This window comes from Hemiscyllium ocellatum, chromosome 21, assembly GCF_020745735.1.
Source record: "Hemiscyllium ocellatum isolate sHemOce1 chromosome 21, sHemOce1.pat.X.cur, whole genome shotgun sequence".
Classification (NCBI taxonomy): Eukaryota; Metazoa; Chordata; class Chondrichthyes; order Orectolobiformes; family Hemiscylliidae; genus Hemiscyllium; species Hemiscyllium ocellatum.
The window spans coordinates 66,692,344-66,764,432 of NC_083421.1; the positions used below are offsets into that span (position 1 = coordinate 66,692,344).

The 72,089-nt window shown below is 43.5% G+C and overlaps 1 protein-coding gene across 1 annotated transcript; it reads right to left on the bottom strand.

Annotated features, from left to right (window-relative positions):
• Positions 1-21,191: 21,191 nt before the first annotated feature.
• On the bottom strand, positions 21,192-55,470 carry mymk (myomaker, myoblast fusion factor). The gene is made up of 5 exons (XM_060841171.1): positions 55,336-55,470; positions 54,929-55,043; positions 32,289-32,437; positions 24,134-24,250; positions 21,192-21,439 (listed from the first exon to the last, which is right to left on the bottom strand). Exons 1-5 carry the CDS (start codon positions 55,468-55,470, stop codon positions 21,296-21,298), a joined length of 660 nt encoding a protein of 219 aa, XP_060697154.1. The 3' UTR covers positions 21,192-21,295.
• Between the last annotated feature and the right edge of the window lie 16,619 nt (positions 55,471-72,089).

Below are 72,089 nucleotides of genomic sequence, written 5' to 3' on the forward strand. Positions count from 1 at the left end.
TCCTTCCTACCAAAATCAATAACCTCACATTTTCTCACAATACTCCATTAACCAAATCTTTGCCTGCTCACTTAATTTCTCTATATCTTTATTGTTAAAATACCAAGCAATTAAGCAGGTGACTTTGTTAATTGATTAATTAATCAACCGCTCAAATGTGTTATAACACAACTCTTAAAGGTGGGACTTGAACTCAGAGTTTCTGGCTCAAAGGTAGGGATGTAACCATTGGGCTGGTGCATGAAAGGGGCTGTAAAACTGAGTAATTAATTATATTTAGCCACAAAACAGTGTCATGGCTCCTGTTTCACCAACTGGCTTGGATCTGAATTGAAATTTGTTTTTTCCTCAAGTTGCTTTTGGTCCCTTCATCCAAGACATTAATATATATTTCAAATAGTTGACATCCCAGAGCTGATCTCTATGGCCAGGATCTTCACAGCATCACACATTTCAGAACTTTGACACTTCAGTTGCACTTTAACGGCTAATAGTACTTCTGTCTGACCTTACAGTTTAGTGCAGAAACAAAGCCAGACAACTTCTCACATTTGCCACAAGTCAGAGGGGTGAGCGTGTTACCATGAAGCACAGCGCTAACTTAACCCCACAGTTGCATCCTGTCCCAACCGGAGAAAACAAATTCCATGTGTCATAAGCAGACACCCATGTGCCTGTGTCTATGGGGAGTAATCTTCCTGAGCTACAAATCTTCTCAAAACTCACTGGGATTAATCTTCAGTCAAGTCAAAAGAGATAGTGTTCAGTCAAGAAGTCTCAACAAAGAAAGTCAAAGGCAACATCCATTATCAGTCCAGGAGCTTGGACACAGACAGTTGGCAGCGTGGGGCAGTCAGGGGAAGGATCCTCCTCTTGTTGGGGGTGAGAAGCTGAATATCAGGGACCATACTTGCCATCTTGACTCTTTCTGCCCTATTGTGAATTGTTTTCTCCCGTAATGAAAGAAAATGAAAGTCGGTGACTTAGCTGTTTGTGTTGGTTCAAGTGAGCGAATCATGATGAGCTGTCCTATCTCAATGAGTAGGAGGCACAGAGCCTTTGCAGGTTAGTAAAGAAGGCATTTGGTATGCTTCCTTTATTGGTCAGAGCATTGAGTATGAGAGTTGGGAGATCATGTTACAACTGTACAGGTCATTGGGTAGGCCATTTTTGGAATATTGCATGCAATTCTGGTCTCCTTCTTATTGAAAGAATGTTATGAAACTTGAAAGGGTTCAGAAATGATTTACAAGGATGTTGCTAGGATTGGAGGATTTGAGCTCCGGGGAGAGGCTGAATAGACTGGGGCTGTTTTCCCTGGAGCATTGGAGGCTGAGGGGTGACATTATAGTGGTTTACAAAATCATGAGGAGCATGGATAGGGTGAATACACAAGGTATTTTCCCTGAGGTATGGGAGTCCAGAACAAGAGGGCATAGGTTGAAGGTGAGAGGGGGAAGATTTAAAAGGGACATAAAGGGCAACTTTTCACGCAGAGAGTGGTGCGTGTGTGGAATGAGCTGCCAGAGGAAGTGGTGGAGGCTGGTACAATTACAACATTTAAGAGGCATCTGGACGGGTATATGAATAGGAAGGGTTGAGAGGGTTTGGGCCTAGAACTGGTAAATGGGACTAGATTATTTTAGGATTTCTCATCGGCCAGGACAAGTTAAACCAAAGGGTCTGTTTCCTTGCTGTATATCTCTGACTCTTATGGCTGTGAGGGTTAAGGCTGAGTGAGAGTGAGTGATGGTAGATGTTGCAGATAATGATGAGAATGGTAAAGCATGAGCCTTGGTGAGAGATGAGTGTGGTATGAAAGGTAGCGTGAGTGTGAGATAGCAACAAGAAGATTGTAGGACTTAACCTGTTGGAGTGGGGAAGGTAATTTACATTCCTGTGGCATTGTTGCATGTTCCTCTGGATGGTTGTGACCTAGGGTGGCAACCTTGGAACAGCTGCTGACAGGGTCTGATATTTTGACTTTCTCTGGAAGTATGGTGGAAGAGGATAGTCCACTTCTGCATCACCCCATATATCAGGACTCTCAGTCTGTAGAGTGCCTTTTTCCTCTTATCTGCCATGTTCAGGGCAAATGTCACATATCAAGTACAATTGGATTGGCAGCTTTTGCCTGGGTGAAAGCTGACATCAGCGGTGCCGGAAATTCTGGGATATGCCAGCAAGGGCAAATATTTCCAGCTACAGCAGGTGAGAGAATTGCGCTAACATCAGTCAAGAAGAGTGGCACAGGTGCGTGGTAGGCAAACTTGAGACGATCAGATGAGAAATCTTGCTAGGCCTGACGGAGAGAACCCTTCATGAAATTCAACAAAAATGACACTGAGCCAAAACATGGGAAGTTACATCCTCTCCCTCTTTCAAAATCACAAATATGCAATTAAAAACCTGCAGAAAATGGCCTAACTTTCCTTTAACACATAGAACTGATGATATGGCTGACTCAACATATTCAACTTCTTTTCCTGTAGTCAAATTTTAAAGTTATTGTTTGATTGCTTTAAGGAAAGAAATCTGTTGTCCTTACCAGGTCTTGCCTATCTGTGACACTAGACCTACAACAATGTGGTTGACTCTAATCTGCCATCTGAAGTGGCCAAGCAAGTTCACTTCAAGGGCAACTGGGGATGGACAACAAACTCCACCCTTAACAGTGACACCCACAGAACATGAAAGAATAAAGAAAAATACTTTATTTAACTGTAATTTAAAGGTTTCAGGGAGATGCAGTTAGATCAGAGAAATTCTAAACCAAGGTAGGAAAGTTAATGCTGTAGAAGTTATAAATTTGTAATGAGTTATGTTCAATTATCTATGTACTGGTATAGAGGATTTAGCAATTTTCACCAACATTCTGTAGTCTCTGTTCTTAAAGATGCTGCTTGATCAGCATATATATCTCATGGGCAAAAATGAGGACCGCAGATGCTGGAAAACAGAGGTTAGATCAGAGTTGTGCTGGAAAAGCACAGCAAGTCAGGCAGTATCCGAGGAGCAGGAAAATTGATGTTTCGGGCATAAGCCCTTCATCAGGAATATTTATCTATTCCATTATTATTTTTCATTGAGACTTGCAGCATTTTGCAGTTTTTACTCTTGTATGCTGCATTAAATCCACTTGGCAGTTTATAGTCTAAGCAATAGTTTTATATATTTTAGAGCCTGGTAAAGATCATATTACCCTTGCGATATTCCAGCAAGTCCAAATACACTTAGAAGGATTTTATGTTCTTCATTTAACTCATTACTGATTAGATTGACATCAGGCAATGAAAGACATACTCTGGGTTATGGAGAAGTGAAGCCCTGTCTAGACATGGGTAACATTCATAAATGCACACTCTAAGTCACTCTAAGGGAGTGAATAGTAGAATCAGATAATACTTAAGAGAGTGATTAATCCTTGGAACAGGTTGTTTTTAGGGAGACCAAAAGATCAGTTGTTATTAATGGAGTTAATGAGTGATGTGGTTATGTGTGAAGTGATTTCAATCCATGATTCTCTATACTGTCAACATCTGTGGACTAGTTTGATCACTCCAAGACTACTCCATTAGCACTCTGTGATATGAATAGCAGGATGGTAGAAGACCACTCTGATGGATCTTGGTTTTTAATTATTCTGTTCCTATGACAACAACTTGTGTAAAACAAATTCTCATTTCCTCTCTGGTTTTTTTGCTGATTACCTTAAAGCTGTGTCCATTGATTACTGCACCTTCTTTCAACCTCCTTTCAACCTTTAGTGCCCTAAAGAGAATAAATCCAACTTCCCATGTCTCTTCTCAATACCTCAATTCCCTCGTTCATGATATCATTCTAACAAATCTCCTCTGCTCCCTTCCAAGGCCTTGACATGCTCTCTAATGTGTGTTGCCCAAAATTGAACACTCGTTGTGGATTTATAAAGTTTGACTGATCTGATTCTCGTAATATATTGTCTGTAATCGTCCCACTAAGAGTGAAATGCGGAAAAACTTTCAGGTTTATCTTTAAAATGACATATTACTGTTGCTCAACAGTGAATACTTCATAATTCACTTGGCCAGACTGCTTAGTGCAGAGTGATGTGGTACCTGCAAGTTCTGGCACAGTCTCAATGCTGGATTGGTCGGTTTGTTGAAAAGATCATCCTGTTTGATGAGGAGAGTTGGAATGGTTCTCAGCAAGACTAGGGTTCATTACTGGAGAGCATCGTGCAGGTTACATCGTAAACTAGAGCTGGCTACATATTTGCCTCTAGTTCCAAATCTTTTCTTTGGCCATCAGTGTTTTGCTCATAGTTCACTAAAGGAACACTTGGCCACTGTTACCAATTTGTTTAAAGGTTTATTATTTAGCAAATTCCAAAGTTAGAATGTCTACAACACATTGGAAGAAGCTGAGCTTCAAATGTCTTCCAGATGTTTAGGTGCTACGTGATACTTTAACAATAACCTGGGAAGGCTTCTGTCTGAAGAACGTCTTGTGCTGTTCCGCTGGAGTATTAGTATCTATCACAGTCTGGGTACAACTGTAATTAAATCATGAAATCAAGACATGGGATGCAATGTGCTTTCAATTAATTAAGAAAATATTTAAACTAGCTTCTAAAGATCACCACCTGATATAATATGTTTCCTTTGAGTAGTATTTTCGAGAACAGCTTGTCCTGGAATGCTGCCTTTCCTAATCAAAACTGCTTTAAAAATTCCTTAAGGAGCTATTTTTGACAATATACTTCAACAGAATTAAATACTGTTGACAATTTAGCACTAGTGTGCTGCTGCTAAGGGGAGGAATTAGCCACACCAGCTTCAGTGTTCAGTATGCCCGAACTTCGGAATTGTAGAGAAAGGAGAGACAGACCCAAGATTCTATGGACTGAGTTGCGAGTGAGCAAATTAGCATTACACACTAGCCAGGAGCCTTCATTTCTGACCATCATTTTCACAATCAGTGAAAGAGCACCTGGGACAGTGTTCCAGATTTCTGTTACCCCTTTATGTGTGGAATTCTCTGACATCAGCCCTGAATGGTCAAATTATAATTTCAATTCTCCATGAAACTATTACTTATAGATTGATAAACTGATTGATATCAATACAAAAGAATAAAGGGACTTGATCTGAGTGTCCCCAGCAAAAGTAAAAATTCTTTTCATGTACCATATCAACATCCTTGGGATTACCGTTAATCCGAAACTGAACTAAACTAATTATATGAATACAGAGGCTACACTACCAGGTAAAAGGCTATGAACCCTGCAGCACCTCCTGATCCTGCAAAGCCTGTCCCTCATCTAAAAGGAGTGTGTGATAGAGTGTTCCCCACGAGGCTAACAACACTCATGAAACTTGACAACATCCAGGACAAAGGAGCCCACTTGATTAGCACCACATCCACAAACATTCATTTTATCCACAACCAAGTGTGTATCATCTATAAGATGCATTGCAGATTACTTTTATTTATTCATGGGATGTGAGTATTGCTGGCAGGACCAGATTAATTGCCCATTGAGTTGCTCTTGGGAAGGTGTTCATGAGCTGCCCTTTGAACTGATGCGGTCCATTTTGAGTAAATATACCTACTATGCTGCTAAGGATGAAGTTCCAAGTTTTTGACTCAGTGAAGCTGAAGGAACAGCCCTGCAAAGTCTTCCTTCCCAATAACTAGAGGTTAGCATGACAATTGGGAGAGCTGTCTCACAGACTAACCAAGCAACAGCCTGAAATTGTCATCCTCATGACGTTGTACCTTATACATAATGTCCCAGTCACTGTCATCACCATTTCCGGGTATATCCTGTCCCACAAGCAGGATAGACACAGCAGAGGTAGTAGCACAATCGTAAACAGTTGGGTTGGAGTTGCCGTAGGAATTCTCAATGTGGCATCTGGAGCCAACAAAGTCTCGTGGCATCCAGTTAAGCAGGTACCTTCTTTGAAATTTGTGTCACATGTGGACAGGATTGTTAAAAAGGTGTTTAGCACATTTGCCTTCATTGCTTGATCCTTTGAGTATAGGAGTTGGGAGGTAATGTTGAGGTTGTACAGGACACTGGTGAGGCCTCTTCTGGAGTACTATATCCTAGTCACCCTGTTATAGGAAGGATATTATTAAGCTAGAGAGGGTTCAGAAGAGATTTACAAGAATGTTGTTGGGTATAGAAGGTTTGAGTTATAAAGAAAGGCGAGATAATCTGGAACTTCATTCATTAGAGCATAAGAGGTTGAAAGGTGACCTTACAGAAGTTTATCAAAACATTAGAGGTATAGAGAGGGTAATGGTAGGTGCCTTAGGATGGGGGACTTCAAGGGACATATTTTTAGGAAGAGAAACTTTAAAAAGATATGAGGCATTTTTTTTTATACAGAGGGTGGTTTACATGTAGAATGAATTTCTTGAGGAAGTGATGGATGTGGGCACAGCTACAGTGTTTAAGTGATACTTAGATGGGTACGTTAATAGGAAACATTTGGAGGGGTGTGGGCCAGGACCAAGCAGGTGGGACTAGTTTAGTTTGGATTATGTTCAGCATGGACTGGTTAGTCCAAAGGGCCTGTTTCGGTGCTAACCATATGAGCAAGGAAGCCTCCTGCTGATCACACACTGCCTGCTCCTTGGTTAAAGAATCTGTCCTCCTGCCAATCGAATACTATTTGGATGATGCACTGGTGGTGACAAGGGCCCAGAATATATCTGGGTGGGGGACCACATGTGTCTAGGCAGCACCACTATTCAACTGGGTTGACTGGGTCTGAGGTATGTAATGAGGGAACCAAAAACAGAAAACTTGACCTGATCCACCCCAGTCTGCCACCTACAGATGCATCTGTCCATGTCAATATTGATAAGAGTCACCACTGCAAAGTCCTTGAGGAGACCAAGTCCTGCCTTCATGTTGTGTGGCACTATCATTGTGCTAAACTGGATAAATTTCAAACAAATCTGACAACTCAAAACTGGGCATCTTTGAAGCACTGTGAATCATCAGCAGCAGCACAACTGTATTCAATTACAATCTGTAACCTGATGACCTGACATATCCCCCAACTCAACCATTACCATCAAGTGAGGGGAGGACGTGAAGATTGCAGATGCTGGAAATCAGAGTTGAAAAATGTGGTGCTGGAAAAGCACAGCAGGTCTGGCAGCATCCAAGGAACAGAAGAGTCGACGTTTCGAGCATAAACTCTTAGTCAGACATGTGGTGTGGGCTGGGGGAGGGGTGTGCCCAAGAGGGCTGAGAGATAAATGGGCAGGAGTGGGGATTTGGGGGAAGTTAGCTGGGAAGGTGATAGGTAGATACAGGTGGGGTGATAGTGATAGGTCGGAGGGGAGGATGGATCAGTTAGGTGGGAAGGAAGATGGATAGGTAGGACCGTTCAAGAGAGGGGCCAAGTTGGAGGGTTGGATCTGGTATGAGGTAGGGGAGGGGAGAGGAAACTTGTGAAGTTGATGTTGGTGTTGTATGGTTGATCAAGTCAGGGGACTAATGTTCTTCGATAAAGAATACAGGAGGGGATTCCAGAAGTGGCTCATTGGACGCCTAAAAATGGAATTTCAACCCGGAGAAGCCAAAAACAGGACCAGTTACATGTTAAACAGAATAAGCAGCAAGTGATAAACAGAACTAAGCAATTCCACAAACAGTGGATCAGATCTAAGCTCTACTGTCCTGCCACATCCAGTATTGAATTAAACAACTCACTGGAAGTGGAGGGTCCACAAATATCCCTACCCTCAATGATGTGGGAGCCCGACACAGCAAAACACAAGACTGAAGCATTTGCAACAATCTTCAGCCAGAAGTGCCATGTCGATGTTCCATCTGGCTTCCTCCACAGGTCCCCAGCATCACAGATAGCTGTCTTCAACCAATCAGATTAACTCCCCATGATATCAAAAAACATCTGGAAGCACTGCATACTGAAACATCTGTATGCCCTGACAGTATTCCAGTAATAGTACTGAAAACATGTGCTCGAGAACTTACTGCACCCTTCGACAAACCATTCCAATATAGCTAATACACTGGCACCTACCTGATAATGTGGCAAACTGCCCAGATATGTACAGTACACAAAAAATTAGACAAATTCAACTCAGCCAATTATTGCCCTATTAGTCCTCTCTTGATCATCAGTAAAATGATGGAAAGTATTATCAACAGTGCTAGCAAGCAGCACTTGTTTAACAATAATCTGCTGACGGATGCTCAGTTAGGATTCAACAGGGTCATTCAGCTCTTGACCTCATTACAGTCTTAGTTCAAATGTGGACAAAAGAGCAGAAATCCAAGGGTATTCAAACGACAGTGACAATCCTTCTATATCGAAGACCTGTACCATCTGGAAGGACAAGGGCAGAAGTTACATAGCAATGTCACCCTTCCAAGATCCTTTCTAAACCACTCACTATCCTGATTTGGAAATATATATTTGTTCCTCCAGTGCCACTGGGACAAAATCTTGGAAATCCCTCCCTAACAGCATTGTGGGATTACCCATAGCAAATGAACTGCAGCAGTTCAAGAAGAGTGAAAGGTGCATTTACCGAGGGAAGATATTTAATTGGGGAACAGAAAATTATGATGCTATCAGACAGGATAAACTGACTGACTCCCACAGCTACCTGGACTACACCTCCTCCCACCCTGCCCCCTGTAAAAACACCATCCCATATTCCCAATTCCTTTGTCTCCGCCGCATCTGCTCCCAGGGGGACCAGTTCCAATACCGTACAGCCCAGATGGCCTCCTTCTTCAAGGACCGCAGTTTCCCCCCAGACGTGATCGACGATGCCCTCCACCGCATCTCCTCCACTTCCCGCTCCTCCACCCTTGAGCCCCGCCCCTCCAACTGCCACCAGGAAAGAACCCCACTGGTTCTCACCTACCACCCCACCAACCTCCATATACATCGTATCATCCGCTGTCATTTCCGCCACCTCCAAACGGACCCCACCACCAGGGATATATTTCCCTCCCCTCCCCTATCAGCGTTCAGAAAAGACCACTCCCTCCGTGACTCCCTCGTCAGGTCCACACCCCCCACCAACCCAACCTCCACTCCCAGCACCTTCCCCTGCAATCGCAAGAAATGCAAAACTTGCGCCCACACCTCCTCCCTTACTTCTCTCCAAGGCCCCAAGGGATTCTTCCATATCCGTCACAAATTCACCTGCACCTCCACACACATCATCTATTGCATCCGCTGCACCCGATGTAGCCTCCTCTACATTGGGGAGACAGGCCACCTACTTGCGGAACGTTTCAGAGAACACCTCTGGGACACCCGCACCAACCAACCCAACCACCCCGTGGCCCAACACTTTAACTCCCCCTCCCACTCCACCAAGGACATGCAGGTCCTTGGACTCCTCCATCGCCAGACCATAACAACACGACGGTTGGAGGAAGAGCGCCTCATCTTCCGCCCGGGAACCCTCCAACCACAAGGGATGAACTCAGATTTCTCCAGTTTCCTCATTTCCCCTCCCCCCACCTTGTCTCAGTCGAATCCCTGGAACTCAGCACCGCCTTCCTAACCTGCAATCTTCTTCCTGACCTCTCCGCCCCCACCCCACTCCGGCCTATCACCCTCACCTTGACCTCCTTCCACCTATCACAACTCCATTGCCCCTCCCCCAAGTCCCTCCTCCCTACCTTTTATCTTAGCCTGCTGGACACACTTTCCTCATTCCTGAAGAAGGGCTTATGCCCGAAACATCGAATTTCATGCTCCTTGGATGCTGCCTGACCTGCTGCGCTTTTCCAGCAACACATGATCTACATAAACAAAGCCATATTGACTGCTTTTAATCACGCTATGCTTTTCCAAATAGTCATAAATCCTATGCATTCTTTCCAAACTTTGCTGACCACAGACGTAAGACTGACTGGTCTGTAATTGCCAAGGATTTCCCTATTACCCTTCTTGAAAAGAGGAACAATATTCACCTCCCTCCAATCCTCTGGTACGACTCCCATGGAGAGCGAGGAAACAAAGATCTTTGTCACCAGCTTAGGGAACCTCCTTTCTCACTTCCCGGAGCAACCTTGGATAAATCTGGTCTGGCCCTGAAGACTTATCAATTTCAATATTTCCAAATTTTCCAGCGCATCAACTTCATCAATCTTGATCTGTTCAAGACTCTTTCCCAGCTCCTCAAAGTTCTTATTCATGACAAGGTCCCCTTCCTTAGTGAAAACGAAGCAAAAATCTCATTTAGGGCTTCCCCTATCTGCTCAGACTCCACACACAAGTTCCCTACGCTATCCCTAACCAGCTCTACCTTCTCCCTGATCATTCTCTTATTCCTCAAGTATGAGTAAAACGCCGCTGGGTTCTCCCTAATCCTTACCGCCAAGCCTTTTCTGTGCCCCCTCCTGACTCTCCTCAATCAATTTCTGAGCTCCTTTCTAGCAGGCCTGTAATCCTGTAAAACTGTGCTAGAGCCTTGCTTCCTCCACCTTATGTAAGCTGTCTTCTTCTTTTTGATGAGAAGCTCCTCTGTTCTTGTCATCCAAGGTTCCTTAATCTTACCCCTTCTTACCTGTCTCAGAAGAACAAATTTGTGCATCACCTGCAACAACTGCTCCTTAAACAGTCTCCACATGTCTGCTGTGCCCTTTCTGTGGAACAATTGCTCCCAGTCTGCACTTCTTAACTCCTGTCTGATAGCGTCATAATTTCCTGTTCCCCAATTAAATATCTTCCCTTGGTAACTGCTCCTTTCCCTCTCCAAGGCTATGCTAAATGTGAGGCAGTTGTGTTCACTGTCACCAAAGTGTTCTCCCACCGTGAGATCTGACACCTGTCCTGGCTCGTTGCTGAGCACTAAATCCAAAATGGCCTCTCCCCTCGTCAGCCTGTCTACATACTGAGTAAGTATACCCTTCTGAACACACCTGACAAAAACGGCTCCATCCAAACCATCTGCACTAAGGAGGTTCCAGTCAATATTGGGAAAGTTGAAGTTACCCATAACAACAATCCTGCTACATCTACATTTTTTCCAAAATCTGCCAGCTTATGAGCTGTCGAAAACCCCCAATGAAGTGGCAGCTCCTTTGCTGTTCCTAATTCCCACCCATACTGACTCAATAGACAAACCTTCCTCAACAACCTTTGTTTCTGTAGCTGTGATGCACTCTCTAATTAGCAATGCTACACCCCCTCCTCTCTTTCCACCCTCCTTGTTCTTTTTAAAAGATGTTAGTCCTTATTTCTAATTTCTATCCATATAGTTTCTGTGGGAGAAGATCCACTCCCTGTCCACCCCCGGCATTGCCAAAAAGAGCATAAGGAACCATATCTGCTTAAACCACAACAGAAACTACCCAGAGTGCCTCAGCCTTGACCAAACAGGCTAACTAAGACATTAGACAGCAAATAGGAGATGACTCAAGCCACTTCCAGACTGGGGAATACACTTCCTGAGACACGCTGACAACAGACTTCCTAGCCCTCAGTAGCCCTAACTGCTCCCGAAGCCCTAAGGGCAGCTTCACTGCTCACGCATACTGGAACTCTATGAAGGATGCTCAGACTGAAAGGCACCAAGCTACCTCACTTGTGGATTAACCACAATGGAAACCCATTGATGCCAGGATGAGAAACATTAGCACCTGCTCTCACAGAGGATCGGAACCTCCTAAATCAATCATGGATTGATCGCTGCTACAGGGTGGCTGATTGTCCTACTATTGGTTATGTTTTAATCTTGATTGTACTTTAATTCACACCACATTACTGTACTCCTATAAAACTGCTAGTGCCCACTGCTCGAGGAAGAGAACCCTTGATTTTCAGTACAGACTGTCAGTTCTGAGTCAGCCTAGGCAATTTCTTTTCCAGCGATATCACTTGTAATAAACAGCTTGCCAATTTCACCCATTTCATGCTTGTGTGGTCTCTGTTCATGTGGGTAATTTCTCTGACAGTTTCACTGGACGGTCCCTGAGAAATATGCTCTCTAATTACAGTAGTAATATTTTCCTTAATCAAAAATGCCACTCCCACATCTCTCTTGCCTTCCTTTCTGTCCTTCCTATAGCATCAAAAACCCAGAACATTGAACTGCCAGTTGTGTCCTTCCCTCAGCCAATTTTCTGTAATAGGTATGACGTGAGTTCATCAGACATATCTGTAAGACCCCTTGCACTGAAAGAAATGCAGTTTAATTCTTCAGAGATACCTTGTTCCCTGATTTGCTCTTGTCTGCCTTTCTAATTAACTTGCTCTTTTCTGATTTGGAGGCATCCTGAGCTTTTTTCTATTTTTACTGCTACTTATGAGTGCACCCCACCCTCCTCTCCCACCCCCACAACCCTGCAAACCACCACCACTGGTTTAAACACTCTCAAAATAGAAGCACTGGTCTTGTAAACCAGGGCTAATGAGTTCAAATCCCACTGGGGCCTATTTACATTTAGCCTTGTTTCCAGCCCCCACTTAGTTCCAATGCTTGGTCATTGTTGAGATTTAGGTGTGACACTGACGTGTACAATGTTCAAATTGCACAACACCAGGATATAGACATCCAGCTTATTTTTATTTGTGTATCGCTGGACATCGGAGTGCATCTGGGAAAATTAACAAATAGTGAAATTCACAACTAATCTTGGAGGAACTGTTGGGTGAAGTTCACAGCACAGAATCAGAGAAGTTAATTGTTTTAAGTCTGTCCAAGAGAAAGGCTGCATTAGTGGGTACAGTGGATTCTTTCTTGATTATATATTTTTGGAGATAAGTTTCTTGATTAAACTTAAAATATAAGCCATAGCCATTAATTTAACCTGGGGCAGTGTTTGTAGAGGAATAAGACGGTGTTATTTTCTGGGTCTGTAGATTGTGAAGGAACAAAAATGGCCTTTGCAGTGATATGTACTTCTTGTCAGATGTGGGAGTTTAAAGAGAGTTTAAGGGTTACTGCGGATTATATCTGCCATAAATGCTGTTGGATGCGAATCTTATCAGATTGAATGGGTCAGTTGGAGAGACAGATAGAAGCGATGAGGAATTTGCAACAGCAACAGAATGTGATGGATGGCAGTTATAGGAAGGGGGGAAAATCTCAAATATAGTCACATAGATGGGTTAACTCCAGGAAGGGTAAGAGAGGTCGGCACCTAGTGCAGGAATCTTTTATGGATATACCCATTTCAAACAGGTATGCTGTTTTGGAAAATGTAGGGGGTGATGGATTCTCAGGGGAACATAGCACGTACAGCCAAGTTTCTGGTAGTGAGACTGGCTCTAATGCAACAAGGAGTATGTTGGCTTCCAAGAGATCAATTGTGTTAGGGGATTCTGTAGTCCGAGATACAGACAGACGTTTCTGTGGCCAGCAGAGAAAAAGCAGAATGGTGTGTTGTTTCCCTGGTGCCAGGATCAAGGATGTCTCAGAGAGGGTGCAGAATGTTCTCACGGGGAAGAGGGACCAGTAGGAGGTCATTGTCCACATTGGAACCAACGACATTGGAAGGGAAAAGTTTGAGACTCTGAAGGGAGATTACAAAGAGTTAGGCAGAAATTTAAAAAGGAGGTCCTCAAGGGTAGTAATATCTGAATTACTCCCAGTGCTACAAGCTAGTGAGGGCAGGAATAGGAGGATAGAGCAGATGAATGCATGGTTGAGGAGCTGGTGTAAGGGAGAAGGATTCACATTTTTGGATCATTGGAATCTCTTTTGGGGTAAAAGTGAGCTGTACAAGAAGGACGGATTGCACCTAAATTGGAAGGGGACTAATATACTGGCAGGGAGATTTGCTAGAACTGCGTGGGAGGATTTAAACTAGTAAGGTGGGAGGGTGGGACCCAGGGAGATAGTGAGGAAAGAGATCGATCTGAGACGCGTACAGCTGAGAACAGAAGCGAGTCAAACAGTCAGGGCAGGCAGGGACAAGGTAGGACTAATAAATTAAACTGCATTTATTTCAATGCAAGGGGCCTAACAGGGAAGGCAGATAAACTCAGGGCATGGTTAGGAACATGGGACTGGGATATCATAGCAATTACAGAAACATGGCTCAGGGCTGGGCAGGACTGGCAGCTTAATGTTCCAGGATACAAATGCTACAGGAGGGACAGAAAGGGAGGCAAGAGAGGAGGGGGAGTAGCATTTTTGATAAGGGATAGCATTACAGTTGTGCTGAGGGAGGATGTTCCCGGAAATACATCGAGGGAATTTATTTGGGTGGAACTGCGAAATAAGAAAGGGATGATCACCTTATTGGGATTGTATTATAGACCCCCTAATAGTCAGAGGGAAATTGAGAAACAAACTTGTAAGGAGATCTCAGCTATCTGTAAGAATAATAGGGGAGTTATGGTAGGGGATTTTAACTTTCCAAACATAGACTGGGACTGCCATAGTGTTAAGGGTTTAGATGGAGAGGAATTTCTTAAGTGCTAAAGAGAATTTTCTGATTCAGTATGTGGATGTACCTACTAGAGAAGGTGCAAAACTTGACCTACTCTTGGGAAATAAGGCAGGGCAGATGACTGAGGTGTCAGTGGGGGAGCACTTTGGGGCCAGCGACCATAATTCTATTCGTTTTAAAATAGTGATGGAAAAGGATAGGCCAGATCCAAAAGTTGAAGTTCTAAATTGGAGAATGACCAATTTTGACGGTATTAGGCAAGAACTTTCAAAAGCTGATTGGAGGCAGATGTTCGCAGATAAAGGGACGGCTGGAAAATGGGAAGCCTTCAGAAATGAGATAAAAAGAATCCAGAGAAAGTATGTTCCTGTCAGGGTGAAAGGAAAGGCTGGTATGTATAGGGAATGCTGGATGACTAAAGAAATTGAGAGTTTGATTAAGCAAAAGAAGGAAGTATATGTCAGGTATACAGAGGGTAGATCGAGTGAATCCTTAGAAGAGTATAAAGGAAGTAGGTGTATACTTAAGAGGGAAATCAGGAGGGCAAAACGGGGACATGAGATTGCTTCAGCAAATAGAATTAAGGGGAATCCAAAGAGTTTTTACAAACATATTAAGGGCAGAAGGGTAACTAGGGAGAGAATAGGGGCCTTCAGAGGTCAGCAAGATGGTCTTTGTGTGGAGTCACAGAAAATGAGGGAGTTACTAAATGAGTATTTTGCATCAGTATTTACTGTGGAAAAGGATATGGAAGATATAGACTGTAGGGAAATAGATGGTGACATCTTGAAAAATGTCCAGATTACAGAGGAGGAAGTGCTGGATGTCTTGAAATGGTTAAAGGTGGATAAATCCCCAGAACCTGATCAGGTGTACCCAAGGATTCTGTGAGAAGCTAGAGAAGTGATTGCTGGGCCTCTTGCTGAGATATTTGTATCATCGATAGTCACAGGTGAGGTGCCGGAAGACTAGAGGTTGGCAAAAGTGGTGCCCCTGTTTAAGAAGGGTGGTAAAGACAAGCCAGGGAACTATAGACCGGTGAGCCTGACCTTGGTGGTGGGCAAGTTATTGGAGGGAATCCTGAGGGACAGGATGTACATGTATTTGGAAAGGCAAGGACTGATTTGGGATAGTCAACATGGCTTTGTGCGTGGGAAATCATGTCTCGCAAACTTGATTGAGGTTTTTGAAGAAGTAACAAAGAAGATTGTTGAGGGCAGAGCAGTAGATGTGATCTATATGGACTTCAGTAAGGCGTTCGACAAGGTTCCCTATGGAGACTGGTTAGCAAGGTCAGATCTCATGGAATACAGGGAGAACTAGCCATTTGGATACAGAACTGGCTCAAAGGTAGAAGACAGAGGGTGGGGGTAGAGGGTTGTATTTCAGACTGGAGGCCTGTGACCAGTGGAATGCCACAAGGATCGGTGCTGGGTCCTCTACTTTTTGTCATTTACATAAATGATTGGGATGCGAGCATAAGAGGTACAGTTAGTAAGTTTGCAGATGACACCAAAATTGGAGGTGTAGTGGACAGTGAAGAGGGTTACCTCAGATTACAACAGGATCTGGACCAGATGGGCCATTGGGCTGAGAAGTGGCAGATGGAGTTTAATTCAGATAAATGTGAGGTGCTGCATTTTGGGAAAGCAAATCTAAGCAGGACTTCTACATTTAATGAAAAGGTCCTAGGGAGTGTTGCTGAACAAAGAGACCTTGGAGTGCAGATTCATAGCTCCTTGAAAGTGGAGTTGCAGGTAGATAGGATAGTGAAGAAGGCGTTTGGTATGCTTTCCTTTATTGATCAGAGTATTGAGTACAGGAGTTGGGAGGTTATGTTGCGGCTGTACAGGACATTGGTTAGGCCACTGTTGTAATATTGGGTGCAATTCTGGTCTCCTTCCTAACGGAAAGATGTTGCGAAACTTGAAAGGGTTCAGAAAAGATTTACAAGGATGTTGCCAGGGTTGAAGGATCTGAGTTACAGGGAGAGGCTGAACAGGCTGGGGCTGTTTTCCCTGGAGCATCGGAGGCAGAGGGGTGATCTTATAGAGGTTTACAAAATTATGAGAGGCATGGATAGGATAAATAGACAAAGTCTTTTCCCTGGGGTCGGGGAGTCCAGAACTAGAGGGCATAGGTTTAGGGTGAGAGGGGAAAGATATAAAAGAAACCTAAGGGGCAACGTTTTCTCGCAGAGGGTGGTACGTGTATGGAATGAGCTGCCAGAGGAAGTGGTGGAGGCTGGTACAATTGCAACATTTAAGAGGCATTTGGATGGGTATATGAATAGGAAGGGTTTGGAGGGATATGGGCTGGGTGCAGGCAGGTGGGACTAGATTGGGTTGGGATATCTGGTCGGCATGGGCGGGTTGGACCGAAGCGTCTGTTTCCATGCTGTGCATCTCTCATACTCTAACTAGCAAATCATCCCACCACGATAATGGTCCTTTTCCAGTACAGGTGAAACCCATCCCTTTTGTACGTTACACCATCTCTTCAACCATTAATTTAGTTGCACTTTTTATTTAGACTCTCATTAGAATGTAATACCAGGAGTAAGCCAGAGATGACTACCTTTGTGGTTCTGCTTTTTAACCTTCTACATAACCTCTCAAATTCACTCTGCAAAGCGTTAACTCTTTCCCTAACAATTTGTTCCTATCAATGTGTATAGCAATTTCCAGTTTCTCACTCTACCCTTTGACAATATGTTTCAACTACTTTGAGACATCGTTAACCCTAGCACCAGGAAGGCAACATACTATTCTAGATTCATACTCACAGCCACGGAATTTCTGTCTGTGCTTCTGACAGAAGAGTCCCTCATAACATTTACTTTTGAAAATCTTGACAAATTCCACTTAACATAAGATTCATTCTTACTGCCCAAGATCTGACCATCACTTCTATTTTGCTCTGACAGACTATCCCCTTCAGCAGTATCCAAAATGGAATATCTGTTTGAGAGAAACAGGAGACCTCTTAACTGTGTTCTTACTTTTCCTGACAGTCGCCATGTACCTGCCCGATCCTGCTGTGTAACCACCTCTCTAAATCTACTATCACGCTCTGTCTCTTGAATGCCCTCAACGGCATTAAGCTGAAAAAGCCCTTATATATTAAAAAAAATTACCTTTCCTTACTGACCGATTTTAAATGAGCCAGCGAAAGATAAAATAAAATTTAACATTAAAATTTTTAAAAATATCAAGCACTCAGCTGAAGCTCTCATCCATTTTTAAACATGCCTTAGCTTTTCTTTAATTATCATTTATTTGAATAACACATTCAACCAGTAGCTGTGTTTTGCTTCATACAATTTATCAGTATGCACACTAAAAGAAGACAATGTTCAGTATTCACACTAGAAAAAGACAATGTTGGCGAGAAGAACATTGAGATACAGGCTACAAGACTAGATGGTATTAAGGTTCACAAGGAGGAGGTGTTAGCAATTCTGGAAAAGGTAAAAAATAGATAAGTGCCCTGAGTCTGGCTGGATTTATCCTTCAACACCAGGTTATTGTCCAACCTGATGAAGGAGCGACACTCCGAAAGCTAGTGTGCTTCCAATTAAACCTGTTGGACTGTAACCTGGTGTGTGATTTTTGACTTTGTACACCCCAGTCCAACGCCGGCATCTCCAAATCATGTATTTGTCCTATGATTTTCTGGGAAGCCAGGAATAGTGCTAGAAGACTGGAGAATAACAAATGTTGTTCCCTTGTTCAAGAAGGGGAATAGGGACAATTCTGGTAATTATAGATCAGTTTGCCTTACTTTAGTTGTTGGTAAAGTGTTGGAAAAGGCTCGAAAAGATAGGATTTATAATTACCTGAAAAGAAATAAATTGATTAGGGATAGTCAACATGGATTTGTGAAAGGTAGGTCATGTCTCACAAACCTTATTGAGTTCTTTGAGGTGACCAAACAGATGGATGAGGGTAAAGCAGTTGATGTGGTGTATATAGATTTTCATAAGGTGTTTGATAAGATTCCCCATGGTAGGCTATTGCACAAAATACAGACATATGGGATTGAGGGTGGATTTAACAGTCTGAATCAGAAATTCTGGATGTAGGTTTGCTCGCTAATCAATGACATCTTGGAAATGGCTGCCAGCCTACTCAGACCCCTTGGTACCATGGTAGCCCACAAACCCACCAACACACTAAAACAGCAGCTAATGAACTTGAAAGACCCTATACAGACAACAAGCAAAACTAATGTCATCTACAAAATACCTTGCAAGAACTGTAACAAAGGCTACATTGGACAAATAGGCAGAAAACTAGCCACTAGGATTCACGAACATCAACTAGCCACAAAACGACATGACCCATTCTCACTAGTATCCTCACATACAGATGAGGAAGGACACCACTTTGACTGGGATAACACATCCATTAAAATCTGATTGAAGATTTGTAGCTCGGGTATCCGTTGTTGTGGTTCTGCTCGCCGAGCTGGAAGTTTTTGCTGCAAACAGTTTCGTTCCCTGGCTAGGGAACATCATCAGTGCTGTTGGAGCCTCGTGTGAAGCGCTGCTTTGATGTTTCTTCCGGTATTTATATTGGTTTGTTCTTGCCAAACTCCATCAACAGACACATTGACCTGGACACCATATACAAACCACTACAGCTGAAACTGACACCCGGAAACGGCAAGAACATCCACCAACAGACACATCGACCTGGACCCCACATACAAATCACTGCAGCTGAAACTGACACCTGGAAGCGGCAAGAACAAACCAATATAAATACTGGAAGAAACATCAAAGCAGCGCTTCACACGAGGCTCCAACAGCACTGATGATGTTCCCTAGCCAGGGAACGAAACGTTTGCAGCAAAAACTTCCAGCTCGGCGAGCAGAACCACAATAACACATCCATCCTAGGACAAGCCAAACAAAGACATGCAGAGAATTCCTACAAGCATGGCATTCTAACCGGAACCCGTTCAACAAACACATTGACTTGGATCCCATCTACTACCCTCAGACAAAAAGAACAGGAAATGACATCGCCAACCCAAGGAAACTCAAACATGTAAGTAGAAAGCAGTCTACACCACCAGTGCTTCATTTGGAGGCTCACTGAAGATGTTACCGCGTAGGGTGATGAAACATCTGAAAATGAACCTTCCAGTTCAGTGAGCAAGCCTACATCCAGAACCTCAATCTGAGCTACAAGTCTTCTCAAAACTGGATCAGAAATTGGCCAGCTAAAAGAAGACAGAAGGTGGTGATTTATGGGAAATGTTCATCCTGGAGTTTAGTTGCTAGTGGTATACCTCGAGGATGTGTTTTGGGTCCACTGCTGTTTGTCATTTTTATAAATGACCTGGATGAGGATGTAGAAGGATTGGTTAGTAAATTAGTGGATCACACTAAGGTCGGTAGAGTCGTGGATAGTGCAGAAGGATGTTGTAGGTTATAGTGCTGGGCTGAAAGGCGACAAATGGAATTTAATATTGAAAAGTTTGTGGTGATTCACTTTGAAAGGACCAACAGGAATGAAGAGTACTGGGCTACTGGTAAGATTCTTGGTAATATAGATGAGCAGAGGGATCTTGATGTCCTTGTACATAGATCCCTGAAAGTTGCCACCCAGTTTGATAGGGTTGTTAAGAAGGCATATGATATGTTAGCTTTTATTAGTAGAGGGATTGAGTTTCAGAACCATGAAGACTGCAGTTGCAGCTGTACAAAACTCTGGCACATCCGCACTTGGAGTGTTGCGTACAGTTCTGGTCAATACATTATAGGAAGGACGTGGAAGCTTTGCAAAGGGTTGAGAGGAGATTTATTAGGATGCTAGGTGGTATGGAGAGAAGGTCTAATGAGGAAAGGCTGAGGGACTTGAGGCTGTTTTCGTTGGAGAGAAGAAAGTTGAGAGGTGTCTTAATTGAGACATATAAGATAATCAGAGAGTTAGATTGGGTGGACAGTGCGAAGCTTTTTCCTCAAATGTTGATGGCTTGCATGAGGAGGCATAGCTTTAAATTGAGGGGTGATAGATATAGGACATATGTCAGAGGTAGTTCCTTTACTCAGAGAGTAGTAGGGGCATGGAATGCCTGTAACAGTAGTAGACTCACCAATTTTAAGGAAATTTAAATGGTCATTGGATAGACATATGGACAAAAATGGGATAGTGTAGGTGGGATGGGCTTCAGATTGGTGTCACAGGTCGGTGCAACATTGAGGGCCGAAGGGCCTGTCCTGCGCTGTAATGTTCTATGTTTTATATCCTTACCTAATAGCTAATACATCAAAAAGGGTTTTCTGAACCTATCAAATCTGATTGGAGATATGAAAGTCACCCCTTGTTTTATCATATTATGCAGTGCATTTACAGTATCATGGCATAAGGAACAATTGTTTCATGGATGCAATGTAGAAATATACGGCTAGGATCAAAGACAGATTCAGTCTCTTTTTGTTTATTCCTAGCTGCCCTTGAGAAGGTGGTGGTGAGCTGACTTCTTGAACTGCTGCAGCTTACATGCTGCTGCTGTTGTCCTTTACGGTGGCTAGATCGATGCCGGGTGGTTCATCCAGTTTAATTTCTTTGTTGAGACTTTGTAGCAATTAATACAACTGAGTGACTTGCTGGGCTATTTCAGAGGGCAGTTGAGTCAACCACATTGCTGTGGGTCTGGAGTCACACATAAGGCAAACCAGATGAAGATAGCAGATCTCCTTCCCTGAAGGACATCAGTGTGCCAGATGGGTCTTTCTGACAATCAATAATGGTTTTGTGGTCAGCAGATTCTTAACTGCAATTTTTTTTATTGAATGCAAATTCTGCCATCTGCCAAGGCGGGATTTGAACACAGATCTCCAGAACATTTGCTGAGTTTCTGGATTAACAGTAGAAGCCATCATCTCTTTCAGACACAGCAGAGTGTGCAACAACTTAATTTTACTGGAGTTCCTCCATTTCCTGCTTGTGGGTTGATCTTTGGGAGAAGTAAGATGAAGGAGGCTGCCAGACTGCAGTGGTAGAAGCTGTGTACATAACTGTAATCCCAATCCTAGAAACAGAAAAAAAACTTGCATAAATTACCACATGCTTATTTCTCAATTTTACATTTAAATCATTACTGAATAGTTCATTTTGCTCAATGTATCAACAATAACATATATTTATTAACATTGTATTTCACAGAATCATGAAACAACACAGAAGGAAATCTTTTGGTCCATCAAATGGGATATACCCAAGGTTACAATGGGATTACAAATTGACGGTCAACAGATCTTCTAGCTTAGACAGGTAACCTGTGCCATGTACAGAATACTTGTGTGCACAAGTGGCTGGGGACAACATGTTTTCCAAATTGAATATGAGCCAACCTGATCTCCTGGAGCCTGAGATGATGTCCAGATGTACATCCCTTTAAACTGTCACAAAGGATAGTACAATTACACTTGCTTGCCTTTTGGGGTGTCTTCGGCTTGTCTTGTTGAAAGGGTGATGGAGAATGTCCTCCAAAGGTTGCACAGAATGGCATTCTGGGCAACTGCAAAGGCACATTTGGAGAGTGTGGAGGATGTTTTGCAACATTTTTCTGCAAATGTTGTCAGACTAAAAGGGATAAATGTATGTTCCAGATAAACAAGGTAACATACCTTGGATATAAGATTAACAAGATCAAACTTTATTGAAAAGAAGATGAAGGCCACAAAAAGGGCTGCAACTCCAAGGAACATAATGGAGTTGAGGTCTCTTACAGGTCTCATAAATTACCATGGGAAATTCATCCTGAACCTGGCAACCTTGCTGGCACCCCTACATGAACTGCTAAAACGATCAGAAATCATTGTGATAAATGCCACAAGGCAAAGCCTTTGCAAACATCAAACAATAATTACTGTCAACAAATGTGTTAGCCTATTACTACTTCCTGAGACCACTCATTGTAACCTGTAATGCCTCTAGTGTACAGTGATGGTTGGAGATCCTGTGCAGAAAAGAAGTCTTGTTCAAACTTGTGCATGAAGGTGTTGGCATACTGGGTGCAAACTTGGTCCCCATGGCCATTCTGTGTGTCTGGATGAAGAACTGGTTGTCAAAGGTGAAAACATTGTGGTCGAGGAAGAAGCAGACGAGTAGTAGCACAGTGCTCAGAGATTGGCAGTTGTTGGTACTGAGTACTGAGCCTGTTGCCCTGATGCGGTCATCATGGGGGATGCTGATATAGAGTGCTGACATAGAGTGCTGACACGTCCATTGTGACGAGGAATGTTCCCAGTTCGTCTGGTCCGTGGTTGTTGGGCTTCTGTAAGAAATCTGTAGTGTCGAGGCAGAAGCTGGGGGTCATCTGTACAATGGGCTTCAAATGGCTTCGACATAGCCTGGGAGGTTCTCACATAGGGTCCCATTGCCTGATACAATGGGACATCCTGATGTGTTGGTTTGTGTATCTTTGGAAAGCAATAGATGCTTGAAAAGTACGTGGGATGAGGGCGCATAGGGAACTCTGAAGGATTAGATCAAAAGTCCTGATCAATGTTTTAGTTCATGGGTGTGTTCTTTGGTCGGATCAGCTGGTAGTTGCCTGTAGTGTTCCTGGTTGTTCAGTTGTCGATACACTTCCTTGCAGTAATCTGTTCTATTCTGAATGACAATGGCTCCTCCTTTTTGTGCTGGTTTCATGGTGATGTTGCGATTGGTTTGGAGAACCTGGATGGCACTGCATTGTAATTGGGTGATGTTTTGCTCTACCTTGTGGGTGTGGCTGATGAATCTGGTATTCACATATTTCTTGACGGTTTGAGCATTCATGTCAAGCCTAGGGCAGCGGCCTCCAAGTCGACCCCTTCTTTGGTTACTCCTCTGTGGATCCCTGATATGCTGCAGGCAAGGCTGCCCTGAGGCATGGTACATTGGTGAAACCAAACAGTTGCTATGACAACAGATGAATGGACGCTCACAACAATCACCAGACAGGAGCGTTCCTCCCAGTTAGGGAACACTTCAGCGGTCTGGAACATTAGACCATTAGGCCTTAGACCTTTGGGTGACCATACTCCAAGGTGGACTTCGGGTCAAGCAAAAATGCAGAGCAGCTCAGCAGAACGGCCTCAACCGGGACCTTGGGTTTATGTCACACCACAGGTGACCCCTGCACTAAACACACACACACCCTCTCAATATAAGTTTATGGGGTGAATATGTTTTTGCAGAATTACATTTCATTTTGCTCAAAAACTGCATGAATCCATGTAAAACTCTGTAAAACTATCCAGAAGGTTTGTCAGTCTGATATGGCATTGGGACACAGACAGACTTCACACCTATTGTTTAAAAAGCTAAGCTACCTTGAGAATGTAATGTAAAAGAATTTCTGGGATTTACATATCAAAGAACAGAAACCAGCATATCTCATTAAAAAAGATGAAAGTTTTAATCTAAGACTGCTTACTGTATCACATCTCCAGGACACTGGGCTCCTTTGGCTATAAAGTCTGTCAGCCTGACGTTAACCTCCAAACCACCTGATGAAGGAAGCTGCTGCTTCCAAATTAGCCTGTTGAACTATATTCTGGTGTTGTGTGATTTTTAACTTTGTCCCTCCCAGTCCAACCACCAGCATCTCCACGTCATAAGTAACGTAAGTAAAAGATACTTCTGAAACATTTCAGAATGAAGAGATAAGATGCATTTCCAACTGTTTGACTGTCGTAAGATAACAAATACACAAACAAGAATGACACAACTATACCTCAAAGAAAAATCGCAACATCAAGGCAAGTGCCCCAAAGCAGAAGCCAGGGCCAATCTGTTGTGTGTAAATGCTCTTATCAGGGTAAAGGCCTTTTTGGTCTTTCATCTTCTTCACCTGTCCAATTAAAAGCAGTTGTTATTCAGCAACATTGTTCATACTTAAATATTACCTCTTATGACAACAACTTTCTATTGAACAATTACAAGGTGTCTCCCTAATTTCACACTTGAACATATAATTTGTCCTATGTAGTATGTTATGAAGATGTGGGTGTACTGTACCTTTCAGAGAGTTAAAAGCTAGCAAAAACTACCTGACAGCACCACCTGTTCTGAAAAAAAGATATAGTGTGACATTTGGTCAAACAACGTGATTAGCTGGTTGTCTGGAAACAAAAACAAATTCAAATTCAGCCAATCAGCTTAAATCATATCCCAAAATACCCACCTCCAATCAAGTTTGAATTGAGTATATTGACAATCTTAAAAGCCAGTGACACAATCCGATGCTTTGGGGGTATAAGCCCAGGGAAAGTTAAACAATTGGGATAGGAACTGCCAAGCCAATGACATCTGCAACTGCCCAGAGAATAGCTCTCTTAAAGGTACCTTTATCGATCAGTAACCTGTAAAGTAAAATCCCCAAGAAGAAGAAGAAGAAGAGAGGAATACAGAGAAGGACCAAAAGCTGCCTGGCTTTTTTTAGATTAGATTAGATTACTTACAGTGTGGAAACAGGCCCTTCAGCCCAACAAGTCCACACCAACCTGCCGAAGCATAACCCACCCAGACCCATTGCCCTACATTTACCCCTTCACTTAACACTACGGGCAAGTTAGCATGGTCAATTCACCTAACATGCACATTTTTGGATTGGGGGAAGAAACCGGAGCACCCGGAGGAAACCCACGCAGACACGGGGAGAATGTGCAAACTCCACACAGAGAGTCGCCTGAGACAGGAATTGAATCCGGGTCTCTGGCGCTGTGAGGCAGCAGTGCTAACCACTGTGCCACCGTGCCACCCACTAAGAGATAAGAAGTTTTGTTTTGTAAATCTTAATCGAGAGTTTTATTGGACTAGTATTATAGAAGGGAGGTTAAAAGATAGATTAGAGAAAGGAGTTGGAAAGACTTTTTGGTTAATTATTCCCTGTTATACTTTAAGAAATAAAGTTGTTACTTTTACTTTAACTAGTTCTTGGCCTATTGAATTTTCACAGATTGCTACATGGGATAAATCTTTTCTGTGTTGCTGGGTTAAAATAAGCAGGAGTGTTTACCCCACATCATAACCAGTATATGCATTTCATTGACCATACTTTCTAGGGCAGTGATTACAGCACACTCGGCAATCTTGGTGAATTAAGGATCATCTATGAGGAAAGTAAGAATTACCCACAATATGGCGCAAGGGTGACACATTCAGTATAACCCTGCTATATTGCCATTTATTCTCCACGTGAGCTCCCTCCCATTCTTCCTCAACTAGCCCTGTCAGCATAATCTCTAATCTCTTTTTCCCCATTCTTATCCAGATTCCCCTTAAGTATACCTGTGCTAATTGTTTCAATTTCATTTACAGGATATAGACATCATGAACTAAGGAAGCATTTATTACCTAATTACCCTAGAGACAATGGTAGTGGGCTAGCTCCGAAAATACTGCAGTCCTTGAGCTTTGGAGGCACCCACAATAATGTTAGGAAGGGAGCTCCAAGATTTTGACCCAGAAACATGGAAGGAACAACAATATAGTTCCAAATCAGCATGGGTTATGGCTTGAAGGGAAACTTGCAGCTGGTGGCTTTTCCAAGCATCTGGTGACCTTCTCCTTCACGGTGGGAGAGGATGTGCGTTTGGAAAGTGCTGACAAAAGATCCTGGTTGGGTTAATGCAGTGGTACACACTGTTGGTGGTGAAGGAGTGAATATCGAAAGTGTTAGATGTGCTTACAATCAGTGGACTGTTTGTTCTGGATGGTATCAAGCTTCTTGAGTGTTGTTGGAGCTGCACTCATCCAGGCAAGGAGGAGCTGTTCCCATCAACTTATGACTTATGCTTTCTAGATAGTGGACCGGCATTCAAGAGATAGGAAATAAGTTCCCCACCGCAGAATTCCTAACTTCTGACCTATTCTCGTAATCACCGAATTTATATGGATTGCTCGCTGATCTGGGAGGTTCATTCCCAGACGTTTCGTCACCTTACTAGGTAACATCTTCAGTGGGCCTCAGGCAACGCAGTGTACATGATTTCTGCTTTCTATTTAGATGTTTGGGTTTCTTTGGGAGCAAACCTACATCCAGAACCTCAACCTGAGCTACAAATCTTCTCAAAACTCACCGAATTTAAATACTTAAAAAAAAGTATCACAGGATGGGGGCATCACAGGCTAGGCCACCATTTATTGCCTATCCCAATTCTCAGAAGGCGTTTAAGAGTCAGTAACATTGCGGTGGGTCTGGAGTCACGTGTAGGTCAGACCAGATAAGAATGACAGTTTCCTTCCCTAAAAGACATTAGTGAAATAGATGGGTTTTTCCGACAATTGAAAACATGGTTGTCATTAAACTCTAAATTCCAGATTTGTATTCATCTATCACGGTGGGATATAAGGCTGGTGACGTTTAGTTTCTGGTCAATGATAACTCCAGGATGTTGATAGTGGGCGATTCAATGACAGCATGCCTTTGAACATCAAGTGGTGATGGATGATTCTCTGTTGTTGATGGTAGTCATTGCCTGGCATTGACGTGATATGAATGTTACTTGCCACTAACATACAAACACATGAATTAGGAACTGTAGACCATTCAGCCCCTCGAGCCTGTTCCACCATTTGATAAGATCATGAATGATGTCATTACTCCACATTTCCACCTACCTACCTTCCACATCCCACAACCTTTCACAAGCCCTTCTTAATCAAGAATCTATTTACCTCCACTTTAAAATATTCAAAGATTTGGTTTCCACTGGCTTTTGAGGAACAAAGATCCAAAGACTTAAGACCCAGTGTGAGAAAACAACTTCCTTCACCTTTGTCGTAAACAGTTGACCGGTTATTTTTAACAATGACCCTCTAACTAACAAAAGGAACCATCCTCTTTACATTAACCATGTCAAGGTCCCTCAATATTTTATATGTTTCATCCAGTTGGTTCTTTACACATCTACATTTTAGCAGATACAGCCTGCCCAACCTATCCTCCAAACACCACCTGTTCATTCCAAGTATTAACCTAGTGAATAATCTCTGAACTGGTTCCCCCAATACATATACATCCTTCATTAAATAAGGAAAGCAATACTCTACACAGTACTCATACAGTCATAGTGATGTACGGCATGGAAACAGACCCTTTAGTCCAACCCGTCCATGCCGACCAGATATCCCAACCCAATCTAGTCCCACCTGCCAGCACCCAACCCATATCCCTCCAAACCCTTCCTATTCATATATCCGTCCAAATGCCTCTTAAATGTTGCAATTGTATCAGCCTCCACCACATTCTCTGGCAGCTCATTCCATACACGTACCACCCTCTGCGTGAAAAAGTTGCCCCTTAGGTCCCTTTTACATCTTTCTCCTCTCACCCTAAACCTATGTCCTCCAGTTCTGGACTCCCCGACACCAGGGAAAAGACTTTGCCTATTTACCGTATCCATGCCCTTCATAATGTTTTAAACCTCTATAAGGTCTCCCCTCAGCCTCTGACGCTCCAGGGAAAACAGCCCCAGCCTGTTCAGCCTCTCCCTGTAGGTCAAATTCTCCAACCCTGGCAACATCCTTGTAAATCTTTTCTGAACCCTTTCATGTTTCACAACATCTTTCCAATAGGAAGGAGACCAGAATTGCACCCAATATTCCAACAGTGGCCTAACCAATGTCCTGTACGGCCGCAACATGACCTCCTAACTCCTGTACTCAATACTCTGACCAATAAAGGAAAGCATGCTAAACACCTTCTTCACTATCCTATCTATCTGCGACTCCACTTTCAAGGAGCTATGAATCTGCACTCCAAGGTCACATTGTTTAGCAACACTCCCTAGGACCTTACCATTAAGTGTCTAAGTCCTGCTAAGATTTGCTTTCCCAAAATGCAGCACCTTGCATTTATCTGAATTAAACTCCATCTGGCACATCTCAGCCGATTGGCCCATCTGGTCAAGATCCTGTTGTAATCTGAGGTAACCCTTTTCGCTGTCCACTACACCTCCAATTTTGGTGTCATCTGCAAACTTACTAACTGTACCTCTTATGCTCGCATGCAAATCATTTATGTAAATGACAAAAGGTAGAGGGCCCAGCACCGATCCTTGGGGCACTCCACTGGTCACAGGCCTCCAGTCTGAAAAACAACCCTCCACCACCACCCTCTGTCTTGTACCTTTGAGCCAGTTCTGTATCCAAATGGCTAGTTCGCCCTGTATTCCATGAGATTTAACCTTGCTAATCAGTCTCCCATGGGGAACCTTGTTGAATGCCTTACTGAAGTCCATCTACTGCTCTGCCCTCATCAATCTTCTTTGTTACTTCTTCAAAACTTCAATCAAGTTTGTGAGACATGATTTCCCACGCACAAAGCCATGTTGACTATCCCTAATCAGTCCTTGCCTTTCCAAATACATGTACATCCTGTCCCTCAGGATTCCCTCCAACAACTTGCCCACCACCGAGGTCAGGCTCACCAGTCTATAATTCCCTGGCTTGCCTTTACTGCCATTCTTAAACAGTGGCACCACATTTGCCAACCTCCAGTCTTTTGGCACCTCACCTGGGACTATCGATGATACAAATGTCTCAGCACGAAGCCCAGCAATCACTCCTCCCACACAGTTCAAATGTACACCTGATCAGGTCCTGGGGATTTATCCACCTTTACCTGTTTCAAGACATCCAGCATTTTCTCCTCTGTAATCTGGACATTTTGCAAGATGTCACCATCTATTTCCCTACAGTCTATATCTTCCATTTCCTTTCCCACAGTAAATACTGATGCAAAATACGCATTTAGTATCTCCCCCATTTTCTGTGGCTCCACACAAAGGATGCCTTGCTGATCTTTGAGGGGCCCTATTCTCTGGGAGAAAGTGAGGACTGCAGATGCTGGAGATCAGAGCTGAAAATGTGTTGGTGGAAAAGCGCAGCAGGTCAGGCAGCATCCAAGGAGCAGAAGAATCGACGTCTCGGGCATGATCCCTTCTTCAGGAATGAGGAAAGTGTGCCAAGCGGGCTAAGATAAAAGGTAGGGAAGAGGGACTAGGGGGAGGGGCGATGGAGATGTGATAGGTGGAAGGAGGTCAAGGTGAGGGTGATAGGCCGGAGTGGGGTGGGGGCGGAGAGGTCAGGAAGAAGATTGCAGGTTAGGAGGGCGGTGCTGAGTTCGAGGGTTGGGACTGAGACAAGGTGGGGGAAGGGGAAATGAGGAAACTGGAGAAATCTGAGTTCATCCCTTGTGGTTGGAGGGTGCCTAGGCGGAAGATGAGACGCTCTTCCTCCAGCCGTCATGTTGTTATGGTCTGGCGGTGGAGGAGTCCAAGGACCTGCATGTCCTTGGTGGAGTGGGAGGGGGAGTTGAAGTGTTGAGCCACAGGGTGGTTGGGTTGGTTGGTCCTGGTGTCCCAGAGGTGTTCTCTGAAACATTCTGCAAGTCTATTCTCTCCTTAGTTACCCTTTTGTCCTTAATGTATTTGTAAAACTCTTTGGATTCTCCTTAATTCTATTTGCCAGAGCTATCTCATGTCTTCATTTTGCCCTCCTGATTTCCCTCTTAAGTATACTTCTACTTCCTTTATACTCTTCTAAGGATTCACTCGATCTATCCTGTCTATACCTTACATATCCTTCCTTCTTTTTCTTAACCAAACCCTCAATTTCTTTAGTCATCTAGCATTCCCTATACCTACCAGCCTTCCCTTTCACCCTGACAGGAATATACTTTCTCTGGATTCTTGTTATCTCATTTCTGAAGGCTTCCCATTTTCCAGCCATCCCTTTACCTGTGAACATCTGTCCCCAATCAGCTTTCAAAGTTCTTGCCTAATACCGTCAAAATTTGGCCTTTTTTCAGTTTAGAACTTCAACTTTTAGATCTAGTCTGTCCTTTCCATAATTATTTTAAATCTAATAGAATAATGGTTGCTGGCCCCAAAGTGCTCCCCCACTGACACCTCAGTCACCAGCCCTGCCTTATTTCCCAAGAGTAAGTCAAGTTTTGCACCTTCTCTAGTAGATACATCCGCATACTGAGTCAGAAAATTGTCTTGGACACACTTAACAAATTCCTCTCCATCTCAACCCTTAACACTACGGCAGTCCCAGTCTATGTTTGGAAAATTAAAATCCCCTACCATAATCACCCTAGTATTCTTACAGATAGCTAAGATCTCCTTACAAGTTTGTTTCTCAATTTCCCTCTGACTATTGGGGGGTCTATAATACAATGCCAATAAGGTGATCATCGCTTCCTTATTTCTCAGTTCCACCCAAACAACTTCCCTGTGTGTATTTCTGGGAATATCCTCCCTCAGCACAGCTGTAATGTTATCCCTTATCAAAAATGCCACTCCCCCTCCTCTCTTGCCTCCCTTTTTTATCCTTTCTGGAGCATTTCTATCCTGGAACATGAAGCTGCCAGTCCTGCCCATCTCTGAGCTGAAAATGTGTTGCTGGAAAAGCGCAGCAGGGCAGGCAGCATCCAAGGAACAGGAAATTCGACGTTTCGGGCATAAGCCCTTCTTCAGGAAGCCATTCCTGAAGAAGGGCTTATGCCCGAAACGCCGAATTTCCTGTTCCTTGGATGCTGCCTGACCTGCTGCGCTTTTCCAGCAACACATTTTCAGCTCTGATCTCCAGCATCTGCAGACCTCACTTTCTCCTGCCCATCTCTGAGCCATGATTCTGTAATTGCTATGGTATCCCAGTCATTATGTCACCAATGCCCTGTATAGCTGACGTAGAACCTCTTTACCTTTGTATTTGAGCCCATGCTGAGGCTGAGAGTTCAGGATGTTGGAGAAAAAGAAAATAAAAGGGAAAAAAAGAAAAACAAACGAACGGAGTGGATGAGTTTCGGCTGAAAAGTCCTACTCCACCACCTTCTTGGAACCCAGATTTTTTTTGCATCATTAACAAATTTAGCAACCATATCTTCAGGCCACGTCATTTATATAAAATGTAACAATTGAGACTCTGGCGCTGACCCAGTGACTCACTGCTCGTTACTTCTTTTCAACCGTAAAATTTTCCATTTATGCCTGTTCGGTTTCCTATTTACTACAAATCATCTATCCATGCCAAAACGTTACCCCAGTGCAGAGGGTTTATTTTCTGCAATAATTTCTGATGTGACACCTTGTCAAAATCTGGAAATTGAAGATTAGTTCATACACCTGTTTCCTTTTATTCACAGCATACATTACTTCCTCAAAGAACTCCAATAAATTGGTTAAATTTCTCTTTCACAAAACCATGTTGACTCCACCTATTAACGTAGAATTTTTAAGTCCCCTGCTTTAGCTTATGTTAGATTAGGTTCTAACATTTTCCCGGTGACAGATATCAAGCTAACACGCTGAAGATTCTTGTCTTTTTCTCTCCCTTCAATGCTTTTTTTTAAACTTTTTTTTGAGTCATACAGCGTAAATTACATGCGTTAACTTTAAATTGAAAGGAATCTTCCCTGAATGTTGGGAACTTTGGACAATTAAAACTAATACATTAACTATCTCACCAACCATTCATTCTAAGACCCTTGGATGAAGTTGCAAGTCATGAAGTATATTCAAGACAGATTTTTAATCAGTAAATGAATCAAAGGGTGTGGGAATAATGCAGTAAAGTGGCATTGAGGATTATCAGATTAGCCATAATCTCATTGAATGGCACAGCAGACTCAATAAGAATATAAATGGCCATTTGATTTATGTCTTACGGTCAAAATCTACACAGTAAAGCAACCTGATATTTAAGTGAGCCAAAGACTGGATTGATAGATACTCAATTATTATTCTGCTTCTAAAATTGGTGAAACAAAAAAAAGGAGAGAAACTAGGACAGATGAATGCCAGAAAGAGCTGCAATGATGAACAGTAATAGTGATATAACACTAGGACATGCATAGATGCTTTAGTAACTCTACGTACAAACTTGATGGTTATTATGAAGACAGCTGTTCCAATTGGTCCAGAGAAAACGCCATAGCCCCAACGATCTTGATAGATTCGAACACTCAGAGTGAGCACTCCAAATATAACCAGTGTGGACCTTTTTGGTTCCTCAAATTCTGCCAGTGCTAAATACCAAATAAGAAAACAAAAGGGCGTTTATAGTTACTTATTATTTCATACAAATGAGTAAGCTATCTCAGAAATGCAATGGGTATTGTCTTAATAAGAAAGACAATACAAACAACAGATGTTATAGAATCCACTGATTATCTTTATAATTCACTATCAGCTTTCTACTGTTTAACTTGTCAGCATTGAAGATGTTAACCTCAAATATCATTAATGGTCTTGAAGAATCCATATCAGAATTTCATACAGACTTTTAACACACATCTCTTTGATTTTGTGCTCACTACCACTGAGAAAGAATCTTGCCTCATGACATCCCATGGCAGATTTCATATCAGATTTGTAAACACGTAAAAGAATCACAAATCTAAAGCTGCATTTGGGCTCTTGTGGTACGGTGGGAATATCTCTACCACTAAGTTAGGAGGCTCAGGTTTAAGACTCACATGCTCCAGACGTATGTCATAACATTTCTGAACAAGTTGAACAGAAAATAGCTAGCCACTATTGGGGTGCACTAGCCACTTGTTTTCTTATGACACATGGGAAAATTATACAAAATGCAGCCTCTTCTTTCACTTGTCTGAAATGTCCATTTTTAAAATATTAACAATCTGATCCATAGGCAAAAGCATTATCATGAAATTATTCCTGCGAGGTACAAAGGCTTGAACAGCCTCCTGAATTGCATCATTTTATGATTCCACCTCAAATAATGAGTAACACATGCTATTTGATTTGGGTGGAATTAAATCAGAATCCAAAACCTGTTGAAACACATTGGTGCCGAGTCGGTAATGGCATAGTGGTAATATCACTGGACTAGTAATGCAGAACCTCAGACTAAAGTGTGCAAAATGGGTGCAAATCCCATGGTAAATTATGAAATTTGAAAATAAAAATCTGGAATAAAAAACTAGCCTAATGGCAACAATGTAATTATTGATACTGATTCTCAATTCAGATTCTACCAGGGTCACTCAGTTCCTGACTTGATTACAGCCATGATTCAAACATGGAGAAAACAGCAGAATTTCAGAGATGAGGTGGAAGTGACTATCCCAAAACTCAAGGCTGCGTTTGACTCTGTAACATTAGAGTCTTGGCATATGGAAGTTATTGGTTCTAGGCATATGGAAGTTATTGGGCTAGTGTAGGTTAGGTAGGATTTGGTCGGCGCAACATCGAGGGCCGAAGGGCCTGTACTGCGCTGTATTTTTCTATGTTCTATGTTCTAAAACGAGAGTCAATGGGAATCAGGAGGATGACTCTCCAGAGGTTGCAGTCATACCTAACACAAATGAAGATGATTATGGTTTTGCAGGTCTCTCTCTCACCTTCAGGATGATTCTGCAGGAGTTCCTCAGGGTAGTATCCAAGGCCCAACCATCTCGGTAACCTCATCAATGACTTTACCTCCATCATAAAGTCAGAAGAAAGGTTGTTCACAGTTGATTGCATAGTGATCAACAACATTCATTTAGATACTGAGGTAGTCTATGTTCCTTCATACCACTCAAGTGGCAGGCATTGAGCATATCCAACAAGGAAGAATATAATTGCCCCATCAGACTCAATGGCATTGCCATCGCCATCGCCAAATTCCCCATTATTAAAACCTTGGTAGTTCTATTGACCAGATACTAAACTGGTCTAGCCTTTTACATATTGTTGAGGTTCTAAACTCTGAATACAGGTTGAAGTAACTAGTTGTACATACTCTTACTAACATTGGCAGCAATAAAATGGCTTCTTAATGCAAATAACATGACAAAATGGCTTCTAGGCTGCAAATTGACAATTCTGCTTAAAGCTGCATAAAATGGCTTTTAACCCTGCTAAAGCTGAACTAACCACAGTCTGTCTCAACAAAGATTACCAGACAGTGCTTCCTTTACAGCATAGAAATAACTAGACTCAATAAGACATTACTAGCCATCCTAACTGACCTTGCAAGTGCAGGTGCAGAGACTAGGTTTGCAAGATATTAGATCCTCCCACCCCGTCCCGCTAATGCCTGTTCAGGATCCTGTTAGTTTGGCAACTGCAGCTCATCCTCAAACATATGCTGCTGCTGTAGCCAAGCCTGTTCCCCCACCCCCTCCTCAGTTTACTAACCTTTAATACTAAACTAATACTTGCAGTTGACAAAAATCAAAATCTAACCAATCGTCTAAAAACCAACGCACTCAACCATCAGAAACCCCATTGAGTTCCTCTTCTGAGGACTCAGGAGACTAAATACGTGCATCAGGCATGTTCCCTATGAGAGAACTGCCGATCCCAGGGGCTGGCACTCCCAGCCAAAACGCCACTATCCGTGTCTACTGTCCCTGGAAGCCTCATGAAATTATGTCTATTCTCAGTAGTGCACCAGACCACCAGAAGGCTCCTCGACACCACAGTTAAAGTTTATGATGGCACTGCCCAGGACCTTTGGGCCCTTATTCAACAAATCCTTACCTGTACTGAATACGCCCAGTTTACTGAATGCATTGGTTACAATGATTTCACTGCCCTCTCCAAAGCTGGAGCTCAGGATCAGCAGCAACAGGATGATATCCTTGCTGCTGCATCCGCCATACTCGTAAAACCTAGTGATCTTACCAGTATTCTCGAACTTTGCCCTAAAAATAAGGAGTCTGCTGAAGATTTCCTTGAACGCTTCCAAGAATGCTATGAATCCTATTCTGGGGATTGAACCTTGAATTTTCACGCTGACAATGCTCAATATGTTACTAAACTGTCTGCCGCCCTCTGACACCACAGCAGTCGAGACAAACAATCTGGACTGGGTTGACACTAATGCTAATGAACTCCATTGTCCCTGGATCACCGCTTTGTGATCACTACCACATTACCCTGCAATCTAATGGGACGACATCTGCTGCGTGCTTTTCAAATTAAACTCGCCTGCTCCTCTGATGGTGTCCAACTTGATTCTAACTCAGTTGAGCACCAACTGTATGTGTCCACTAAACCCCAATGGTGGTCACTTGACCCTCAAGAGTCTGGAAGTCATGTCACCCTTGCTTATGTTCGGACAGGCCAAGACAAATCCCTTAAAGATTTCTTCAGAGATTTGATTGGTACTGAATGGACTATACAGATCTTGGCTTGGGTCACTAGCCCAGAAGGCGAAGCAGATTTCATTCCAATACCCTCTCACCTGTGGAACCAAGCAGAAATCTCAGCCCCTCACATCACCCGAAAGATTAATCTGCCTCATCACGCTAAGGACCTGGGCCCCTTGGTCCACTGTATAGTCACCAGGGCTAGCCAACACTGCTATCAGCTGCAAACATTCCAATGAGGGATGACTATCCTCTACTATCCAACTCCTACCTCACACAATGCCACACTCCGGCACCATGAAGATTGGGATATCCTTGAGTTAGTCCATCCAGAAGAATGAGCCGAAACACCCTTCCATGTTGGACTCACGGATTGCGAACCCATTCAGATTGCTCTAAAACCAAAATGTTATTCGACCATCCATCCGCCAATATCCCCTGAAACAACAAGCGATAGCGAGCCTTACTGTTTAAATTGATGACTTTCTCCACCAAAGCATTCTGCTCCCTTGCCAATCACCCTGTAACATTCCAATTATAACTGTCCCAAAACCTGGCAAGACAGACCAGTATAGACTGGTTTAAGACTTAAGAGCTATCAACGCCATCTTGCAGCCTATTCATGCCCTGGCCCTAAATCCAGCACATATTCTAGCCCTCAGAAGCTAAATTTTTCGCCGTTGTTGACCTGCAACATGCCTTTTTTCTCTGTCTCTTCATGAAGACAGTCAGTACCTTATCAACTTTACCTTTAATGGACACCAGCTGACAGGGACTTGACTACCTCAAGGGATCATACACTCTCCAACCCTTTTCTCTCAGGTCTTACACAGAAACAATTGCAGTCTCTAACCCTCACAGGTGGATCTACACTGACACAATACGTAGATGACCTCCTTGTTGCCAGTCTGGATGAAGAATCCAACACCTCTGATGTCATCCTCCTCTTCCTCAACGATCTGAAATGCCTAGGCTATGTAGTCTCCCTGAAAAAGGTTCCATTGCACAACGTCAGGTAAAGTTTTTAGGTTTCGTCCTGTCTGCTGACTCACGCTCTCTTGAGCAGACGTGCATCATTCCTATTATCAACTTCCCAGTCCCAACAATTGGGAAACGCGTGCGCCAATGGTTGGGCATGGTCAATATCCGCCAACTACGGATTCCCAACGCTGCCCTCCTCTTTAAGATGTTGACCCCATTTACATAGAACATACCTCCTATGAGGGTACCTTTGACCTCTCCTCAGAGGCAAAACAAGCCTTCGATGAACTTAAGCAAGCCTTATCACAAGCTCCAGATTTGGAAAGACCACTCTATGACAGACCCTTCCAACTGTACTGCACTATTCTAGATGACTGTGTTTCCTCAGTTCTTGCTCAACTACATAGAGATTGACACTGCCCAGTTGTCTATTTCTCTACTAAACTTGATTCTGTTATTTTAGGACACCCTGTTGCTCTCAAATCTTAACCGCGTTTTATCTTAGTTTGCAGTCCGCAGAAAACCTCATACTTCAGCAGGACATTGTTATCTACAGTTCTCATGTAGTAATTGCCCTGTTGGGACAATTGCAAACTCTACATTTGACTGCTGCTCACCAAAACCGTTATAAGGTTTGCCTCCTCAACAATCCCTGACTGACCTTTAAGTATTGAACCACCATTAATCCTGCCGATGTCCTCGCACATCCCCCTTCACCCTTATCCGCGCCTGATCATGATTGTTTTCTCCTCATCAATGAGGACATTCAAATTTGTCCAGATCTTTCGGATGCCCCTATCCCAGACCCTGATATCAATATGTTCACTGATGGTAGTTCCTCTACTGACCATACAGGTTGATGACCATGGCTCCGTCCTAAAGTCTGCTGCCTCTGAGACTCCTTTTCCTGCCCAACGAGCTGAGCTTTTTGCTCTGATCTGTGCCTGCAACCTTGGGATGGGTCTTTGTATTAACATTTATATTGGCTCCCCATATGATTTTGGAGTTATATGTGATTTTGGACAACTCTGAAAAAACGGAGGGTTTTTGACATTATCTGGTACTCCTATTCCCCACTGCCAGCTTGTCTCAGATCTTTTAACAGTGCTCCTGCTCCCAAAACAGGTTTCTGTTATCAAATGTGCTGCCCATACTACTGTCCAATCCCCTGTCGGCATTGGTAACCATGCTGCTGATGAGACTGCAAATTAAGTCTCTCATGGCCATTTAATGATTGTGCCTAAAATGATGAGCCAGACTGAAAGCTCCGACTAGAGTGGGTCAGCCTCGGTCAAACTAATGCCAACCATTAAAGATGTTGTTACCTTACAGGGGGACGCCTCTGATTCTGAAAAGCAGTTGTGGTCCAAAGCTGGCTGTTATTGTAATCCTGTTACTACACTATGGATCACTCCAGCTGGACAGATTTGTATGTCCGATGGTCTTGCTTTATGGGTCATTGATTGTCTGCACAATGCTACATATTGTGGTGCTTGTTCGACATCTGATCTCCTTTTGACCAACTGGTGGCGCCCTCGCCTCCAGCAGATGGCCCAATGTGTTAATGGTCGATGTCTCACACAACCCGGACAAGGGTGGGACAGACCACCCTCCCTGAAGGGCCCTGCCAAACCCTGCAAAGGTGTAAGCACTATAAGTATGTTTTGGTCATGGTTGAAGCTTACCCTACTTCTAATGCTACTGCCAAAACTGTTGCAAATATCTTACTTAAGAAGATTATTCCCTGCTTTGGTATTCCCTTTTGCCTGTGTCTGACAATGGTTCTCATTTTATTGGTGATATTAATGAAGAATTATGCTCTCATTTTGGAATCTGCTGCCAACTTCATTATGTTTATCGTCCACAGGCTGTAGGGCTCATGGAGTGTTGTTACCAGACTCTGAAAACTACATTTACCAGATTGACTTCTGAGACAGGTCCTTCATGGGGTCAGGTTATTGCCTCTGGTTTTGTTCCACCTACAATGCACTCCTGTGGGTAAAACTAACTTGGCCCCAGCCAAAATAGTCCAAGGTCGAGCTTTCCACACACCTTGGGATGATGCCTCCTCCTCTATTCACTTCCACCACATGACTGTCCTCCTATATCCTCTCCTTGACTAAAATTTTGTGAGGTCTTCACTCCCAAATCCGTGCTGCTCACGAGAAACTCTCCTCCCTTGACAGTGTTCCCACTGTTGAACCAGGCTCTTTCTTTCTCATCAAGAATTGGACACGCCATGGTCTACAACCTCGATGGGAAGGACTCTTCCAGGTCCTCCTCACTACCCCGACTGCTGTTAAGGTGGCCAGACACTCCGCCTGGGTTCATCACAATCATTGGAAGGTAATTGTACGATTCCAAGGGGGGAGATGATGGAGCTGAAGACGATGAGGAACTGAGAGAAGAACCGGAATCAAACCAGACAACTAAGTTACAGCTGCATGTTTCCAATAGTAATTCTTCATCTATTTTAGATATCCCAATCCTTGCTCCAAAAATGACCATTATGATGAAGATCGAACTTACCCTGCTATATGGACTCGTCATTGCCAGCATTGGTGCTCAAGAAAGGACTGTTTACCATGTGATCCTGAGTAACCAGAGACTGTGTATCACTTATGACAGAAAGATGTCCTTGTGTGCCGAGAAACTGATTCCTTTGATGCATGGAACGTTAACAAGAATGACTATTGCAATGGTCAACTGCATCAAGAGAATCAGACAGTTCAGTTACAGGACAAGTCTAAATGGTTCTTACCCTGTCAAGGTGTTGTGTACCAGTTTGATTTCAGTTGTGCTATGGGCAGCCCTGGTAAGCCTTGTCCCCATTCAAATAGGTCTAAATCTGCACGCCGCAAAAGAGAAACGGGGGAAATGTTATCTTTTACAAACAATATGTTTCTTCAAAGTCATAATAAAATATTTGGTTGGGATGAAGTGGTCTGTTATGCCCTTACATCAGCAAAAGTCTCTTTGACCCCTTTCCCCCTCCAGAAACCCAACGAAGGAGTATGGAATCTTCTAAGACATTTACCGGGCATAATGTTTCTTTCGACTGTTACTTATCTCCACTTGCTAGTTGCTTATGGATTTCTTCTAATAGGTCCAGGGTAGCCTATCCAAATTGTTACAAGGGAAGGGATGGAGGTGCACTTATGTGAATGTGACCAAGACTATTCCATGCGTTATGATCAAATGTACCACTGTTACTGCTCCCCTCTGAGACCTCACATCTCATGTGAATACCTATTGGAGAAGTGTGTCTCTGTTGTTGCTGGTATTCAAGTCCTTTATGGTGTGGGTCATGGCACTCACCTTCACTATGAGATCCCTAATGGCACCTTCATCTTCCCAATTGTTGAATGGAAGGAACCATTCTGGGACAATAACCCCATCTCATACTGAAAGACCCACCTCTTTTTATTGAGCAGCTTTCACCCTAAGCACTCACGACAACCATACTTTGTAGCCATGGACTACCGATATGTTCATGAAAGTCACAAAGACAAGCCCGCTTCTTACTGGGAAGCTCCCTCCATTATCTATACTTAACCTGATTAGTATTTTTTCAGGAGAAAGTGAGGACTGCAGATGCTGGAGATCAGAGCTGAAAATGTGTTGCTGGAAAAGCGCAGCAGGTCAGGCAGCATCCAAGGAGCAGGAAAGAAGGGCTCATGCCTGAAACATGTATTCTCCTGCTCCTTGGATGCTGCCTGACCTGCTGCGGTTTTCCAGCAACACACTGTCAGCTCCTCGAGAATATTACCAGGCATATAGATAACATCCGCACCTTCTTCGGTCAAATGACAGGGGAGACGCGGGATGGGGAGACTGGGGCTTTGGCTCATGACACAACTGGTTGATAAATCTGGCTATGTATATTGGTCTTGTTTTAGTTTGTCTCTTTGCTGGCATTGCTATTGTTAAATGTGCTATTGCTAAGCTAATAACTTCTGTTGACAGCATCGGTTCACAACAGAAAATGCTTCTTCTCCATGAAGATGAGGAGGTGCGATTGCCTACCCCTACTTCCTCCCCAGATGAGAAGGAAGTATGGCGTGTCTCGCATCCATTTGATTGGACTGATCTAATCTATGCCCTCCCACGCTATGGTGTGGTCATGGAATGACCAAAGAGGGGAGATGAGCATCTGAAATCTGAACACAGGCTGTAATCAAGAATAACCATTTAATACGTGCTCTTACTAACATAGGCAGCAATAAAATGGTTTTTTAATGTAAATAATATGACAAAATGGCTCTCAGCTGCAAATTGACAATTCTGCTTAAAGCTGCATAACATGGCTTTTAATCCTGTTAAAGCTGCATAATTGACATGACCACAGTCTGACTCTACAGAGATTACCAGACAATGCTTCCTTTACAGCGTAGAAATAACTAGACTCAATAAGACGTTACTAGCCATCCTAACTGACCTTGCAAGTGCAGGTGCAGAGACTAGGTTTGCAAGATAGGAGGAATTGGATGTTGGAAAATAAGGTTGGTTCCCAGGAAATATCATTGTGCTAAGTTGCTGTCAATAAAGTCCGTTCATTAAAATTGATTGGTAATTGTTTGAATGTGCTCTGTGATTATGGCCTGCATACTTCTCAAAAAAAAGGATTAAAATGTCTTTGTCTTAAGCCACGTGCGCAGTTTCTTTGAGCAACACGGAAGTGTTTAACCTCTGTGTTACTGGATAACCTGTGCCTGGCCGAGATTGAACAAAGTGTGAAATCTTACAGAACCAGACCAAATTGCTAGTTTTTATTGACTGATCACGGAACTGAGAGATCCCTCCCATGGGTCAAGATCTTCGCTGCGACTAAACAAACAAATCAGAGGCTCGGAGTCCTGCAGTGAGTAACATACTTCCCAACCCCCCGAAGTCTGTTCACATCTATAAAGCACAAGTCAGGAGAGTGATGAAATACTCTCCACTTGCCTGGATGAGTACAGCTGTGACAACAGAAGTTTGACATCAGAACAAAGCAGCTGGTTGACTGACCCCACATCATAAACTTCCATTCCCCCCAACGCCAATATTCGGTAACAGCAGTGTGTACTGTCTACAAGACGTACCACCAAAAATTCTCCAAAGCTTCTGAGATAGCAACTTCCGAACCCATGAACACTATCATCTAGGGAGGACAAGGGATTGATTAAGAGGGGAAGAGTAAGTGTGAGAGTAAGCTTGCAGGGAAAGTACAAACTGATTATAAAAGACTGTGATGAGGAAAAGATCAGTGAGACAACACAGGTCTTTTACTGTCAGAAACAGAAGTTATACTGGGGAATAAGGAGATGGCAAACCAACTGAATACACAGTTTGGTTCCGTCTTTGCAACAGAAGACACAAATAACATACCAAAAATATTGGGGTGGGAGAGGGGCTGCATAATGGAGACTGGTTAAGGAACAGTTGTTGTGAGTGATGCATAAATGTGTTCCTCTGAGACAGGCAAGAAGGGGTAAGATAAGGGAACCTTGGATGACAAGAGCGGTGGAGCTTCTCGTCAAAAGAAAGAAGGCAGCTTACATAAGGTGGAGGAAGCAAGGGTCCTGCTCAGCTCTAGAGGATTACAGGTAGGCGAGGAAGGAGCTCAAAAATGATCTGAGGAGAGCCAGGAGGGGGCACGAAAAAGGCTTGGCAGGAAGGATTCGGGAGAATCCAAAAGCATTTTACACGTATGTGAGGAATAAAAAAATGATCTAAGAAAGATTAGGGCCGATCAGAGATAGCATAGGGAACTTGTATATAGAGTCTGAGGAGGTAAGGGAAGCCCTAAATGAGTTTTTTGCTTTTGTCTTTACTAACGGAAAAGACTTTTAGTGAATGAAACCATTGAGGAGCAGGTAAGCATGCTGGAACAGATAGAGATTGAGGAAGCTGATGTGCTGAAAATTTTGACAAACATTAAGATTGGCAAGTTGCCAGGGCCAGACCAGATTTGTTCTCGGCTGCTTTGGGAAGCGAGAAATGTGATTGCTTCACCGCTTGCGAAGATCTTTGCATCCTCACTCTCCACCAGAGTCGTACCTGAGGACTGCAGGGAGGCAAATGTAATCCCTCTCTTCAAGAAAGGAAATAGGGAAATCCCTGGCATTTACAGACCAGTCAGTCTCACATCTGTCATCTGCAAGGTGTTAGAGAGGATTCTGAGGGATAGGATTTATGACCATCTGGAAGAGCATGGCTTAATTAAATGCAGTCAACACGGCTTTGTGAGGGTCAGGTCATGCCTCACAAACCTTATCAAGTTCTTTGAGGATGTTACTCGACAAGTTGATGAGTGTCGAGCGGTGGTGTATATGGACTTCAGCAAGACATTTGGTAAGGTTCCCCATGGTAGGCTCATTCAGAAGGTCAGGAGGAATGGAATACAGGGGAACATAGCTGTCTGGATACAGAATTGGCTGGTCGACATAAGACAGCGAGTGGTAGTAGAAGGAAAATATTCTGCCTGGAAGAATGTGGTGAGTGGTGTTCCACAGGGCTCTGTTCTTAGGCCTCTACTCTTTGTAATTTTTATTAATGACTTGGATGAGGAGATTGAAGGATGGGTTAGCAAGTTTGCAGATGACACAAAGGTTGGAGGTGTCGGTGACAGTATAGAGGGCTGTTGTAGGCTGCAGCGGGACATTGACAGGATTGACAGGATGCAGAGCTGGGCTGAGAGGTGGCAGATGAAGTTCAACCTGGATTAATGTGAAGTGGTGCATTTTGGAAGATCGAACTTAAAAGTTGAGTACAGGATTCTTGGCAGTGTGGAGGGACAGTGGGATCTTGGTGTGCAGGTACACAGATCCCTTAAAATTGCCACCCAAGGGGACATGATTGTTAAGAAAGCATATGGTGTTTTGGCTTTCATTAACAGGGGGATTGAGTTTAAGAGCCATGAGATCTTGTTGCAGCTCTATAAAACTTTGGTTAGACCGCATTTGGAATACTGTGTCCAGTTCTGGTTGCCTATTATAGGAAAGATGTGGATGCTTTGGAGGAGATTCAGAGAAGGTTTACCAGGATGCTGCCTGGACTGGAGGGTTATCTTATGAGGAGAGGTTGACTGAGCTCGGACATTTTTCATTGGAAAAAAGGAGGAGGAGAGGAGGTCTAATTGAGGTGTACAAGATAATGAGAGGCATAGATAGAGTCGATAGCCAGAGACTATTTCCCAGGGCAGAAATTGTTAACAGGAGGGGTCATAGTTTTAAGCTGTTTGGCGGAAAGTATAGAGGAGATGTCAGAGGTGGTGGAGAGAGTTGAGAGAGCATGGAACACGTTGCCAGCAGCAGTTGTGGAAGCGAGGTCATTGGGGATATTTAAGAGACTGCTGGACATGCATATGGTCACAGACATTTGAGGGTTCGAACATTAGGTTTACCTTAAATGAGAATCAATGGTCGGCACAACATGGTGGGCTGAAGGGCCTGTTCTGTGCTGTACTGTTTTATGTTCTATTGTGTCTAGTGTAGGAAAATGGACAAATTGATCGGATTAATGACCAACAAATCCCCAGGGTCTGATAATATACATCCCAAAATATTAGGAAGTGGGCCAAGAAATAACAAATGCATTGGTGGTCATCTTTCATGCTGCAGACTCTGGAACAATTCCTATGGATTGGAGGATAGCTAATGTAATCCCACAATTTAAAAAAGGAGTAGGAGAGAAAACAGAATTATAGACTGGTTAGCCTAATGTTGATAATGGGGAAAATGCTCGAGTCTATTATGAAAGACTTAATAGCTGAATACTTGGAAAACAGTGGCAGAGTCCAGTAAAGTCAGTGAAATAAATGCACAGAGGCAAATATCTATCCTCAAGTCACCTTTACTTATATGTGCACAATACATTGGCTCTGACCAGCCAACTCAAAGCCAGTCCCTAGACTGAGTAGACTTTCTGAATCTCCTGTTTATATCTGCCAGGGCTCCATGGTAGACCCAGGTTAATAATCCCAATCAAGGATCTCATCGTCAATGAGATCTGGTTTCAATTGAGTAAGGATTTCCAAAATGGAACTGATGCTTGACAAATCTGCTAGAGTTTTCGAGGATCTAATTAGTAGAGTTGATAAGGGAGAGCAAGTGGATGTGGTTTACTTGAGGAATTTTGATGAGGTCCCACATAAGAAGTTAGCAAGTCAAAGTAGAGTGAATGCTGAGGAAGTTTCACTTGACCTGAACCATTAACTCTGATTTCTCTCCACAGATGCTGCCAGTTCTGCTGATCTTTTCCAACAATTGCTATTGTTGTTTCTGATTTACTGCATCTGCAGTACTTTCAGTTTTTAAAAATAAAATGCATGTGATTGGATGTTGTATGCTGACATGGAAAGAGAACTGGTTGGCAGACAGGAAACAAAGGGTAGGTATAAACGCGTCCTTTTCAGAGTGGCAGGCAGTGATTAGTGGTGTCCGGAGGGATCAGTGCTTGGATTCCAGCTATTCACAACTTATATTAATGATCTAGATGAGGGAACTAAATGTAATATCTCCAAGTTTGAAGACGACACAAAGCTGGTTTGGAGGGTGACCTGTCAGGAGGATGCAGAGATGTTTCATGTGATTTGGACAAGTTAAGTGAGCGAGAAAATGCATGGCAGATGTAGAACAATTTGGATAAATGTGAAGTTATTCACTTTGCTAAGAGAAACAAGTAGGCAGGTTATTATCTTAATGGCGAGATTGGGAAAGGGAGAGGAAATCTGGGTGTCCTTGTACACCAATCACTTAAAGTAAGCATGCATCTGTTGCTGGTAGTAAAGAAGGCAATGGTAGGTTGGCCTTCATAATGAAAGGATTTGAGTACATGTTCTGGGACGTCTTGCTACAATTGTATAGGGCCTTGGGGAGGTCACACCTGGTGTATTGTATACAGTTTTGGTCTATTTGTCTAAGAAAGGATATTCTGGTTATGGATGGAGTGTAACAAAGGTTTACCAAACTAATTTGAGGGATTGCAGGACTGACATATTAAGAGAAACTTGAACAGTTAGGACTGTAATCACTGGAGTTTAGAATGATGTGGAGGTATTAGACATGAGTAGACATGGTCAAAAATCATATAACACCAGGTTATAGTCCAACAGATTTATTTGAAATCACAAGCTTTTGGAACACTGCCCCTTCAGCAGGTGAAGTGCAGAGAGCACTCAGGCACAGACTTCATAATCAGTGAGATCAAAAGATCATATAAGTGGTGTAATTGGAGTGTCATCAGGCCAAATGATAGATCTCTGCAGGTGATCAAGAGTGTCAGACTATGTGAGTGTAGTGGAGTTTGGAAGAATGAGGAGACGATCTCGTAGAAACCTCTAAATCTTTAACAGGATTAGACAGGGTAAACATAGGAAAGATGTTCCTGATGATAGGGGAGCCCAGAACCAGGGGTCACAATTTAAAGATACGAGCTAGCCCATTTAGGACTGAGATGAGGAGACATTTTTTCACCCAGATTGGGGCAGGCCTGTGGAATTCTCTGCATCAGAAAGTGTTTGTGGCCAAAATGTTAAATGTTTCAAAAAGGAGTTAGAAATAGTCTTAGGGCTAAAGGGTTCAAAGGGTATGAGGAGAAAACGGGAACAGGATATTGAGTTGAATGATCAGTTGTGATCATGTTTAATGGCAGAGCAGGCTTGAATGGCTGAATGATTTGCTCCTATTTTCTATGTTTGTTCTATAAGTGACAACTTTGGTAGTTTCTTGGTGACTAAATGAAAATCAGTTTCAATGATAAGACATGAGTATCATGAAAAGAGAAACAGTATAAAGTAAAGGATACAATTTTAAAGATGGTTCAGAAGCCAAGGGAATCCAGTGATTGTTGAATGTAGCAGGCCCTGATTGAGAGCTTATTTTAAAAAAACTTATGGGATTCCGTATTCTATAAAGGAGGGCACAGAATACAAAGGAAGGCTGTGAAGGCATTTGAGAGGGAGCAGAAAAGATTCACAAGCATGTTTCTAGGGATGAGCAACTCCATTTACATAGATACATTGGAGATACTGGGACTGTTGTCCTAGGAGAAGGTTGAGAGGAGAATTAATAGAGATATTGAAAATCATGAAGAGTAGATAAAATTGTTTCCATTGGTGGCAGGATTAAGAAGCAAGGACAACGGGTTTCAGGTAATGTGTAGTTTGCAGATGACACAAAACCAGTAGTAGACAGAGGGCACTAAAAGTCTGCAGAGGGAGATAGATAGGTTAAGTGAATGGGCAAGGGTATGACAAATGGAGTACAATGTTGGTAAATGTGAGGTGATGCACTTTGGTAGGAATAACAACAAAATGGACTACTATTTAAATAGTAAAAAATTGCAGCATGCTACTCTGCAAAGGGACCTGGATGTCCATGTGCATGAATCACAAAAAGTTGGTTTGCAGGTGCAGCAGATAATTAAGAAGGCAAATAGTACATTGTCCTTCATTGCTAGAATGATGGAATTTAAAAATAGGAAGATTATGCCGCAGCTGTATAGGATGCTGATGAGGCCACACTTGGAGTACAATGTACAATTTTGATCTCTTCACTCAAGAAAGGATGTAATGGCACTAGAGGGGGTGCAGAGGAGGTTCAGTAGGTTGATTCCAGGATTGAGAGGGTTGGCTTATGAGGAAAGATTGAGTCGACTGGGACTATGCTCATTGGAACTTAGAAGAATGTGGGGGGATCTTAGAGAAACATATAAAATTATGAATGGAATAGATAGAAGAAGGGAGTTTGTTTCCACTGCTGGGTGAAACTAGAACTAGGGCCATAGCCTCAAAATAAGGGAGATCATATTTAGGACTGAGTTGAGAAGGAACTTTGTCACCCAAAGGGTTGTGAGTCTGTGGAATTCCCTGCCCACTGAATCAGTTGAGGCTGCCTTACTGTAAGTTTTAAGGCAAAGGTAGATATATCTTTGAACAGTAAAGGAGTTAAGGGTTATGGCCAATAGACAGGTGGGTGGAGCTGAGGCCATGAAAAGAACAGCCAAATCTTATTGAATGGGGGAGGAGGTTCAATGGGCCAAATGGCCTACTCTTGCTCCTATTTCTTATATTCTTACGTAATTGGCAAAAGAAACGATTGAAACATGAGGAAATTCTCTTTTTTGCAGTGAGTAATTTGGCTCTGGAAGGCACTGTCTGACAGTGCAGTGGACTTTTCTTGGGTGAATCAAGACATTCAAGAGGTAACTGGATTATTAACTGAAAAGGAGGAATGTGCGTGGCTACAGGTTGAAGGCAGGAAATTGGCCGTGGATGAACTGCTACTTCAGAGTCAGCAAAGATATTAACAGTCATTTACTATACTGTCACCACTCTATGATCCAGTGCCTCTCATAGCTGCCAGATGCCTAAAATATTAAATATAAGCATAAACTTGAACAACTTGAAATACTCAGTAGTCAACTTCAAAATTAAACATTTGGGGACATGTATAGTGACGCTGTAACAATATTATGGAGATAAACATTGAGAAACCTTCACTATATGCCAATGCCTGTCCACCACCTATAAGGTACAAGTCAGGAGTGTGAAGAAATATTTTCCACTTATCTGACTTCGTGCAGTTGCAACAGCACTGAAGATGCTCAACACCATTCATGAAAAGAAAACAGCCCACTTGATTGGCACCCTATCCAAAACCTTCTGAATTTGCTCCCTCTATCACCAACACATAATGACAGAAATTATAGAAGCCCTTCAGTATGGAAACAGGCCATTCAACCCATCAAGTCCACAAGACACATCCATACCCTCTTGATCCTTTCCTCCAAGAAAGGATCAAGACAAAAGATGGAAAATTATAGGCCAATTAGCCTAACCTCGATTGTTGGTAAAATTCTAGAATCCATCATTAAGGATGAGGTTTCTAAATTCTTAGAAGAGCAGAGTCTGATTAGAACAAGTCAACATGGATTTACTAAGGGGAGGTCAAGCCTGACAAACCTGTTGGAATTCTTTGAAGAGGTGACAAGTAGGTTAGACCAGGGAAATCCAGTGGATGTGGTCTATGTAGACTTCCAAAAGGCCTTTGATAAGGTGCCACACGGGAGGCTGCTGAGCAAGGTGAGGGCCCATGGTGTTCGAGGTGAGCTACTGGGATGGATTGAGGATTGGCTGTCTAACAGAATGCAGAGAGTTGGGATAAAAGGTTCTTTTTCGGAATAGCAGCCAGTGACGAGCGGTATCCCGCAGGGTTCAGTGTTGGGGCCACAGCTGTTTGCATTATGTATTAATGATTTGGATGAAGGGACTGGGGGCATTCTAGCGAAGTTTGCCGATGATACGAAGTTAGGTGGACAGGCAGGTAGTACTGAGGAAGTGGGGAAGCTGCAGAAGGATCTAGACAGTTTGGGAGAGTGGTCCAGGAAATGGCTGATGGAATTCAACGTTAGCAAATGCGAGGTCTTGCACTTTGGAAAAAAGAATAAAAGCATAGACTACTTTCTAAACAGTGAGAAAATTCGTAAAGCCAAAGTAAAAAGGGATCTGAGAGTGCTAGTCGAGGATTCTCTAAAGGTAAACATGCAGGTTGAGTCCGTGATTAAGAAAGCGAATGCAATGTTGTCTCTTATCTCAAGAGGGTTGGAATATAAAAGCCATTGTGCTACTGAGACTTTATAAAGCTCTGGTTAGGCCCCATTTGGAGTGCTGTGTCCAGTTTTGGTCCCCACACCTCAGGAAGGACATACTGGCACTGGAACATGTCCAGCGGAGATTCACACGGATGATCCATGGAATGGTTAGTCTAACATATGAGGAACGGCTGAGGATCCTGGGATTGTATTCATTGGAGTTTAGAATATTAAGGGGAGACTTAATAGAGACGTACAAGATAATACATGGCTTGGAAAGGGTGGACACTAGGAAATTATTTCCGCTAGGCGAGGAGACTAGGACCCATAGACACAGCCTTAAAATTAGTGGGGGTCAATTCAGAACAGAAATGCGGAGACATTTCTTCAGCCAGAGAGTGGTGGGCCTGTGGAATTCATTGCCGCAGAGTGCAGTGGAGGCCGGGACGCTAAATGTCTTCAAGGCAGAGATTGATAGATTCTTGTTGCTCGAGGAATTAAGGGATACGGGGAGAATGCGGGTAAGTGGAGTTGAAATGCCCATCAGCCATGATTGAATGGCAGAGTGGACTCGATGGGCCAAATGGCCTTACTTCCACTACTATGTCTTATGGTCTTATGGTCTTACCCTGTCCCTTAGCCCAGCATTTCCTGCATATAATCCACCTGGCCTACACATCCCTGGATACTGCGGGCATTCACCTACTTTTTGGACCATGGGAGGAAACCAGAGCACCCAGAGGAAACCCACGCAGACACAGGGAGAATGTACAAACTCTACACAATCACCTGAGGATGGAAATGAACCTGGGTCCCTGGTGATGTGATGCAGCAATGCTAACCACTGGTCTACTGTGCCATTCCAATAATCATCAGTGAGTGATTTCTCCCATTTCTCTGAATCAGTCACATCTGTTCACATGATGCCAGATTTCAGTGAGTTACCTCCGACATAACCTCCTTTGCCCTCACCCAAGAATTCCACCTCCCTACAAATTCTGATGTTCAGGGCCTTCAGCTGTAACTGACACATTTCCTGTAGCTCTGCGCTCACCCCTTTCCCTCTTTCCCAGATCAATTTGTTCATTAATACTGCAGTATGCACAATATTTGCATATTTAAATGAAAACAAAGAACTGCAGAGGCTGCAGATCTGAAACAAAAACTGTTCTGAAGAAGAATCCCCAGATTTGAAATGTTATCGCTGCTTTCTTCCTATAGATGCTACCAGACCTGCTGAGTCTCACCAGCAATGTCTACTTGCATATCAAATTTCTTGTTTATAACATGCACAAAATATTCCAGCAGTTTTGATTTCAATGTACAATTCTCATCAGTATGTACTTCTCCCTGTGGTTTCTAAGATCCAGCCAAACTGTTTCTATGTAATCTGAACAATGTGTGCTGTAGCGAGATTAACAATAGATGTGGCGAGATATTTCATGAGGCCTAACTTGATATTAAAATAATCTCACTGCCTCTTGTTCATTCTTCTCAATAGGAATGGTGATTTTCTGACTGGGTGTCCCCTTACACTGGCAGAGTGGAGACGGACAATAATCTCCCTACAATGCTGTATATTCCTCCAGATGGTTGAGACTGCTCTAACCTAGCAAGCAGCAACTTTAGAGCTGGCTGGGATGGTCTGGTGTCATGGCCTCCTCTCCTGGTCCTGGGGCAAGCAGACTTCCTGCTTTTGAACCATCTCAGCTAGGAGGAGCTCCAAGCCCATGTCCACAGCCAGGTTTGGGGAGGATAGCAATCTCCCCCCTGCCTGCCATGTGTAAGCTCAATATCAGAGGCTGTGCAAAGTGGCACTGCATGGACTGTGCTTGTCCAGGTGCACTATGGCCTTTCAAAGATGGCACTGGTTCCTGGGATGCTGGTTATTCTTGCTGTGAGGCTGAATTACTAATTAATGTGGTGAGTTTGGTGAAATCCAGTCAGCCTCATGGTGGAAATGCCTCCCCAAACTCGACTCAACAGACACTTTGCATTCAAAGATAACAAGATTAAATCAATACCTTGATCATTGATTTCATACATAATGGATAACGTTTCATGAAGCACCATCACCATCCCTAGGTACATCTGACCCACCGGCAGAATAAACCCACCAGTGATGATGGCACAGTCCAGTTATCTTGGAAATCCCCAACATTGGTTCCAGAACCTGAGAAATCTCATGGTAACAGGTCAAAAATGGTCAAAGAAATAACCTGATAATGGACATCTACTGCCCTCCAGACCACCCCTCAGTGATAATTCAGTTCCCCTCAATATTGAAAATAAATTGGAGGTAGCATTGAGGGTGACAAGAACATAGAACGTGCGCTGGGTTTGGTACTTCAATGTCCATCACCAAGAGTGCCTCCACAGGCCTATCACTGACTGAGAAGGGTGAGACTTCAAATACACAGCAGCCAGGCATTCCTAAAAAAGGGCTTATGCCTGAAATGTTGACTCTCCTACTCCTCAGATGCTGTCTCACTCTCTGTGCTTTTCCAGCACCACGCTTTTTGAGACTGTGGGAAGTGATGAGTGAACCAACAAGTGGGAAACATTCTCACTAAACTACTTGTCACTTTCGCACAGATGTATCTGTCCCTAACAGTATCTGTGGGAGCCCCCAGCACACAATACTGGCGGAGTTAAAGTCTCAGCCTCAGATTAAAGAAACCACACACTGCGTTATGTGACACCATCTCATGCAAAGCAGGACATACTTCTAAAGGACTGAGCAAATCGAAACTGGGCATTCATGAGGCAGTGTGGACCATCGGCAGCTGCAGCATCAATGGCCTTCCCTCCATCATAAAGTCAGAAGTGGGCTCATCACTGATGATTCCAATATGTTCAGCACCATTCACAACTACACCTATATTGAAGCAGTCTATTCAGCCCATCAAGAATTTTAAACAGGAACAGAAGGAGGCCATTCAGTCATTTGGGCCTGTTACTCAGAAATTGGAACAGATATTTTGATCTTTCCATGCCTGTTATGCAGGAAATGGAAGGGAGTATTCAGTCTTTCAAAGCTGCTGGGGGCGGCTTGGTGGGTCAGTGGTTAGCATTGCAGCCTCACAGCATCAGGGACCCAGGTTTGATTCCAGCCTCGGGTGACTGTCTGTGTGGAGTTTGCACATTCTCCCCGTGTCTGTGTGGGTTTCCTCCCACAATCCAAAGCTGTGCAGGCTAGGTGAATTGGCCATGCTGATTTGCTCATCATGTTCTGGGATGTGTAGGTTAGGTACATTAATCAGGGGCAAATGTAGAGTATTGGGGAATGGCTGTGGGTGGGATACTGTTTGGATGGTCAGTGTGCCTGTTTCCACACATTAATTCTATGATTTTATGCTACACAGGAATACAGGGAGGCCTGGTTACTGAACTGAAAGCAGGGATAAGTGAGTCTTTATCAGTTTAAGAGAAAATACTGATTGCACTAACACAATGAACAGTACTAGATCCTTAACTAATTGCAACCTATACCAACAACTTAGATAAAGAACAAATGCATTCTAACCAAATATGTCAATGATGCTAAGGTAGGCAGGAGACTAAGTTCCAAGTGGCTGTATCAAGGAACTGTAAATGGATAAGCAATAGACAACAATTTGGCAGATGGAATTTAAAGTGCTTAACTGTGGTTCGATGAATATTTAAGGAAGAATAAATGCAGTATATTACTGAAATGGAGAGAGATTACAGGATTTAGTAATACTGGAGAGTTCACTCTGACCCGTTCAGACATCAGAAGAGTTGCTCCATCTCCCTGATGTTCTCAGTGTCCCCATTGCTCTCAGTATATATGGGATATTTTGATGTGGTGAAGGGGAGGGTGTTTTGAGCCATTTATCGAGGGTATGGTCTTTATCCAAGGGGCCATCTTTTCTTTCTACATGGAGACTTGAAGGCAATGGGAATGGCAGACTGCTTATGAATACCAGGACAGTGGGTATTCACCATCATGATAACCAAAAGAAAAAAAATGCTGGAAAATCTCAGCAGGTCTGGCAGCATCTGTAAGGAGAGAAAAGAGCTGACGTTTCAAGTCTAACTGAGCCTTTGTGAGTTAGACTCGAAACATCAGCTCTTTTCTCTCCTTACAGACGCTGCCAGACCTGCTGAGATTTTCCAACATTTTCTCTTTTGGTTTCAGATTCCAGTATCCGCAGTAATTTGCTTTTACACACTCATGATAAACTGTACATGGTCACACTGCAAAATTAATGGAGTGAGAGGTTGGAGGGTCCAAACACAAGAATGAGAACATAAAATAAAGGCATTGCAAGATCAGCTGAAATTTTCAGTTATATTATATTGGGAGAAAGTGAGGACTGCAGATTCTGGAGATCAGAGTTGAGAGTGTGGTGCTGGAAAAGCGCAGCAGGTCAGGCAGCACGAGGAGCAGGAGAATCCATGTTTTGAGCGTAAGCCCTTCATCAGGGCTTATACCCAAAACATCGACTCTCCTGCCAGTCAGATGCTGCCTGAGCTGCTGCGCTTTTCTAGCACCACATTCTTGACGGTGATATCACATTCTCAATCCACCTCACATAACCAGCCTAGATACTGTAAATCCACAGGAGATATCTGTTCAGCACGGAGAACTGCATAAACCAGGCTAGTGTATCACTCAATACAACATGACAATCCATCCAGAGTGGAACACTGTGCAAACCACGTCACAGCACTGGTCTGTAAACTCAAACTAGATATCTGTCCAGTGTGGGGAGCTGCGCAGACCACACCAGGGCATTGATCTGTAAGACTGAAACGGTTATCCACCCAGCTTGGAGAGATGCACAGACCACAGCAGAACATTGTTCTATAAACCTGGATTAGACTAAATGTCCAGCATGGGGAGCTGTGCAGACCAAACTATTGAAATTATTCAGTAACATTGAGTTAGATGGCTGGCCATGACAAGGGGTGCTGTGAGTGTGAAAATCACTGCCAGAGAGAGATGGCAGGGGAATCAGTTTAAATATCAACAAATGGGAGGGGTTTGGAATCAGACAACATCTAGAAGATAAAATGCAGCAACTCTCCAAGGATCTTCCAATAACTTCTTCCAAACCTGTGACTTCTACAACCTTGAAGGATAAAGACAGCAGATGCACAGGAACTCAACCAACTGAAAGCTCCCCTCCAAGTGACACACCACTCTGATGTGGAAATATATTGCTGTTGTTTCAGTGTCACTGTGTTGAAATCCTGGAACTCCCTTTTTAATAGCATAATGGGTGCACCAACAACACTGCAGTGACCCAAGAAGGCACCTTATCACCACCTTCTCAAAGGCATTTAGGGGTAGGCAATAAATGCTGGCTGAATTAGTTACACCCACATCCCATTGAATTAAAGTAACTCCCTCTGAAACATACACCATGGTAGACAGAACATTTATCATAGCTACCCACAGATTCCCTCAGGAACATTCCCAATATGTACTCACAGGCTTCCATATGTTTATCAGGCCCACACTCACAGTCCTTAGGAACATTTACCAGATCTGAATGTGAACTCAGGCTCTGTTTTAGAAGCATTCATTAGATATATACTCAGATTCCAGAAGGAACATTTATCACATTTACACTCAAACTCCCTGTAAGGAAAGATTATTACACCTATACTCAAATATCTGTTTCTGACTGCTGGGTTAGGATTTTCTTGTTTCAATGTTTGTTCCATATTGAGCTACAGGAAATAGTGGAATAAGATCACTATTGGTCATAGCTGTGTAATTAATTCTATGATTCTCCTGAGGCTCTGCTGTAATTAACATATCAAGAAGTTTACTCTCATCATCTGAGCTTCAATAAGAGAAAACTGGATGAAAGGGTTTCTCACCTATTAAAGTGACCCACATGGATAAGGCAGTGCCATAAACACTGAAATACTGCAGTATGTCATGTCTCATGATACACAAAACTGTCAGGCCAGGCCCTTCACAAGCATGAAAAAACTAGAAAAAAGAAAAATGTTTTAATCAACTACACATGAAAATAAATAGAATGAAGTAGCTAAAACTTCTTAGGGGAGGATAGATTATTTTCACAAAGCAAAAGGAAATCTTCAGAAGAATCAGCAGGAGGTAGAGTAAGTACTTGCCTTGTGTCACCACTGCTGTTTGTTTTCATGTCAGGTAAAAGGAATAGGGTAATCTGCTGGTACTGCGTGGCTTATGGTGGTAGATGGTTGCAGTCATTTGTGATAGCCTGACAAGTAAATGTAGATGGTCAAAAATATCCTCTTACCGCTATGAAAAACATTGTGAAGAAGTAAATCATGGCTTCCATGTGGAATCTCCGCTTGGCTGCAATGGCGATGGCAGGAAGGAAGATCAGGCTGCTGAGGGTTGGAAGAAAAAGTTTGGCAATTGCAGCTCCCATCTAAATGTCCCAAGAAAAACAGGAATTAAGAATAAGTATACTTCACAACATTGATTCAGACCTTTGAACTAAAACATACCGTATTCTGTTAGTTGCTGAATGTTGTAAGACAGCTGCTGCGTGGACTTTAAAGTTTAAAAGTCCAGTATCCAGCCCTTTCCAACACGTCACTGAAGCCCAACAGCTGTGGATTCTCCAGACCCTTTGGGAAATGGACTAGAGAAGAAGCAAATATCAAAACATTTGCTATTGTTTCTAATCCTTGAACAACTGCTAAATCCATGTGATAATTCAACCTCTAAACTGTCACAGATTTTAAGAATAATCCTAGAATTATGTGAGACAGAAAGTTGTTTGGTCATTGCACCTGTGACAGTTCTTTGTAGAACTATCCAATTAATCCAACTCACTAGATCCTCATAAACTTTGTATATGCAGTGTGAGAGAGTATATCCTGAGTAAGAAAGCCAATGGGAATGTGTGTTTCTGGGAATTCGGAGAACGGTTGGGAATGAACTGGTAAATCTTATTTTTTCTAAAGTTCAACGGTCTAGTTAAAAGATTATTAAGGAGCTGACTCAACTAACTGAGAGGCAGCTAACAGTCAATCGTCTGAAACCTGAATAGGGCCTTAATATGTGTTGATTACTATTGAAGCTTAACTTAGGTGAGTCATCTCAGCTCATTCTATTTTTATGAAAGGAGCTGATAGATGGCCAGTATCAGTCAGGAGTGAGCAACTGTCCTGAAATTTGGAACACAGTGGGAATTTAGTACCAAGGGAAAAAGGTGCTTTTGGCATTTTTGGGGTTTATAGTTTGTAAAGACTGTATTCTATTGTAATGAGGATCAGGGAGTAAGGGCCCTACGTTTATTGGTATTATTTTATATCAAGCATCTTCCAAAAGATTTAATTTAAAAGGGGTAAATCAAGCTGGGAACATTTCCAGCGCCTGGGCCAGTATGTGTATAGGAAGTAACTGGAGCTACAGCTCCTGAAACCCTGGGTTTCAGAGCTGGATCAGAGGGGCTAGGGATGATGGAGCATCCAGAAAGCAGAAAGTGTCATGAATAATTCATATGGAGAGGTGATCATAAAACAGGCTAAAACTCCACAGGCAGGAAGGGATCAGGTGACCACCTGATCAAGAGGATTAGGAAGGCTGTGTAGAAGTGTCCTGTGGCTATTTCCCTGCAAAAGTGTGTGCACCTTCAGCTACTGACAGAGCATATTGCAGCACTGATGAAAGAACTCGAGGACCTTAGGCTCATCCGAGATCTTTCTGGACAAGACCTTCAGCGAGGTTATTACACCAATCGTACCAGAAGAGAGCAGAAGAGAGCGGACGATGGGGAAGGCAGAGAGGAGACAGGTGCAAGAGACCCCAGGGGAAGTACATGTCAGGAACAAGTTGAATCTTTTGGAAACAGTAGAGACAGATGACACTGCCAATCCGTGAGGTGACCAGGTCTGTCAATCAAAAGTTGGCGTGGAGACAGTGCGGAAAAGTTGGACATTGCACAGAGCCGTGATAATAGTGAGAGGAACTGACCGGGGTTTTTGTGGCAGCAGACGAGCTTAAGGATGGTGAGTTGCCTTCCTGGTGCCAGGGTTAAAGACATCACAGACAGAGTGCAGGAAATCCTCAAGGACGAAGGTAAGAGCCAGAGGTGGTGGTACATGTCGGCACAAATGATCTCGGGAAGAAGAGGAGGAACATACTACAGAGGGACTTCGGAGAACTAGGAAGAAGGCTGAAAAGCAGGACGTCCAAGGTGGTTATCTCCGGTTTGCTTCCAGTTCCTCGGGCTGGTGAGGCCAGAAACAGGGAGATAATGGACTTGAATGTGAGGCTGGGGAACTGGTGCAGGAAGCAAGGATTTAAATTCTTGGATCACTGGGGTGTGCTTTGTGGTAAGCATAAATTCTACAAGAGAGACGGTTTGCACCTGAATAGGTTAGGGACCAGGATTCTGGCAGGCAGGTTTGCTACTGCAACACAGCTACGTTTAATCTAAGTAGCTGGGGGGTGGGGAACAAACTGGATGTTTAAGAAGGAAATTGGAGGGAAAGTTAGAACAAGAGAAGTCAAGAAAGACAACTGTATCAATGAGCAGAAAACTCAGAAAGGGATCATGCTGTAAGGTTGAGTGAAATAGTCAGGCAGGGAATAAAGGGTCTTGTGAGGGAGCCGTGGTTTAATAAGGAATTGGAATCCCTTGTGAAAGGGAAGAGGGCGGCCTATGTAAAGATAAGGCGTGAAGGTTCAGTTGGGGCGATTGAGAGTTATAAGGCAGCCAGGAAGGATCTAAAGAGAGAGCTAAGAGCAGCGAGAAGGGGACATGAAAAGTCCTTAGTTGGTAGGATTAGGAAAAACCCAAAGGGTTTCTATAGGTATGTCAGGAATAAAAGGATGACTAGGGTAGGTATCGGTCCAGTCAAGGATAGTAGTGGGAAGTTGTGCGTGGAGGTGGAGGAGATTGGAGAGACACAAAATCAATACATTTCGTCAGTATTCACTCAGGAACAGGACACTGTTGCTGATGTGAATATTGAGTCACAAATGATTAGAATGGATGGCCTTGAGGTATGTAGGGAAGAGGTCTGGGGAATACTGGAAAGGATGAAAATAGATAAGTCCCCTGGGCCTGATGGCATTTATCCTAGGATCCTCTGGGAAGCTAGGGAGGAGATAGCAGAGCCATTGGCCTTGATTTTTATGTCGTCGTTGTCAACGGGAATAGTGCCAGAAGACTGGAGGATAACGAATGTGGTCCCCTTGTTCAAGAAGGGGAGTAGGGATAGCCCTAGTAACTATAGGCCAGTGAGTCTCACTTCTGTTGTGGGCAAAGTCTTAGAGAGAATTGTAAGGGATAGGATTTATGAACACCTGGATAGGAATAATGTGATCAAGGATAGTCAGCATAGTTTTGTGAAGGGCAGGTCGTGCCTCACAAACCTTATTGAGTTCTTTGAGAAGGTGACCAAGGAAGTGGACGAGGGTAAAGCAGTAGATGTGGTGTATATGGATTTTAGCAAGGCATTCGATAAGGTACCCCATGGCAGGCTAATGCAAAAACTATGGAGGTATGGCATTGTGGGTGCATTAGAGGTTTGGATTAGGAATTGGCTGGCTGGAAGGAGACAGAGGGTAGTAGTTGACGGTAGAGGTTCATCTTGGAGTGCAGTTACTAGCAGTGTTCCACAAGGATCTGTTTTGGGACCATTTCTGTTTGTCATTTTTATAAATGACCTAGAGGAGGGGCTTGAAGGCTGGGGGAGCAAGTTTGCGGATGACACGAAAGTCGGTGGAGTTGTGGACAGCGAAGAAGGATGTGGCAGGTTACAGCGGGATATAGATAAGTTGCAGAGCTGGGCAGAAAGGTGGCAAATGGAGTTCAATGTAGCTAAGTGTGAAGTCATTCACTTTGGTAGGAGTAACAAGAAGATGGATTACTGGGCTAATGGTAGGCTACTTGGTAGTGTGGATGAGCAGAGGGATCTTGGTGTCCATGTACACAGAGCTCTGAAAGTTGCCACTCAGGTAAATAGTGCTGTGAAGAAGGCATATGGCGTACTGGCTTTTATTGGTGGAGGAATTGAGTTCCGGAGTCCTGAGGTCATGTTGCAGTTGTATAAGACTCTGGTGCGGCCTTATCTGGAGTATTGTGTGCAGTTTTGGTCTGATGGAAGGATGTGGAGGCATTGGAACGAGTGCAGAGGAGGTTTACCAGGATGTTGCCTGGCATGGTAGGAAGATCATATGAGGAAAGGCTGAGGCACTTGGGGCTGTTTTCATTGGAGAAAAGAAGGTTTAGGGGAGATTTGATAGAGGTGTACAAGATGATTATGGGTTTAGATAGGGTTGACAGTGAGAACCTTTTTCCGCTGATGGAGTCGGCTGTTACTAGGGGACACAGCTTTAAATTAAGGGGTGGTAGGTATAGGACAGATGTTAGGGGTAGATTCTTTACTCAGCGGGTTGTGAGTTCATGGAATGCCCTGCCAGTAGCAGTGGTGGACTCTCCCTCTTTATGGTCATTTAAGCGGGCATTGGATAAGCATATGGAGGTTATTGGGCTAGTGTAGGTTAGGTAGGCTTCGGTCGGCGCAACGTCGAGGGTCGAAGGGCCTGTACTGCGCTGTATTTTTTTATGTTCTATGTTCTACGTTCTATGAAATAGGGGTTGATGGGAAGGGTGAGGGCAGTAACAAATTAAAAATACTATACATGAATGCACAAAGCATTAGAAATAAGATGGATGAGCTTGAGGTTCTTTTGGAAATTGGCAGAAACGATATTGTGGGGATAACTGAGATGTGGCTTCAAGTGGACAGGGCCTGGGAAATGAATATTCAAGGCTACACGTGCTATTGTAAGGACAGACTGACGGGAGAGGGGGTGGGGTGGCCATCTTGGTAAGGGAGGATATTCAGTCCCTTGTGCGGGGGGGCCCTAGAATCAGGGGATGTAGAGTCAGTGTGGATAGAGCTGAAAAACACTAAGGGTAAAAATACCCTCTTGGGAGTTATCTACAGGCCCCCAAACAATAGTCTGGATGTCGGTTGTAAGTTAAATCAGGAGCTGAAATTGGCCTGTCGCAAAGATGTTACTACAGTTGTTGTGGGGGATTTCAACATGCAGGTAGACTGGGAGAATCAGGATGGTATTTGACCTCAAGAAAGAGACTTTGTGGAGTGCCTCAGAGATGGATTCTTAGAACAGCTGGTGCTGGAGCCGACCAGGGAGAAGGCAATTCTGGATCTGGTATTGTGCAACGATCCAGAATTGGTCAGGGACCTCGAAGTGAAGGAGCCATTGGGAAGTAGTGACCGTAATACAATAAGCTTCAATCTGCAATTTGAGAGGGAGAGGGTACAATCGGAAGTGACAATATTTCTGTTGACTAAAGGGAACTATGGAGCTATGAGGGAGGAGCTGGCCAGAGTTTAATGGTGCAATACCTTAGCAGGGATGACAATGGAGGAACAATGGCAGATATTTCTGTGTATAATGCAGAAGATGCAGGATCAGTTCATTCCAAAAAGGAAGAAAGATCCTAGGAGGAGGCATTGGTGGCCGTGGCTGACGAGGGAAGTTAAGAAACATATAACGTTAAAAGAGAAAAACTATAACATAGCAAAGATAAGTGGGAAAATGGAGGACTGGGAAGCTTTTAAAGAACAACAGAGGATTACTAAGAAGGAAATACGCAGAGAAAAAAATGAGGTATGAAGGTAAACTGGCCAATAATATAAAGGAGGATAGTAAAAGTTTTTTAGGTATGTGAAAGGCAAAAAAATGGTTAAGACTAAAATTGGGCCCTTGAAGACAGAAACAGGGGAATATATTACGGGGAACAAAGAAATGGCAGAAGAATTGAATTGGTACTTCAGATCTGTGTTCACTGGGGAAGACACAAGCAATCTCCCTGAGGTAACAGTGGCTGAAGGACCTGAACTTAAGGGAATTTATATTTGCCAGGAATTGGTGTCGGAGAGACTGTTAGATCTGAAGGTTGATAAGTCCCCGGGGCCTGAAGGTCTACATCCCAGGGTACTGAAGGAGGTGGCTTGAGAAATTGTGGATGCGTTGGTGATTATTTTCCAGAGTTCGATAGATTCGGGATCAGTTCCTGCAGATTGAAGGGTGGCTAATGTTGTACCAATTTTTAAGAAAGGTGGGGGAGAGAAAGCAGGAAATTATAGACCAGTTAGTCTGACCTCAGTGGTGGGAAAGATGCTGGAGTCTATTATAAAGGATGAAATTAGGCCACATCTGGATAGTAATAACAGGATTGGTCAGAGTCAGCATGGATTTATGAAGGGGAAATCATGCTTGACTAATCTTCTGGAATTTTTTGAAGATGTAATTCTGAAGATGGACGAGGGAGATCCAGTAGATGTAATGTACCTGGACTTTCAGAAAGCTTATGATAAAGTCCCACATAGGAGGTTAGTGAGCAAACTTAGGGTGCATGCTATCGGGGGCAAAGTACTAACTTGGATTGAAAGTTGGTTGGCTGATAGGAAACAAAGAGTAGTGATAAACGGCTCCATCTCAGAATGGCAGGCAGTGACCAGTGGGGTACCACAGGGATCAGTACTGGGACCGCAGTTTTTTACAATATATGTTAATGATATAGAAGATGGTATTAGTAATAACATTACCAAATTTGCTGATGATACTAAGCTGGGTGGCAGGGTGAAATGTGATGAGTATGTTAGGAGATTACAGGGCAACCTGGACAAGTTAGGTGAGTGGTCAGATGCAGGGCAGATGCAGTTTAATGTAGATAAATGTATGGTTATCCACTTTGGTGGCAATAACAGGAAGGCAGATTGCTACCTAAATGGAATCAATTTAGGTAAAGGGGCAGTATAGAGAGATCTGTGTGTTCTTATACACCAGTCAATGAAGGTATGCATGCAGGTACAGCAGGTAGTGAAGAGGACTAATAGCATGCTGGCCTTCATAACAAGAAGGATTGAGTATGGAAGCAAATAGGTTATTCTGCAGCTGTACAGGGTCCTGATGAGACCACACCTGGAGTACTGTGTGCAGTTCTGATCTCCAAATTTGAGGAAAGACATTCTGGCTATTGAGGGAGTGCAGCGTAGGTTCACGAGGTCAATTCCTGGAATGGCGGGATTACCTTACACTGAAAGACTGGAGCGACTGGGCTTGTATACCTTTGAGTTCAGAAGACTGAGAGGGGATCTGATTGAGACATATAAGATTATTAAAGGATTGGACACTCTGGCAGCAGGAAACATGTTTCCGCTGATGGGTGAGTGCCGAACCAGAGGACACAGCTTAAAAATATGGGGTAGACCATTTAGGACAGAGATGAGGAGAAACTTCTTCACCCAGAGTGTGGTGGCTGTGTGGAATGCTCTGCCCCAGAAGGCAGTGGAGACCCAGTCTCTGGATTCATTTAAGAAAGAGTTGGACAGAGCTCTCAAGGATAGTGGAATCAAGGATTATGGGGATAAGGCAGGAACAGGATACTGATTAAGGATGATCAGCCATTATCATGTTGAATGGTGGTGCAGGCTTGAAGGGCAGAATGGCCTACTCCTGCACCTAATGTCTATTGTATTGTAGAAACGTAGAAACTAGGAGTAGGAGTAGGTCATTTGACCCTTTGATGGTGATTTGCCATCTATTATTATCATAGCTGATCAGTCTATAGCCTGCTACGGCTTTACCCCGTATCCAGCTATATTCAACTCCTTCCTGAAATCATACAGTGTTTTGACCTCAACTTCTTTTTGATATAGTGAATTCAACAGGCTCACCACTTTCTTGGTGAAGAGATTTCTCCTCATCTCAGTCCTAAATAGTTCACCTGGTACTCTTAGACTGGCACTCCTGTTTCTGGACTCCTCTATCATCAGGAACATCCTTCCTACATCGATCCTGGTAATTCCTGTTAGAATTTCATTGGTCTACATGAAATCCACCTCTTATTCTTCTGAACTCTAGCACAGTTCCTCAATGGTTAGCACTGCTGCCTCACAGCCCCAGGGATCCGGGTTCAATTCCACCTTCAGGCAACTGAGTGCTTGCACGTTCTCCCCGTGTCTGTGTAGGTTTCCTCTGGGTGCTCAGGTTTCCTCCCACATTCCAAAGCTGTACAGGTTAGCTGGATTGGCCATGTTGAAATTGTACATAGTGTTCAGGGATATGTAGATTAGGTGGATTTGCCATGATAAATGCAGGTTTACAGGATACGCTAGGGGTTTTGGTCTGGGTGGGAGGCTCTTCAGAGGGTCAGTGTGGACTCAATAGGCCGAATAGCCTCCTTCCCCAGTGTCAGGGTTTTATAATTCTGTGAAATATAATCCGAATTGATTCAACCTCTCCTCATATGTCAGTCCTGCCAACCCAAGGTTCAGTCTGGTAAACCTTCACATCATCCCATCCATAACAAAAACATCCATACTCAGATTAGGAGATCAAAACTACACACAATACTCCAGGTGTGGCCCTGTCTGGTTGTAGCAAGACATCCCTGCTCCTGTACGTGAATACTCTTGCTCTGAAGGCCAACATATCATTTGCCTCCTTGGTCAGGGGCTGCTCCTGTATGCGTATCTTCAGTGACTGGTGTACAGGGACACCCAGGTCTCATAGCACATTCCCCTCTCTATTCATAGGCACAGAGATAATAATCTGCTTTCCTGATTTCGCTCCCAAAGTGGTAACATCACATATATTCACAGTACATTGCATCTGTCAAACATCTGGGCAAAAGTGAGGACTGTAGATGCTGGAAACCAGAGTCTAGATTAGAGTGTTGCTGGAAAAACACAGCAGGTCAGACAGCATCCAAGGAGCAGGAAAATTGATGTTTCGGGGCAAAAGTCCTTCATCAGGAATTTGCCTGAAATGTCGATTTTCCTGCTCCTTGATGGTGCCTGACCTGCTGTGCTTTTCCAGCGCTTCACTCTCATCTAGACTCTGTCATGCATCTGCTCAGCTTGTCCAAATCACACTGAAACATCTCCAAATTCTCCGAACAATTCATCCTTCCACCCAGTTTTGTACTGCCTGCAGATTTGGAGGGATATCACATTTTAGTTCCCTCATCTAAAAGATTAATACACATTGTGAACAGCTGGGGACCAAGCACCAATCCTTGCAGTACACCCCTAGTCACTGTATGCCATTTGGAAAAAAAAAATCCAAAGGCTTTGTTTTCTATCTGCTAACGAATTTTCCATCTATCTTAACACATTATGCCTAATCCCATGCGCTTAATTTTACACACTTATCTCTTGTGTGGGATATTGTTGAAAGTTTTCTGAAAGTCCAAATAAACCATATCCACTGGTAGATTTTGCAGGATTGGTTTCCCTACCACTAACCCACACTGACTCTGTCTGATCTTGTCACGGTTTTCCAAATCAAAGAGAGTGGTGCTGGAAAAGTATAGCTGGTCAGGCAGCATCTGAGGAGCAGGAGAATCGATAATTTGGGCATAAGCCCTTCATCAGGAATGAGGCTTATGGGCCAGGGGGGCTGTGAGATAGATGGGAGGGGTGGGTGTGTGGGGGGCTGGGGGAAGTAACTGAAAATGTGATAGAAAGGTGAAGGTGGGGGAAAAGGTGATAGGTCAGAGTGGAGAGTTGGGAAGGAAGATAGACAGGTAGGACAGTTCAAGAGGGTGGTGCAGAGTTGGAAGGTTGCGACTGGGATAAAGCAGGGAGGAAGGGGAAATAAGGAAACTGGTGAGATCGACATTGATCCCATATGGTCAGAGGGTCCCAAGGCAGTGACCTCACGCCTGGAGGAAGGACGCCTCATCTTCAGCCTTGGGACCCAGCAACAACACAGCCTCAATGTGGATTTCACAAGTTTCCTCATTTCTCCTTCACCCTGCCTTATCCCAGTCCCAACCTTCCAACTCGGCACCGCCCTCTTGAACTGTCCTACCTGTCCATCTTCCTTCCTACTTATCACTTTCTCCCCCCACCTTCGTCTACCTATCACAATCCTATCTACTTTCCCTCCAGCCCCACCCCTCCCAATTATCTCTCAACCCCCTTGGCCCACAAGCCTCATTCCTTATGAAGGGCTTATGCCCAAAATATCAATTCTCCTGCTCCACAGATGCTGCCTGACCTGCTGTGCTTTATCAGCACCACTTTCTCAACTCTGATCTCCAGCATCTGCAGTCCTCACTTTCTCCATGGTTTTATCTTTTATAATGGACTGCAGAATTGTCCCCACTACAATAAAATGAGTCACTCCTCTTCCTGGCCTTTGGTTTTCATCCAATCATCAATATTTTCCTGTGCAGTGCTGCTGTAGCTCAAGTCCCAAGCACATTCCTTACTCTTCTATTTATTTACCAGCAATTCACACCATTGTGTTAAAATAAGAATTACAGAATAAAATTTAAAGTGTTAACTTGGAGAGGTAAGAGTTACATTTGTGAACATCTGATTAAAAACAGCTGGCAGCATGAAATATTTTTCCTGAAAGAGTATAATCCAATTCTCAGACTGGGATCAGGTCCTTCATATTTTTCACAAAAGCTTTACATATTTATAAAGGAAATTCATAAACTGGGTGCCATAGTGCAGTGTTGGGAAATGAAGAGAAATCTGTCTGAGACAAGTTAAAGTCGTAGTCACTTGCAGTAAGTTGGAAGTTTTTCCCACCAACATCTTCAATGCATAAAAGAAACACAAACAGAAATTACCAATCACCAACTAAACGACAAAGACTATAGGCTGAATAGCCACATTCCGTGCTGTATTAAACTTTGATTATTAAATGAATTTGCATTTCAGAAAAACCAAAAACTGTTTGATATAGAAAGATTTATACATACTTAATGCATTTCACAGCCTCAGCATGTCCCTACGCGCTTTATAAACAACCAACAACTTTTTAAAGTGCAGTCACTTCTGTATTACACAAACCACAGCAACTAATCTTTCCATAACAAGATTCCACAGACGACAATACACACTATGTAATTCGTTTTCAGCAATATTAATTAAGAGACGCATGTGATTAGAATACCAGGAATGAGATTGATTGCAGATAACAGCTACCTGTCTTCAAAATATATCATCAGCTGACTTACTTCTCCCAGGCAAAAGTAAGGACTGCAGATGCTGGAGATTAGAGTCGAGAGTGTGGTGCTGGAAAAGCACAGCAGGTCAGGCAGTATCTGTTGTGCAGGAGGACTGACGTTTTGGGCAAAAGCCCTTCATCAGGAATTAGCCTTCATCCTCATTCCTAATGAAGGTCTTTTGCCCGAAACATTGATTTCCCTGCCCCTTGGATGCTGCCTGACCTGCTGTGCTTTTCCAACACCACACTCCTGACTTACTTCTCCCTCAAAAGCCTTTGTTTATTTAATGCATCAAGTGATATTACCTCCACAATACACAACACTCCCTCAGCACCGACCCTCTGGCAGTGTGGCACTCCCTCAGCACTGACCCTCCAACAATGCGGCACTGCCTCAGTGCTGACCTTCTGACAGTGCAGCATTCCCTCAGTACTAACCCTCCAACAATACAACACTCCCTCGGTACTGACCCTCCAACAGTGCGGTGCTCTCTGAACCTCAAATTGTAAAATGTTCCTTCAGTATTGAGCTTTAATAGATGAAGGGATGGAATGCATTATGGATTGATTTTCTGATAAGTAGGAAATAAGTAGGAAAGCATATTGGGAGAAAGGGCACAATAATTTTTAAAGACAGCTGGAGGCTTCTCAGACACTGAAGCAGTTCATGTCTATAAGCAGCAAAAACTGGACAACATTCAGGCTTTGGCAGATGAGTGGCAAGCAGCTGTCACTCAAACAGGAAGAATAAAAAAAGCAGAGTATTACCTGCAGCATTCACACCATCACACCGGCTCAAACACACCCACACACACCCACACACACATACACACACCCACACACACACACACACACAGACACACACACACACGCGCGCACACACACACACACACACACAGACACACACACACACACACACACATACACACAGAGACACACACAGATACACACACAGATACACACACACACACACACACACACACGCACACACACACACATACACACAGAGACACACACAGATACACACACACAGATACACACACGCACACACACACATACACACACACAGAAACACACACACGCACACATACACACACAGACACACACACACCCACACACAGAGACACACACAGACACACACTCACACACACACATGCGCACACACACACAGACACACACACACGCGCACACACACACGCACACACGCACACACACACATACACACACACATACACACACACACAGACACACACACGCATGCACACATACACACACACAGACACACAGACAGACACACACACACACGCACACACACACATACACACACACAGACACACACACACACATACACACACAGACACACACACAGACATACACACACACAGACACACACACACAGACACACACACACAACACACAGACACAACACACATACACACACACACACACACACACACACACACACACACACACACACACACACACACTTACCACACACATACACAGAGAGAGACTCTTAGTGTCTGAGTTTGCATAACTCTACATGGAAGAGTATTACTTAAATTATTACAGAAATGTGAGGTGTTGAGGGATGTAGATGTGAGGATGCACGACTCACAAGCGTTAGGATGCAGGTACAGCACCTAACCATAGAGGGTAATGGGATGCTATTCTTTATTACAAGAGGAATTGAATATAAAAGTAAGCATATCATTTTCAGTTATACAGTGCATTGGTGAGACCACATCTCAAATACCATGTGCAGTTTTGGTCTCCTGATTTAAGGAATGATGTAAATGCTGGAATGAGTGGGTTGTCTTATGAGGAAAGGTTGGACAGACTGGGCTTGTTCCCACTGGAATTTAGAGAGTGAGGGGTGTACAAGATTGTGAATGGTCTTCCATATTCCCACTTTCTGTCCATACTACTGGATGCTTTTAATGTCTAAACATTTATCAAACTTTCTTGAACATACTCAATGACCTGACCTCCACAGCCTTCTATGGTAGAGAATTTCATAGGTTCACCATAATCTGAGTGTAGAAATATTTAATCTCAGCTCACACCATATCCTGAGACAGTGGCCCCGGTTCTTGATTCCCCAGCCTGGGTAAACATCCTCCCGCATCTAGTTTGATCAGTCGTGTTCGAATTTTCAAAGTTTCAATCAGATCCCCCCATGTCTTCCAAAATCTACTGGATACAGGCCCAGTCAAATCAATCTCCCCTCAGTGTAGTCTTCCCATCCCCAAAAACAGCCGAGTGAACCTCAATTGCACCCTGTGTCGATATCAGGTATATCCTTATTTTGTAGGGAGACAATGCCATACTCCAGACCACCGCATAGACATAAATGATTTGGATGCGAGCATAAGAGGTACAGTTAGTAAGTTTGCAGATGACACCAAAATTTGAGGTGTAGTGGATAGCGAAGAGGTTTACCTCAGGTTACAACAGGATCTAGACCAGATGGGCCAATGGGCTGAGAAGTGGCAGATGGAGTTTAATTCAGATAAATGCGAGGTGCTGCATTTTGGGAAAGCAAATCTTAGCAGGACTTATACACTTAATGTTAAGGTCCTCAGGAGTGCTGCTGAACAAAGAGACCTTGGAGTGCAGGTTCATAGCTCCTTGAAAATGGAGTCGCAGGTAGATAGGATAGTGAAGAAGGCGTTTGGTACGCTTTCCTTTATTGGTCAGAATATTGAGTACAGGAGTTGGGAGGTCACATTGCAGCTGTACAGGACATTGGTTAGGCTACTGTTGGAATATTGCATGCAGTTCTGGTCTCCTTCCAATTGGAAAGATGTTGTGAAACTTGAAAGGGTTCAGAAAAGATTTACAAGGATGTTGCCGGGGTTGGAGGATCTGAGCTACAGGGAGAGGCTGAACAGGCTGGGGCTGTTTTCTCTAGAGCGTCGGAGGCTGAGGGGTGATCTTATAGAGGTTTACAAAATTATGAGGGGCATGGATAGGGTAAATAGACAAAGTCTTTTCCCTGGGATCGGGGAGTCCAGAACTAGAGGGCATAGGTTCAGGGTGAGAGGGGAAAGATGTAAAAGAGACATAAGGGGCAAATTTTTCACACAGAGGGTGGTACGTGTATAGAATGAGCTGCCAGAGGAAGTGGTGGAGGCTGGTACAATTGCAACATTTAAGAGGCATTTGGATGGGTATATGAATAGGAAGGGTTTGGAGGGATATGGGCGGGGTGCTGGCAGGTGGGACCAGATTGGGTTGGGATATCTGGTCGGCATGGATGGGTTGGACCAAAGGGTCTGTTTCCGTGCTGTACATTTCTATGACTATGAGTCTATGACTAATTATCATAACTCCTCCTTTCCCAGCAGAAAAACTGAGAGTCCCTCAGACATGGAGGTGTTTGATTGGAATCAGTGGCAGATGTATGCAAAATCAGTAATGGGGGAGCAATTCACTCAGTCTCTGGGGTGGGGGTGGGGGTGGGAGTGGGGGTGGGGTGCGCGGGTTTTGTGAGAGAGAACTATTTTCAAATAGAATTTGATTGCAGCAAGTTGATGCCTTCTTCCGTGCTGTGCTCATTCTTGATGGGCCGAATGGCCTCTTGCGCACTGCAGTGATTCTAAGATTATATGAGATATCGATTTAGAAATAAACAAATGAAAGATTAGGGTGACCAACCCAGACTATCATTTCTCCTTCACTGTCATGGCCCAATGCCCAGCCCCATCTGCCATCTGACCCTCATTGCCTGCTCCCTGTGCCGCAACTCTCATTTGCTCTTCCTCAAATCAGGAGCTCCCTGAAAGCCTCCTATTCCCAAACCCAACTAATGACTCACCACCACAGCTCCTGGCCTTGGGCCAATCAAGCTCCAGCTCCTGGCCTTGGGACAATCAGGCTGCAGCTCCTGGCCTTGGGCCAATCAGGCTGCAGCTCCTAGCCTTGGGCCTATCAAGCTCCAGCTCCTGGCCTTTGGCCAATCAAGCTCCAGCTCTTGGACCATGGCCAATCAGAGTCCAGCTCTCGGCCTCAGGCCAATCAGGCACCAGCTCCTAGTCTTGGGTGTGTGTGTGTGTGCCAATCATCCACTGTGACACATCCTTATGGATGTGTGTTAGTATTGAGCAGACAATGACATTTACCCTCGTGAAGGGAAGTACATCAGCCATCCTCTTGTTGTACTGCAGCCAGGATTCATTGAGTTTCCTACAGCTGTGACTTCAGTGCAGGTTGCCACAGTCAAATAGCCTCCTGTTGCAGAATCTCTTCTCTAGCAGATGACCTGCAGGTGAACCTCTCAAGGAGCATGGCTGAAATGTGAAGGCACTTTATGTCCGTTCTGTGTCAGCTCCAAGGGTCAATGAGTTGACCAACGCAGATTATGATGGCATGGGTTGCAGGCAGTAGAGAGCTGTCTGAGTGTCTTTTAAAAATGTTCTATTGATTGGAGTCTAGAAGGTCTGAGGTGGCAGAACCTCCTGCCCACCTGCCTCATAAGGGACAGTGTTCTCCTTGTACTTGTGGACTTATCTTCCACTTTTAGGACCAAAGTCTTCAAGAGACAAAATCTAGCCTGGATACTCCAAAGAGTGGCAATCACAGTCTAATTGCTAGGCAGCTCATAGTTCTTTTCAGTAGGACTGTCCTCCAAATTTCTAGCCAGAAGTTCTAATCGAGGCTCCTTCAGAAATATAAAGTGCAGCTGAAATCAACAGAAGATCATTGGGGGATGTCAAACCACATCTCATTTTGCAGCAGTTAGTGTGCCATATTCTGAGGTACAATACAATACAGTAACAGGCCCATTGGGCCATCAATCCTGCGCCAATTCCTAATCCTTATTTAGACCCACTACTTATTGCCCATATGCGATTTCCGTCCATCTGTTTGCCTCCCATTCATGTGTCTGTCAAGATACACCTTAAAATCGCCAATGTGCCTACTTCCACCACCTACTGGCAGTCCATTCCAGGCACCCACCACCCTCTGGGTGAAAATGTTTCCCTGCACCTCTCCCCCTCTCACCTTGAACCTGTGTCCTATTGTAGTTGAACTTTCAACCCTGGGAAAAAGCCTCTGACTATCCACCCTATCCAAACCTCTCATACTCTTGTAGACCTCGATCAGGTCACCCCTTTGCCTCTGTCTTTCCAGTGAAAACAATTGGAGTTTATCCAACCTCTCCTCAGAACTAAAACACTGCAGACCAGGCAATATCCTGGTATGCCTTCTCTGGAGCCTCTCCAAGACATCCATGACCTTCTGCTAATGTGGTGACCACAATTGCAAGCAATATTCCAAATGCAGCCTAATTCAAGTTTTGTACAGCTGTAACATAACTTACCAACTTTTATATTCAATACCCCAGCTGATGAAGGCAAGTGTGCTGTATGCTTTCTTGACCACCTTATCCATCCATGTTGCCACTTTCTGGGATCTGTGGACCTGTATCCCCATCTCCCTCTGTATGTCAGTGCTCCTAAGGGTTCTGCTTTGTTTTGTGTAATTTGTACCTGAATTTGATCTTTCAAAGTAGACCACCTCACATTTGTCTGGATTAAATTCCATCTGCCATTTCACTGCTCAGATCTGCAATCTACCTACATTCTGCTGTTTTCTTTGACAATCTTCCTCACGATCTGCTACTCTGCCAATTTTGGTGTCAATTTGCAAACTTACAAATCAGATCACCTACATTTTCCTTCAGATCATTTAGATATAGTCCAAACAGAGGTCCCAGCATGATCCCTGCACAACACTACCAGTTACTCCATTCCGAAAAGCATCCTTCCACTGCTACTCTGTTTTCCAGGAGCAAAACTCACACAACACCAGGTTGTAGTCCAGCAGATTTATTTCGAAGTACAAAGTTTTTGCTCCTTCATCAGGTAGCTGGTGGAATAGGATTATAGGACACAAAATTTATAGAACTTTGAGTCAGACTGGTTCTATTTCCAAAGTAAGTATTTATAAAATGTCACATGGACTGACTGCCTGCAGAGTGTGTGCTCTTTGAACAAAATAGAAATCTATCTGCAAATA

Excerpts from the sequence above, each read along its gene's own strand:
- mymk (XM_060841171.1), bottom strand. The coding sequence starts at position 55,470 with ATGGGAGCTGCAATTGCCAAACTTTTTCTTCCAACCCTCAGCAGCCTG. Across the intron at positions 32,438-54,928 it reads CATGTGGGTCACTTTAATAG|CACTGGCAGAATTTGAGGAA; the intron begins GTGAGAAACCCT and ends TTTGGTATTTAG. Across the intron at positions 24,251-32,288 it reads TCATAATAACCATCAAGTTT|GTGAAGAAGATGAAAGACCA; the intron begins GTACGTAGAGTT and ends TTAATTGGACAG.